General features: G+C 33.3%; 10 protein-coding genes and 1 long non-coding RNA gene across 16 annotated transcripts; 2 read left to right on the plus strand and 9 right to left on the minus strand.

Moving 5' to 3' along the window:
• Window positions 1-430: 430 nt before the first annotated feature.
• Window positions 431-834, minus strand: LOC142548248 (polcalcin Ole e 3-like). The gene has a single exon (XM_075656564.1). The coding sequence runs from the start codon at window positions 767-769 to the stop codon at window positions 515-517; it is 255 nt and encodes an 84-aa protein (XP_075512679.1). The 5' UTR covers window positions 770-834; the 3' UTR covers window positions 431-514.
• A 2630-nt stretch (window positions 835-3464) lies between these two features.
• Window positions 3465-14283, minus strand: LOC142548249 (uncharacterized). Of its 2 annotated transcripts, XM_075656565.1 has the most exons (8): window positions 14243-14283; window positions 14042-14129; window positions 5456-5589; window positions 5023-5329; window positions 4780-4938; window positions 4559-4651; window positions 4389-4490; window positions 3465-4030 (listed from the first exon to the last, which is right to left on the minus strand). In XM_075656565.1, exons 5-8 carry the CDS (start codon window positions 4879-4881, stop codon window positions 3962-3964), a joined length of 366 nt encoding a protein of 121 aa, XP_075512680.1. In that variant the 5' UTR covers window positions 4882-4938; window positions 5023-5329; window positions 5456-5589; window positions 14042-14129; window positions 14243-14283; the 3' UTR covers window positions 3465-3961. The 2 variants fall into 2 exon arrangements, 1 of the variants encoding a protein (XP_075512680.1); XR_012820945.1 differs by having other exon boundaries at window positions 4723-4938; window positions 14042-14277.
• Window positions 14284-14466: 183 nt separating this feature from the next.
• LOC142549632 (protein C2-DOMAIN ABA-RELATED 5-like) lies at window positions 14467-16761 on the minus strand. The gene is made up of 3 exons (XM_075658685.1): window positions 16547-16761; window positions 14983-15081; window positions 14467-14895 (listed from the first exon to the last, which is right to left on the minus strand). The coding sequence occupies exons 1-3, from the start codon at window positions 16655-16657 to the stop codon at window positions 14602-14604; spliced, it is 504 nt and encodes a 167-aa protein (XP_075514800.1). The 5' UTR covers window positions 16658-16761; the 3' UTR covers window positions 14467-14601.
• A 5233-nt stretch (window positions 16762-21994) lies between these two features.
• Window positions 21995-23576, minus strand: LOC142549635 (mediator of RNA polymerase II transcription subunit 11-like). 4 transcript variants are annotated; one of them, XM_075658692.1, is made up of 4 exons: window positions 22975-23576; window positions 22758-22843; window positions 22547-22652; window positions 21995-22407 (listed from the first exon to the last, which is right to left on the minus strand). In XM_075658692.1, exons 2-4 carry the CDS (start codon window positions 22766-22768, stop codon window positions 22231-22233), a joined length of 294 nt encoding a protein of 97 aa, XP_075514807.1. In that variant the 5' UTR covers window positions 22769-22843; window positions 22975-23576; the 3' UTR covers window positions 21995-22230. The 4 variants fall into 4 exon arrangements, with proteins under 4 accessions (XP_075514807.1, XP_075514806.1, XP_075514804.1 ...); XM_075658691.1 differs by having other exon boundaries at window positions 22758-22868; XM_075658689.1 differs by having other exon boundaries at window positions 22044-22407; window positions 22547-22663.
• Window positions 23577-26863: 3287 nt separating this feature from the next.
• Window positions 26864-28049, minus strand: LOC142548250 (mediator of RNA polymerase II transcription subunit 11-like). The gene is made up of 3 exons (XM_075656566.1): window positions 27862-28049; window positions 27651-27767; window positions 26864-27511 (listed from the first exon to the last, which is right to left on the minus strand). The coding sequence occupies exons 1-3, from the start codon at window positions 27913-27915 to the stop codon at window positions 27335-27337; spliced, it is 348 nt and encodes a 115-aa protein (XP_075512681.1). The 5' UTR covers window positions 27916-28049; the 3' UTR covers window positions 26864-27334.
• A 1793-nt stretch (window positions 28050-29842) lies between these two features.
• Window positions 29843-30539, plus strand: LOC142549637 (uncharacterized). Its single transcript, XR_012821234.1, has 2 exons — window positions 29843-30131; window positions 30162-30539. It is a non-coding gene; the product is annotated as an uncharacterized LOC142549637 (long non-coding RNA).
• Window positions 30165-31264, minus strand: LOC142549634 (mediator of RNA polymerase II transcription subunit 11-like). Of its 2 annotated transcripts, none has more exons than XM_075658687.1 (4): window positions 31147-31264; window positions 30929-31014; window positions 30718-30834; window positions 30165-30578 (listed from the first exon to the last, which is right to left on the minus strand). In XM_075658687.1, the coding sequence occupies exons 2-4, from the start codon at window positions 30980-30982 to the stop codon at window positions 30402-30404; spliced, it is 348 nt and encodes a 115-aa protein (XP_075514802.1). In that variant the 5' UTR covers window positions 30983-31014; window positions 31147-31264; the 3' UTR covers window positions 30165-30401. The 2 variants fall into 2 exon arrangements, with proteins under 2 accessions (XP_075514802.1, XP_075514801.1); XM_075658686.1 differs by having other exon boundaries at window positions 30929-31039.
• Window positions 31265-37407: 6143 nt separating this feature from the next.
• Window positions 37408-38465, minus strand: LOC142549636 (mediator of RNA polymerase II transcription subunit 11-like). The gene is made up of 3 exons (XM_075658693.1): window positions 38126-38465; window positions 37915-38031; window positions 37408-37775 (listed from the first exon to the last, which is right to left on the minus strand). The coding sequence occupies exons 1-3, from the start codon at window positions 38177-38179 to the stop codon at window positions 37620-37622; spliced, it is 327 nt and encodes a 108-aa protein (XP_075514808.1). The 5' UTR covers window positions 38180-38465; the 3' UTR covers window positions 37408-37619.
• Window positions 38466-40005: 1540 nt separating this feature from the next.
• Window positions 40006-44862, plus strand: LOC142549640 (serine hydroxymethyltransferase, mitochondrial). The gene is made up of 15 exons (XM_075658695.1): window positions 40006-40224; window positions 40323-40373; window positions 40473-40559; window positions 41168-41289; window positions 41443-41519; window positions 41837-41961; window positions 42700-42792; window positions 42964-43056; window positions 43163-43360; window positions 43438-43542; window positions 43771-43836; window positions 43933-44010; window positions 44136-44247; window positions 44324-44434; window positions 44541-44862. The coding sequence occupies exons 1-15, from the start codon at window positions 40135-40137 to the stop codon at window positions 44597-44599; spliced, it is 1467 nt and encodes a 488-aa protein (XP_075514810.1). The 5' UTR covers window positions 40006-40134; the 3' UTR covers window positions 44600-44862.
• Window positions 44863-45011: 149 nt separating this feature from the next.
• Window positions 45012-48403, minus strand: LOC142549638 (putative beta-D-xylosidase 6). The gene is made up of 6 exons (XM_075658694.1): window positions 47519-48403; window positions 47029-47195; window positions 46837-46934; window positions 46402-46749; window positions 45872-46288; window positions 45012-45776 (listed from the first exon to the last, which is right to left on the minus strand). Exons 1-6 carry the CDS (start codon window positions 48272-48274, stop codon window positions 45178-45180), a joined length of 2385 nt encoding a protein of 794 aa, XP_075514809.1. The 5' UTR covers window positions 48275-48403; the 3' UTR covers window positions 45012-45177.
• A 6332-nt stretch (window positions 48404-54735) lies between these two features.
• On the minus strand, window positions 54736-56107 carry LOC142548251 (uncharacterized protein At5g65660-like). The gene is made up of 2 exons (XM_075656568.1): window positions 55675-56107; window positions 54736-55148 (listed from the first exon to the last, which is right to left on the minus strand). The coding sequence occupies exons 1-2, from the start codon at window positions 55897-55899 to the stop codon at window positions 54966-54968; spliced, it is 408 nt and encodes a 135-aa protein (XP_075512683.1). The 5' UTR covers window positions 55900-56107; the 3' UTR covers window positions 54736-54965.
• Between the last annotated feature and the right edge of the window lie 13658 nt (window positions 56108-69765).

Here is a 69765-nt window from a genome sequence, read left to right on the forward strand (position 1 = left end):
AAATTTCATCTCCACGTGTCTTAATTTGAGGGAAAGCACCAATTCGAGTTATTTTCATAATCACCATTTTGCCATTATCCATTTATTTCACACTTTAATTGAGTATTTACCATTATACCCTTAAAATTTAATCAAGTATTTTTCAAAATATTTACCAATTTGCCATCAATTTAATGTAATATTTTTCCAATTATTTACAAGTTTGCCATTAAAATACATAATGTTTCAAATAATTATGGAGTATTTTCAACTTGTATAGTTTATTTCCATTTGCATAAACTATGTCAACTCCTATTTCCAAATACAGTATATTATGAGTTGATTTACTACTCATAATCTACATAATCAGATCATGGGGTCTCACAATATTTAATTGGTGTAATATTCATAATATAACGTGGGTGCCTCAAACATACAAAAAAAACATTAGAACATGCATGATTATATCATAATTCTCAATCCCACGAACAATTTAAAAAATACAAAAATCAGCCTAAAAATTTCAAATATAAGATTAGAAAATCTTGGCAACATCCTTTACTAGGCCCCTATTAGCTCTAGCAAATTCAGTAAACTCCTCGAACGAAATAAATCCATCGCCATCGGTATCGATTTCGTCCATCATCCGCTTAACTTCCTCGGCCGTAGCCGAGTGTAATGTCTTGAGGGCCTCTCCCAACTCCGCAGCTGAGATTTTTCCATCGCCATTCTCATCAAATCTCTTGAAAATATGCTCCCGGTCCGCTACATCCTGTGGATCGTCACCCATTGTTGGCGATTTTTAATAGAGAATTTAGTTTGGAGGAATATATTTTTTTTTATTAAGAGATTGAGAGTGTTGAAAGAATGACTACGTTCAATTAGCTTATAATGTATGGGTTCTTTGGAGTATGTGGTAATCCTTGGGGCTCGGAATGAGTAAATCCGTGTTTGGCCATCCATGTTTGCCGTTTTTGCATACAAAAATGCTAGTATTTTTCCTTAAATATTGGAAACTTGCAAATTTAGAGAATAATTAGAGCCTAAAATAAGTAAAGTCAAGTCAATTTGTATGACTGCTATCTTCTTTTCTACATAATAATAGTGCACCCATAAACGCTTTTCGTGTTTGTACAATATTTTTATAATGTATTTTGTTTATATTTAAATGAAGATCAAAATGTAATTATATGAATTATAAAAATAAATAGAAAAAAGAAAGAGAAAAAAAACTAAAGTAGGAATTAAATATACAACTTGATGTTTAAGAAAGCAAAGACACTATCTGTTATATATATATAGTTTAACAGATAGTGTCTTTGCTTTCTTAAACATCAAGTTGTATATTTAATTCCTACTTTATATATATATATAATTATTAAAATAGATCATAACACCAAAAATTAGTTACTCTAAGTGTCTCAAATTTAATAATATAATATAGATATATATTAGCACAAAACGATGCATATTGCAGATAATGTTAAATATGTGAAACTTGTAATATCATTATGCTCAATGTCACTACAAGAAATTTTATATTTCGCGACGTTGACCAACGTAGCAAAATGTAAGGAAAACACGTCGCCGAATATTTGGCGACGCCAAAACTCGTCGCTGAGTTCCGTCACAAAATTTTCGTAGGCAAATGTCAATCGGGCCTTTGGCGATGCTGAAAGTAAAACGCCACTAATGCACTACAAGAAAAACGTCCAACGACAACGCAGCTACGACAACGGTTTTTTTGAAAAACCGTTGTCGTATAGTTTTTAACAACGGTTTTAGTGAAAACCGTTGTCGTAGCTGCGTTTTGACAACGGTTTTGTAAAAATCGTTGTCTTTTAGAGGGTCAGAAAACCGTTGTCTTTCAACGTTTTTTTAGGGCAAAAGACAACGGTTCTATGAACTGTTGTCTTTTGGCATGTTTTTTTGGACAATCGACAACGGTTTTTTAAAATCATTGTTAATCGACAACGGTTTTCAAAAACCGTTGTCTATTAGCTTTTTTTTTAGACAATCGACAACGGTTTTTTAAAACCGTTGTCGATTGGCGTGGTTTTTGGACAAACAACAAATCGTTGTCGATTAGCGTGTTTTTTTGACAAACGACAACGGTTTTAAAAAACCGTTGTCTATTAGCTTGTTTTTTTTGACAATCGATAACGATTTTTTTAAAACCGTTATCGATTGGCGCGGTTTTTGGACAAACAAGAACGGTTTTGGAAACTGTTGTCATATTTAGCAACGGATTTTCTTAATTAGTCGCTAAATTTAGCGACGGATTATTTATTACCGTCGCTAAATTCAAATTAGCGACGATTTTAGTTTAAAGAAACTGTTGCATGTTCAAAATTAGCGACTTTTTCAAAACCACGTCATTACACTTAGCGACAGTGTGGTACTAACTGTTGCTACATGGAGCGACGGTTTTTATCCAAACCGTCGCATAATCAAAACATGCGACGGTTTTTAAAAACCGCCGCTACATTTAGCGACGGATTTTATAAAACCGTCGCAACCTTTGGCGACGCATTTATGACAACCGTCGCTAATTTGAAATTAGCGACGGTTTAACAAAATACCGCGCAAACTCTCTATAAATATCTCCATTTTCGGTCCATTTTCCTCCACAACACTTAAATTTTTTTCTCATTTACACAATTTTCTCACTTCACACAACACTTAAAATTTTTCTACTACTTCATAACACTTAAAATTTTTCTCTCTTACATAATTTTATCACTTCACACAACACTTAAAATTTTTCTCACTACTTCATAACACATAAAATTTTTCTCACTACTACTTCAAAACACTTAAAATTTATCTCTCTTTCATGATTTTACTACTTCACAACATTTAAAATTTTTCTCTCTTACATGATTTTAGTTTCTTTTATATTTATTAAATTATTAAAAGAATTTTTTTATTTTTCGAAACAACTTAGCGACGGAAAGCATGAATAAAGACTGTCGCTAAATAACGACGGTTGAAACAAAACCGTCGCTAATTTAAGTAGCGACGGTTTTCAAAAACCGTCGCAAATTCCACCTACCACAACAGATAAAAACCATTGTCGTTGAGCGGACTTTCAACAACACCCTCAGTTACAACAGTTTTAAAAAGGCTACAAAATCCGTTGTCGTATACCGTTTTTGTTGTAGTGATGATATACGCATTTCGCGACACTGATCCTACACGTCGTCAAAAAGTATTATCATGTGGCGACGCCTTCCTTGCGTCGCGAAATGTATTTTTTAATTCAATTTTTCTATATTATTGTAATTATTTGGCGACGAAAAAAAACTCATCGCCAAAGATATTAGACATTTGGCGACGCCTTTAGCGTTACCGATTTTTCTATTTTTTATTCATCCTATAAAAACATTGTCAAAATATGCCATTAATATTATATTTTTCTATTAAATATGAATACCAAATAAAATAATTATATATAACAAAATTTAATAGATGTGCGATTTACTATTGAACAATCAAATATTTTTAAAAAATATAAACAAACTAATCTAATAATGTCCAAAAACAAACTTACTCAAATACTAATTAGATAATGTTGCAAAATTAAAAAAACTACATAGTCGTTGTTGCAAAATAAATAAAAAAAACTACACAGTCGTTGTTGGAGGCGAGGGAAGTGATGGAGGAGATCAAGTGGAAGAGTCTGTCGATGGAGGCTGAAAAAAGAAACCAGGAATGACATGTTGCAAGTGTTGCAATAATGCATCAATTTTTTGTTGCTGCTCACCTATAGTCTGTTGCTGTTCACCTATAGTCTGTTTTTGCTCATCGATCATTTGTTGCAGAACCATAATTTTTTCACCATCATCATTATGCTTTGAGCTGATGTTTGTGGCCCTAGGACCATCCACTATAGATAGTTTAGGTAATGGACCTAAACCCTTGACGTAGCGAGACCGTGAGCCTAAGACTTGCGTCATGATATTGACATCTTTGGGCTTATTCACATTATCAATAGTAGAGACAGACACTTCACCTCTGGCTGAGTCGATCGAACTTCCACCATTTCAGCCTTAAAAGAAATTAAATTATTAGTATTTAAAAAAATCATTGTTACTAAAAATATAATGGAAAAAAAGAAAATATGCTCTAAAACTAAATAATAAAGCATTTAATGGATTTCAATCCATTATTTTCTCTAATCCAAGCAAAGAAGCTTGACCATGCCAAAAAATTCAAAAGCATAAAATAAACAAACTATTTGAAGGAATGACACTCAAAAACACCAATAACAAAACAAAGAAAACATATACACGAATGAACATAAGAAAACCAAGACACGTATACATTGTGAGGGAAAAATGGTATGTCACAAAAAAAAAACAATTAATATTCATGGCTCTCCTAAAAAAATAGTAAAAGATACTTACATATTTTTGTGATGCCCAATCATTCTTCCATTTTCCTCCTTTGTGAAACAATTGCTCAAAGGTGTCGATCACACTCGGAAGCTCTCCCGTCACAGGATCGGCCTTAAGAAATAAAACAGCTATTATCATATAAAATGTAAAAATAAATATTATTTTATAATAAAACTTACAGCAGCGTGATAATGTTGAACCAAAGTCTTCGATCCATGAGCGCCTTCAAGTGGTCTACAAAACCGATTATTTGTATTCTTCTCGGATTTTTCCTACAAAATATAGAATAATATTAGTGAAAGTAATAATAAAATATTTATCAACTAATCTAATTATTACTAACCATTTGTTTCTTCTTTCCAAAATAATCACAAAAAAAATCTCAATCATCTTGGCTTACTCCCTTATATGACTTTCTCTTTGGTGCATCTTTATTTTGCAACCCGTCGAGTTGCTTCATGTGCCTCCTCATCTTACATCTTCGTTCTCGAATTTCTCTCATGGCGAGCCGCTCTACCTCTGCCTTCACCACACTCGTCTTTGGATATGTAAATTTGTTCTTAAAAAAAAAAATCAAGTCATTAATACATAAATTATTATTATTATATCATTAAAATAACATAATGTAAATTTCCAAACTTACATAAAGACGATCAAAGATGAGTTGTTTTTCAACCAAAGTGACATCCTCCCAAGCTGTAATACGAGGAGATATTGTATCTCAGACTATTTGAGCTATCAAGTTATTAAACCATTTTCCAGTTTCTCCAACACTACCCCCTGTATACTCTTCAAACTCAACCTCCAATTTATCATTTTTTCGCTTTCTCAATGCTTTCTCAAGAACTTTACTACAAGATTGTCGTCTCCATGTTGTCTGTCTGCCTCCTCCATCCCCTCTCGATCCACCCTCTTCAGTACCAGAACCACTAGCATTCAAACTAGACATCCTGTAAAAAATATATTTAAAAAATTTATAATACGAATAATTTAATAACATCGAAAATCATTGAACAAATGAACAATAATATAGAGAATAGATAAACCGATAGTAATATGAAAAATATAATTCTTACTTCGTCTGAAATAGTGTCATTATTTTCATTTTCAATACCATCATCCTCGTCAATTTCAACAGTACCGTCATCTTGTTCTTCATATTCTTCTAATATGTCGTCTTCAAAATCGTCATCACTTACTACAAAATCACCTAAATTGTGCAACAAATGATCGATATTCATAACCTCGGTTGGTTCAACATCATCACGATGGAAGCTTGTATTCTCTAACTCTGGTAATTCTACCAAAAATTGCAATGATTGTGAATTCAATTCCTGCACTACTTGAGAATCAAAACTAGTTGTGTCAACATCATTTTCTACTTCAACATTTGGATAGTCCCATAGATTACGTAGTGTATAAGACTGCACTAATTTCCACATTGGGCCATTCTTGATATCATTCAAGTAATATACTAACTTCGCCTGCGATGCAAGTATAAATGGATCATTCTTGTGCCATTTTTGCCCCAGTATAGATGCTCGTGAATATATTGTCTACTTGAATTCTTCTCTTCCTAATATCAGTGTCAAAACATTTGCATTTGAATATCAACACATTGCAATCTTTTAAATAACACAACTCTATAACTTCTTGAAGAACACCATAAAAGTTTTGCCCTTCTACGTTTGGTACAAAAATATCGCTATTTTGTGTGGTTCGTCTCACATCTCATTGTTCCACAAGAAACTTAACACCATTGATAATAGCACCGGAGTACGAGTACACAGTGAAATTGGATCTATTAGCTAATGCATATAATTCATCTTGTTATATTTTTTTTCTCAAAATCATGTTTTCTATGTATATTAAACATGATATATAATATGCGGAAGCTTAAATCGAGTGTTACCTCCGGCCATAGAAAATTTTGATTTTTCTGATTTTCTTCTCGATTGATGCCTTCTAAACACTTCAACACTCCTTTAGATGATGTATTTTCTGTATGAGACTGTGTGTTTAGGGACCTCAATGCCTTCGGTATTTATAGGCATACTCATACCATCACCGAGTATTTTGGGAGCTCGAGATTCAAACCAAATTCGTATACGCATCTCAATTTTCAAAATTTGAGGCTGCCGTGTACAAATTTTTTCAACAATTGTTGGCAATGACCGTCGTCATTTTCAACACGTTTATTTTATGGGTCACAATTTTCTTACATTCTCCCACTTGACCCGTATATCTCATTTATCATAGGAGAAATTAAAATACATGAATCATGGCGATAGGTCATCTAAAAACGATTATTATCTTCCATGTATCACAATGTATTATATCTCTCAAATAACTTAATGAATAAACCCTATGTTTATTCGAGGTCCAACTTTATTGATATTTTTCATGATAACCGAATATGTACATAACTGAATATGAAAATATCATAACTTAATGAGTTTCATTAATTTTGTTTTTATAACAAAATTACATAAAAGAACCAAGTCTCATTCTTTCTGTATGATCCTTGAATTTCAATGGTGGCATGCCTTTAGTCAAAGGATCTGCAATCATCAATTCAGTGCTAATGTGCTCGATAACCATGTTTTTATCTTTAACACGTTCTCTTATGGCTAAATACTTAATGTCGATGTGCTTGCTTCGACTACCACTTTTGGTATTTTTAGCCATAAAAACAGCAGCTGAATTGTCATAATATATTCTTAATGGCTTGGATATAGAATCCATAATTCTAAGCCTTGAAATGAAACTCTTCAACCATACACCATGTGAGGTTGCCTCAAAACAAGATACGAACTCAGCTTCCATAGTGGAAGTAGCAGTCAATGTCTGCTTTGCACTTCTCCAAGATACAGCTCCACCAGCTAGCATAAAAATATATCATGAAGTGAATTTTCTTGAATCAATGCAGCCAGCATAGTCTGAATCAGAGTAGCCAATTACTTCTAAATTTTCAGTTCGTCTGAACATAAGTATATAATCTTTGGTCCCTTGAAGGTACCTCATGACTTTCTTTGCGGCTTTCTAGTGATCTAAACCTGGATTACTCTGATATCTTCCCAACATCCTAACAATAAATGCAATGTCAGGTCTAGTGCAAACCTGAGCATACATTAAGCTTCCGACAACCGAAGCATAAGGAATGTTTTTCATTTGTTCCCGCTCTAAATCATTCTTTGGGCATTGGCTCAAATTGAATTTATCATCTTTCACAACAGAAGCTATACTTGGTGAACAATCTTTCATCCGATATCTCTCTAAAACTTTGTTGATATATGTTTCTTGAGACAGACCTAGAATACCTCTAATTCGGTCTTTATGTATCTTAATGCCAATGACATAAGATGCATCGCCCATATCCTTCATATCAAAATTTTTAGAGAGAAATTGTTTCACTTATATAACAAACATTTATCATTGGTTGCAAGTAATATATCATCCACATATAGAATAAGGAAACAAATCTTGCTCCCACTGACCTTCTGGTATATACATTGATCCATGAGGTTCTCAACGAATCCAAATGAAGAGATAACATCATGAAATTTTAAATATCATTGACGGGAAGCTTGTTTCAATCAATATATAGATTTTTTAAGCTTACAAACCAATTGGCTCACCATTACTAGAGAAAAAACCTTCAGGTTGTTTCATATAAACATCTTCCTCTAGTTCTCCATTGAGAAAAGATGTTTTCACATCCATTTGTTAGTAAATCAAAGTCGAAATGTGCAACTAATGCTAGACTGATACAGAGAGAATCTTTCTTAAATACAGGAGAAAAAGTCTCTTTATAATCGATTCCTTCCTGCTGAGTGAATCCTTTAGCAACGAGTCTTGCTTTATATCTTTCAATGTTGCCTAATGAGTCTTTCTTTGTTTTGAAGACCCATTTACATCCAATGGCTTTTACACCATCAGGCAACTGAACAAGATCTCAGACTCCATTAACTGCCATAGAATTCATCTCTTCTTTCATAGCATTAAACCATAGTTTTGACTCATTACAACTCATGGCTTGTGAAAACGTTTCAGGATCATTTTCGGCTCCGATGTTAAAGTCTGATTCTTGTAAATACACAACATAATCACTAGATATAGCTGATCTTCTTATTCTAGTAGATCTCCTTAGGTTGTTTGGTGGATCAACAATTTCTTGTTGTTCTTCATTAACAACTTGATCTACTGAATTTTCATCAGCGATTTGTGGAACTTCAGTAATCGGTTGCCTAACACCCATTTGGTCTTGAGGGGTGTGTATAACGACCAATCTTTCATTTGAATAATAGGGTTGTACATTAATGTGATCATTCTCAAAAAAATATGTCATGATCACTCCCAATAATCAAGTCATCTTCAAGAAATTTTGCATTTCTTGATTCCACAATTCTAGTGTTGTGAGATGGACAATAGAATCTGTACCCTTTGGATTTTTCGGCATACCCAATGAAATATCCACTTATGGTTCTTGGGTCCAGTTTCTTTTCATGTGGGTTGTAAACTCTTATTTCAGAAGGACAACCCCAAACGCGTATATGTTGCAAACTCGGTTTCCAACCTTTTAATAACTCAAATGGCGTCTTTGGGACAGCCTTAGTTGGAACTCGGTTTAATATATACACAGCTGTCTTAAGAGCTTCAGTCCACAAAGATTTAGGAAGTTTAGAGCTACTAAACATGCTCCTTACCATGTCCAATAATGTTCGGTTTCTCCTCTCAGCTATGGCATTCTGGTCCGGAGAACCATGCATAGTATATTAGGCAACAATCCCATGTTCTTGGAGAAACTTCGCAAACGGACCAGTTGCTTGTCCATTCTCAGTGTATCTACCGTAATGTTCTCCACCTCTATCAGTTCTTACGATCTTAATATGTTTTCCACATTGCTTCTCCACTTCAGCCTTAAAAACATTGAAGGCTTCTAGTGCTTCGGTTTTATTATGAAGCATGTAGATATACATGTATCGTGAGTAATCATCAATGAAAGAGATGAAGTATTTCGGACTTTGCATGTCCATATCTGGACAACAAATATCTGAATGTATGATTTCTAATATTTTCGTACTCCTCTTGGCACCCTTTTTAGACTTATTGGTCTGCTTTCCCTTAATGCAGTCCACACAAGTCTCAAAATCAGTAAAATCTAAAGTACTGAGTACTCCATCATTTATAACGACCAATATTTCATTTGAATAATAGGGTTGTACATTAATGTGATCATTCTCAAAAAATATGTCATGATCACTCCCACTAATCAAGTCATCTTCAAGAAATTTTGCATTTCTTGATTCCACAATTCTAGTGTTGTGAGATGGACAATAGAATATGTACCCTTTGGATTTTTCGGCATACCCAATGAAATATCCACTTATGGTTCTTGGGTCCAGTTTCTTTTCATGTGGGTTGTAAACTCTTATTTCAGAAGGACAACCCCAAAAGCGTATATGTTGTAAACTCGGTTTTCAACCTTTTAATAACTCAAATGGCGTCTTTGGGACAGCCTTAGTTGGAACTCGGTTTAATATATACACAACTGTCTTAAGAGCTTCAGTCCACAAGGATTTAGGAAGTTTAGAGCTACTAAACATGCTCCTTACCATGTCCAATAATGTTCGGTTTCTCCTCTCAGCTATGCCATTCTGGTCCGGAGAACCAGGCATAGTATATTGGGCAACAATCCCATGTTCTTGGAGAAACTTCGCAAACGGACAAGTTGCTTGTCCATTCTCAGTGTATCTACCGTAATATTCTCCACCTCTATCAGTTCTTACGATCTTAATATGTTTTCCACATTGCTTCTCCACTTCAGCCTTAAAAACCTTGAAGGCTTCTAGTGCTTCGGTTTTATTATGAAACATATAGATATACATGTATCGTGAGTAATTATCAATGAAAGAGATGAATTACTTCAGACTTTGCATGTCCATATCTGGACAACAAATATCTGAACGTATGATTTCTAATATTTTCGTACTCCTCTTGGCACCCTTTTTAGACTTATTGGTCTGCTTTCCCTTAATGCAGTCCACACAAGTCCCAAAATCAGTAAAATCTAAAGTACTGAGTACTCCATCATTTACTAATATTTTAATTCTCTCTATGGAGATGTGTCCCAATCTCTTGTGCCACAATATGGAGGAATCTTCATTTATAACACATCTTTTAATACATCTTTGAACATGCATAGTGGTGTTATTATTTTGTAAAGAAATAGAGAAAAGACCATCAACTATTGTACCACTTCCAATAAGATTTGATTTATAAAACAAATTTATTGATTTATCCAAACTGAAATGAATAATCAAGGGGTACAAGTTTTGAAACTGAAATTAAATTCCTAGAAAAACTAGGAACATAAAATGTATTTTTTAATTTTAAAATAAAACCACTTTCCAATATAAGGCAGCAAGTCCCAATAGCCTCCACATGCGAAGACATCTTGTTTCCTGAATAGATGCTCCGCTCATTTCCTATTGGCTTTCTTAGGTTTTGCATACCCTGTAAGGTATTTGTAACATGGATTGTAGAATCAGAATCAATTCACCATGTATTATAAATCATATCAACCATATTAGATTCATAACAGACAAATGAAGTAGGAATACCTTTCTTTTCAAGCCAATCTTTAAATTTATTGTAATCCTTCTTTATGTGTCTCGTCTTTTTACAGAAGAAACATTTAGATTCTTTCTTAATGTCAGGTTGACGTGGAATTATTCCTTTCCCTTTTCCCTTGACTTTGACTTGCTTCTTGTACTTTTCTTGTGTAGTCATAAAAACATTATCACTTGATTCCATTAACAATCTTCCTTCTCCTTGAACACACATGGTCATTAATTCATTAATTGGCCATTTATCCTTATGTGTATTGTAGGAAATTTTGAAGGGCCCATATTGCTGTGGAAGAGTGCATAAAATGTAATGCACAAGAAAAGTCTCAGACATTTCCACTTCAAGTGTCTTGAGTTCAAGTGTCTTGAGCCGAGCCGCTATGTCCCGGATTTTCATGATGTGCTTTCGCACACCTCTCACACTGGTGAGCCTTAATGAAGAGAATTCCATAATTAGAGTGCTTGCAAGTGCTTTATATGAAGACTGAAATTGTTCATCAATAGCCTTCAGTAATTCTCTGACATTATTATGTTGATCGACAGAACCACGCATACCAGCAGAGATTTTGGTCTTTATGAACATTACGCAGAGTCGATTAGATCGCTCCCATTTTTCATAAAGATCAACATCAGCATTCATCTGAAATGCTGTTTTCAGTAATAGCAGATGGTTCGTCTTTCCGTATAGCATAATCAATATCTATCTACCCCAATTGAAGAAGAATTCTTTCTTTCCATATTTTATAGTTATCGCCCTTTAGTTCGGGAATGTCACATTTCATATCAGAAAAACTCGCTGGTTGCATAACTGCACAAAATATCATATGCTTAAAATTTTGAGACAATATCATGTTTTACCAATGTAATTCATGTTTTAAAAATCTAATGACATAAAATTTGCTGGTGGGCTAAAATTTTAATTCAATAAGATTTTTCTGTATCTTTATGATAAAACTATCAAAATATATTTTCCTTAACTCCTGTGGGTAAATTAAGAAAAATATAATTTGATATTTTAACCTAATTAGTTATATAAATATAATAAAAATCCATGTGGGGTAAAATTTATTATGTTTATATAATTAATTACAATTGATGTCCATTATGTGATCCAAATCCACTTAATGCATAATTTTTCATAAGTAAGGATGTTGTGGCTATTCCTCAATTATTTAAAATTATACGGTTCACTGGACAAAATTTTGGCTTTCCTTAATGCTTTATATAATAATTATTTCGCAATCAACACTTTTCTAATAGTGCTCCCAGGAAAGATAGGTAGTGCTAAGGCCCTTTAAATACCTAACTCCTAGACAGAGCAACGTTCATCAGGGAGACCAGTGGCTAGTCAAGGCAGTTTAAACCGATATATGAAGAACTCCCTCAGATCATGTTTTCTTACGTCACCTTATAATTATTATTCAACTTAATTATCACATTTATGTGAATCTTTATAAACCAAAATTTTTCATTAAATAACTTTATATTCACATTTTTACTTAATATGAACAAATACATTCCACATCAGTTTTTCTCTTCAATCAGAGTAATGATAAAGTGAGGATCACATTTACATAAAGTGAGGATTATTTGTTCATTTGTGAATATTTGAAATATTTTATTTAAATTATTATATTCACATCTTACTTGATATGTTCATTTTAAATTATAAATAACTCAATATAATTTAATATGAACACAATGTGAATATTGATGTATCAATTATTTTTCAATAATATTTGCATTTTAAATTTCAAGAATAAATGCAAACATAATATTAAATTTGCATGTGAGCATGTATACATCAAACTCTTATACACAATATTTGACATTGTATCTAACATGCAAAAATAATTTCTAAACATGTATTAGAAATTACGTTGAATTTGGAATTATTTTAATGTGTACAAATCATTTGACCAAATGTTATATGTATACCGAATTATACATATAACTTAATAACACATTAATTATTATTTATTTATTTATTATTATTATTTATTTAAAAACAATAATAATAAAACTAATTATTCCAAACATGTGGGTCCCACATTTAATCAATTTTTTTTTTAAAATAAAAAATTAACAACCGACACATTGGAATCAATTTGAAAAATGTGGGCTTTAATTTATCCAAATGGCCACCGACACATTTGAATCAATTTGAAAACGTGGGCTCCCTTATACATTGCATGATTGATAAAAAATTATTATCTCGTTCAAAGCATGCACCTAAGGCCCTTGTTTATTTTCATTTTATACGTAAACTCATCATCTTCAACCTCTCGACTTAGAAAAAAAAAAACCAGACACCTTCATGGCCTCATCTCCGATTTTCAAAAAATTTTACTCATCTCATATCAAAATTTGAGAATCAAATTTCCAAAGAGTTCATTATATATGAATTTCAGGAAAAAGAAGACCAGTTATATTCAAGGCAGAGGTACGTGGTTCTGATACCAAATGTTATATTTTTTTTTCTCAAAATCATGTTTTCTATGTATATTTAAACATGATATATAATATGCGGAAGCTTAAATCGAGTGTTACCTCCGGCCATTGAAAATTTTGATTTCTCTGATTTTCTTCTCGATTGATGCCTTCTAAACACTTCAACACTCCTTTAGATGGTGTATTTTCTGTATGAGATTGTGTGTTTAGGGACCTCAATGTCTTTGGTATTTATAGGCACACTAATACCATCACCGAGTGTTTTGGGAGCTCGAGATTCAAACCAAATTTGTATACGCATCTCAATTTTCAAAATTTGAGGCTGCCGTGTACAAATTTTTTCAACAATTGTTGGCAATGACTGTCGTCATTTTCAACACGTTTATTTTACGGGTCACAATTTTCTTACACATCTATGGCCTCATATGACCCAGCTTCTCGCATTTCATTAACCTAAAAAATGTTAGAGAAGTATGATGAAAATAAATTATTTGATATGAAATAACTCAATTCAAATGCAACGTAATATTATTTAGAATTGAACAATTTATCATATTAACTTGAACATGTTATTTTACTTACCTTATCTCTAAACCACATTGGAAACTCAATTTCTTGTTGTTGTTCCACATTCCGCACTCCTCTAGCTATTAGATCATTTCGATGCTCCCTACATGATATTTAAAATATTATTATTAGTTGGGTAATATTTAAAATAATAATATTAACTAACAAAATGCATTTAAATAAAATCAATAATTGAAAAAGTTATAGATGACTTACTCAAGGTATTTCTCAATTTCTTGGCAATTATTTAAAACATAATTGCCAAGAAATTATGGCCGGCAATAACTTTTAAGGAAAATTATATATATAGATATTTTGATTTTTTTTTGAAATAATATATAGATATTTTGATAAAGAAAAAGGATCACGCATTTCTTGAGCCTGTCTTATCCACTAGCAAGCATGTTAGCAGTGAATAAAAAGTTAAATACTATGTGACATATAAGATAAGCCGAGTACACAACTTATTACCAAGCTCAAGCTCCATACAAACCATTAGCAAGAACAAAAGCTTCCATTACAATACCAACTTGATCCCAAGCCGCTACAAGTTTGTCGAGTATGCACGCGCAAACTCAACTCTCCAGACAACTTCCAGAACCGTCGATCCAGTGCAGCTTGAGCTCGACTTCACCGCACTCGACGTTTCTAAGTCTCAAGAACATGTGTTGGACCACTTGTTCATTTTCCCATGCAACATAGCTCTCTTCAGCTAGGCAGTTGTGTCTGTTGGGCTTCATGGTTGTGATCACGGTTCCATTTACAACATTCTCCAGATGCATTTTAACGACTTCAAGAAACGGCCTAACGTCGAATTCGGCCTCCCCCATTTTGTCGTCCGGGGTGAATGTATCTTTGTCGTATACTCGCTGCGACAAAATGAAATATATCGCACAATTTAAGGATTGGATTCAAGGGAAGAATGTCCAGAATTTAATATAATAAAAATAATTTACCAATATGATTGGGATATTTGGAACATCAGCAATCGATAGTGTCAGCTCTTCGTCCCATTCTGGATTAACATTCTTTTTCACAACACGAGTCTTGACTTTCTGATTCAATAGTAGTTAGATTTTAGTGCTTTAGCATTCAAAAATTTGCTTCATTATAACTAAAATATATAATAATAAGCTACGCTAAGAAGTACTCTAAATCTATCGATAATTTGTAGTTCATCTCACATCAAGTTTTCAAGTATGAGACATGTACTTCGATTCAAAAAAATACTCCGAATCTAAATTTTCTGTTGAATTATCAAACAATCCAACACCTTATCAATCCAACCAAATATAGCCTTAATTTCTCTTACGTTTTAGTTTATATAATGTTAAGATTGGAACTTGGACCTAACTCAACCCCAAAAGCTAGCTCAAGGGGGGAGGATTGCCCAATCTCATATATACAACTCGTATGTTATTTATCCAACCGACTGTGGGACAATTAACACACCCCTCTCACGCCCAAGAATGAACATATGGAGCGTGGAGTTTACAAATGACCCAATTATGAGCAGAACGGGTGGCCTAATTATAGGCAGTCCAACACATAACGGTGAAACCCGGGCTCTGATACCATGTTAAGAATGGAACTTGGACCTAACTCAACCCCAAAAGCTAGCTCTTGGGGTTGAGTTAGGTCCAAGTTCCAATCTTTAACATATAACAAACATTTCATTTATCGTATAAATTCATTATAAAAGGAAACATATACGACGAAAATTAGTCGTGTAAATTAGTTGCAAAGTTCCAGAAAATCTTGAGTGCCACTAAAGTAAGAAATTATTCAATAAGATTTATGAAGTCAAGTTAATTTGTGCCACAAAAATTTGTAAGTGCGGTACACTTTTTTAAAGGACATGATAGTTGGCCTCCTTAATTTCACAAATATGTTCCTCAAATTATCCCGTTACTTAGTTTGCCACTATATAAAAATTTCAAAGTTAATAAGCAAAACCTGAAAAATAAAAAGAAATAATCATGCTTTGATTCAAGATTTTGTTTTAGAAATTTGTAAAAAAAACATGAAACATATTAAAAGAAGTAGCGTGTAGAAATTGAAATTGGCGACGATCAAGAAAATTTAGATGCGTATACACGATTCTTCCGTTGACAATCGTGCTCCCACATTAACTAATTGATGGTATGAGACGCCTATATATACAAGCGTTTAAGGTCCCTAAACACACACACCTCATAAAAAAATATACACCATCTATCGAGATGGTGAAGTGCTTAGAAGGCATCAACCGAGAAGAAAAACAGAAAAATCAAAATTTTCAATGGCCAGAATTAACACTCGATTTAGCTTCCGCATATTATTTATAATATTTATATATACGAATAAACATGATTTTTTTAGAAAAATTCTGACAAAATTCAGTCAAGAAACTTAAAACAAACAACAAAAACCATTTATGACAGCCAAATTTCTTCACACAAAAACTCCATATATAAATTCGTATAATAAAATTAAATCAAATAAAAAGAGGCCGTGGGGAAAGAAAGAAAGATCACAAACCTGCTTGCCCAGTCTAATTATCACGTAAGGATCGCTGCTTCTTACATCTCTTTTCGCTAGATTTATGCCTCTTATCACTCTGATTCTAAGCAAACCCAATATGTTTTCCATAAAAATAAATAAATATGTATAAATTTATTTATTTCAAGATAAAAACAAGAGACTGCAATTCAGCTTATATATATAAAGAAAATCCAATCACTCCAAGAGAGAAGGAGAGGAGAGTGTTTTAAAAATTCTCGGTAATGCGGCTTCTGTTTTTTGGACAAATAATTTTAATAAATATTTCAGGACGGATAACCATGATAACATATAATTCAAATATTTTAAAATGTATGATAATTCGGATTTCCTGTTTCAATCGTTCATTGAGCAAAAACAATTATTGCATTCGGAGGGATACTGAATTAGGTGAGTCGAAAGAAAAGAAACACATACAACAACCGGCTAAACAGTATTATTTACAAGTAGACAAGCCGTTTGGTGTATTTCTAACATTTAGGTTAGAAATTTGGCTTTTTTCCCTGATTAATGTATTTATATGTGTGTATCACAAAAATCAAACACATCTCTACTATTTTATTAAAGATGAGAGGCTCATAAAAACTGCAATGTGCGGACACCAAGTTTTCGTGACCTTTTTGCCCTTTTGCTTAATATTTTCTTCTCTCAAAATAACACCACGTCTCCAAAAAAAAACAGTTCACACAAGATTTTATTCCCCTAATCTGCACGATTCTCTCTTCCCTATTCCAAAACTTTTCTCGGATATATTTCACAAAAGCCGATTTCTTTCCTCTGAATCTATATAGTTGTTGATTTAGCTTCACAAATTTCGTTCCCTCTTTCAAATCTTCTATCTCGAAAATACATGACAATGAGTTTGTATCAAAATCCATCAGCGTCAATTCTCAGTGAAACCTCAAATCTATCAGCGACACTCATCTATAGAGAATTGAAACGTGGATTATACGACCATTCTGTGTTGAATCCATTCGAATTAAGTTACTCATCTCTTGGATTACATTATCAGTTCAAAGCCTAAGCTTTTAATGTGTGATTGTGTACAGTGATTGGTTTTCTTGACAATATGGATTTTGTTAGAAGTATGGTTGCAAATTTGCACTGCAGGTGTTTGTATTATGTTCTCAAAGCAATTTAGTTTTCAAGAATTCCCCGCCCTATCAATTCAATGGACGAACAGTCTCTTCCTTATCTTCTCTGTAACTCTATTCCTCATCCCTGATTATTTAATTTTTGGAGTTTGATGCTCTCAAAATGGGGTCTGATTGTGTTTGTAAAACGGAACGTATAATTAAATTACAAGCCTTCATCACTATGCAGTAAACTGAAAAGAATTGGAGTGGAATGAAACGAAGAAGACGGGGATGAGTCTCAATCAAGATATTTAAAAAAACTGGAGTTCTTTTCTTTTCAATAAACCAAAAGACAAAAGGCTTTATCAAAGTTTCCTCACCATTTAAAAGTTGTTCTTCAGTGTTTTAAATTGTTTTAAGAATTTTTTGGAAAATTAAGAGGCATACGCGAGGAATCTCATTACGCACTTTATCTTTTTTTATTTAACAATGAAAATGATAAGCACGTTTTGTTAATTTTTTTATATTGCAAAGAGAATTGGTTGGTTTTAGTTAGATTTTTTTTATTTTCTAAATGCATCATTTGCAATATCTGTTTTAGTTAGATTTTTATTCAGTACAAAGTGAGTATGTTGCAGAAATTTTAGAACATTTGACGCAACAGGTCAACAAATCTTATAAATCACATGTACTATTTAACAAGAATAATATCTGTAGTTTAACACTGAAGCTTATATAGTAGTCATTAGTCAATATCCTTAATGTCCAGTTTCGACAATCAACAATCATGTAGGTTTCAATAGTATCATTTTGTAATATAACATATTCAGAAAATCAGTTGAAGGACATAAAGCTAACAGATAGAGCATTGTATTTACAATAAGTTCAATGGACAAAAATATAACATCTTAAATAGAAATGATCAGAGTTAACCAAACTTTTCTAACTCATGAATAACATGACCCCTTGATTTAATACCTGATGTATGGGATTTCTAAAGTTGTGGTATTTTTATGATGATACATTATATTTGTTATTTGTGCCATTAAAGTTTCCTTTTACTCATATGTTCTCATTTTGATACCTTCTATATCATTAAGACTTTTAAATTTGGGGTACACATATTAATTCAAGTAATATAACAAATGGTGTCAACTTCATTAGAGGTCGAGGCATTGTTTCATTTATTCATCCCTCATCTCTACACCCTCAACCAAAAAAAAAAAAAAAAACGGTGTTGTTAAAAAATGTGTATCTTTTGTGTTCTTTGATGTGTTGGTCATGAAATTCATATGATTTACTTGCTCTGTTTGTTTCAAAACTCTTTTTCACCCATTGTTTTTCATTCAATTACGTTGCCTTGAAGGTTAGTTTTAATCAAAAATGGATTTTTTTACAAATCAATTATTATGCATACCTTTTTTCATTTCGGTGTTTTTTAGCAAGTTTAGGTATGTTTAAGGGTGTGGTGCTTCGATGGATTTACATGATACTGATGAAGATCATCAAGGGATTTATCGATTTCTCATACATGAATTATGTAATGTTTTTGCTTAATTGAGTGTGTTGTCATTAAATTATCAAAACAAATATATAACATCTTGGTCAATAAATGCTCATAATCAAATACATAAACTGAGTTGTGTTCTTGTGATGCTGGACAAATAAACTAAGAGCAGTTGATCCTACAAGCAGATAACTTGAGTGAGACATAAAGTTCCTAATGAAAGAAAAGTGGATCTAGAAACATGGGTTACTGAAAACGAGGAGCCGTAATCTAAATTAGAAATTTAGAACCACGACTTTTGCTTTCTAAAAGATACATGTTGGGGTAATATAATTACCAACAGGAATTGTGAAAGCTTGACATAACAATAAAATAAGTGTCCTCTTACATGAATCAGGTGTCACACAATTATTTCTCTATATCAATACCTTGTAAGTTTAATCAACGCTGCTTTAGATCCTCCACCACGACCTTCACAAGTCATAAAAGACTCATCAGGCATAACAGTTACTGCCGAAGATTGTGAGTTGCTTCAATAATTATTCTTTTTTCTTCATTTAAAAGTGTTAATCAAATTTTAAATCAAGTGCAAGTAAATCAACTCTTTTTAGTGTAAATTTTATAAAATACATTATGAACAAATAGTTACATAAATCGTTAAATACATGCTATATGTTTTGGCGTTATAATTTGGGGGATGCTAATATAGATATTCCATTATCTATGTTCAAACACATTCAGCTATATGTGGCACCCTGTATTCTGTACATGGTTTTATCTCTGCCAATGTATATCTATGAAATATTATGTTGATTTATATTAGTGATCATATCAAATTAGTTTCTTCGTTTTGATCTTGCAGGCTATAATGTATTTATTACAAGCTTCAAAGTCCTATGATTTAATATTTCACATATTCTCAACAGAGTCACTATATCATTATATTAGGTCTTCATAAACATTGTTCTGTTAAAAAGTTTACTGACAAATTTATATTTTGGTTTATAGATTTTAATCCATCTTGGGCTTTTGTCTTGATTTACCTCCTTATCCTCCTAAACTTGCAATGCCGTTATTATAATGAGCTGTCATACACTCCTTTTATATATAATAACATGATATTATTCAAATTTAGCTTTATTATTTCTCAGTTGTGCATCAATCCTGTTATCTTCATTTTCCAGGCGACCAAGACCATTACTTCTTGGCTCCAATTCTCCATTAGCAGAACTTCCAGAAGCGCAGACAGCAGGTATATCCAAACTCATGATAATCTAGATCGTGGCCTGCACTACAAGCTAACAAAATTTATTATCATAGCTAAAAAATTGAAGCTAAAAAACTTACCTCAATCCGAGTTTTAAATCACTCCAGAGAAAACTATTACAAAAGTGAAACGGTTTGAGAAAAATGGACTGGTGTGCATATTTATAGGAAATAGCGACGGTTTTTGAAACAACCGTCGCTAATCATCAAAAACTGTCGCTAATCAGCGACGGTATAAAACAACCGTCGCATATTAGCGACGATTTTGGCTGATTATAAATCGTCGCCGATCGATATAGCGACGGTTTTTGAAAACACCGTCGCTAATCAGTATCCGGCGACGTTTTATAAACCGTCGCAAATTAGCGACGGTTTTTTCCGTCGCCAACCGTATCGGCGACAGTTTTATAAACCGGCGCAAATTAGCAACTATTTTGCTCATTATAAACGGTCGTCGATCCGTTCAGCGAGTTGTAAACCGTCGCTCATGAGCGACGGTTTCTCAAAATCCGTCGCTGATTTTGATCAGCGAGATTTGCTTCCGTCGCTGATTAGCTTCGGTCACTTATCAGGAGATGTCTTGTAGCTGGAGTTTAATAAAGTATAGCGGTTGGATTCTAGACAGAACGACTTGAACTCTTGAAAGAATTGAAATAATCCAGCAATCTGAAAAACCTATACAATAAAGTGAGCGACTAGATCTTGAAACAAAATTTATGTTGTTTATTTTGATAATTACCAAAAATTTAAGGGTAATAAAAAATATTCTAACAAGTATGTTCATCAATTATCAAACATCAATTTATGGATTTCCTTCTACTTCAGACAGTGAGAATAAGATAATGCAGCTACAAGAGGAGCGGGTGGCCCTATAAAAAACCATTTCTTCAATGATTGAATAGTGTCGATGAATATTAGTATCGACTTAACAAAATAATTTTCAAAAACAATCCTCAAATTAATAAGCATGACAAAAAGTCACCTGAAAAAAAATACAAGTTCAACCACACAGATACCTGAGTCGCAACTCATTTGGAAGACAAGTATTATATTTTGAAATTGGAATGTTATATCCAAATTTGCAAAACTATATCATAAAATCCAGTTTCTTATGCCAAATGTATCATCCAATTACTCAAACTCGATCATCCTCCTAAAGTAAATGAGCAGTAACCTATGTAACAATTCTTGGACGAGGCCAGCTCCAGTATGAAAAAACAGAACTCCCAGGAAGCCAATTCAATAATAAAAAAAATTGAGCAATCACATAAGGCGTCAAACGGAAAGACGACCTAAGCAGCCATCCGAAACCAATAAGCTACATAACCCTTTAAAAGCTACATACATAACTCTTGACACATACATTTCCAATCCAAGATTAATATTCAAGCAAAAGTCTACGAATTACAACCATTTATGGTTTCGATCAGTATTCAACAATACAAGAGAGTGTAAACTGCAGCTCTAGAAACTACACGGCTCCAGTCGTCTGAGCATTGAACGAAAAGAATGCAGGTAGGGATTACATAAAACAGATCACAAAATGCCGAACATTCTTGTACATTGGAGAGTAGAAAGACATTAAACATGAATAGAATTCATAAATCATCATCTGAGCGAGAAAACATTCTTCACAATAAAAGTTAAGGTTCTTCTGCCAATGTCTTCTACATAAATATGCACTGTCTTTCAACATATTCCAAACTTCTCATATCCTCAAAAACTCTAGACAATGAAAACTATAATTCAATTGCCAGGAGCACGTCCAGCAACATCGATCTACCTTTACATATGATTGAATAAAGTAAAACACCTCAAGCTGCATCACCATATCCCTCGATCGTTTGCTTCATCTCATCTATTTGTGCAATGACATATTCTAGCTTCTTGCAACAAATCTCGTTAGATATTCTCGGGACATGGTCACACTTCTCGAATGGCCGATACTCACATGCGCTTTTGATTTCCTCACGCAGCATCACTTGAATGTCCTATTTCAAACCATAAATATTGAGTTAACAGCAACGCCTATTAATATTACCTCACACAAAATTGCAGCAAAAAACTAAGCGTAACACACAGAAATTGATATTAACGATACAGTCAGTTGAAAACGAAGTAGATTTAAACCTTGACTGATTGCATGAATTCGCCGCAACTGCTGTTAACAAGCTCCTTTCTGGGGCCACTAGGGTTCCCCATTTCCTCCATAACCCCGCCAGCGAGCTCCAAAACCCTTACGATCCTCTAACAAATCAACATTAGAAATCATATGATTCACTAAAGTAATCAATGGCAGATTTTGAACAATTATCTTACTGCGTAGACCCTGAAAGTGTACCTTCTCGACATTCTGGAGTCGCTGCAGTGAAGTGGTCTGGCTTTGTGGATCCATGGCGCCCAATACACCCTTTCAAAATGGTCGTCCTACAGTGAAGCACAAGAGCAGCCCCTAATCCCAAATAAGGGCACAAGAAACAGAAAACTCCAGCCAAAACCCAATTGCAGGTTCGAAAATAGGCGTAAAAAAACTGATTTCGAATCAATTTAACAGATACCTTAACAGAGGAGAGGAGAAGGCTTCAATGGTGGCCTCGAAACTTCAAGCTCTGTATCAAGTTTCGTTCGTATCGAGCTGGTAACGCTCGAGATCTGCGGCGGCAATGGTAACTGGACCTTCGGAATTGTTATAATATTTTGACATAAAAAATAATATTTATTTTATGAAATATATATTTTATATAATTAATTCGTAAAATTATTTTACAAAAAAATTTATTTTAATTCTATATCATTAAAATTTCGAAATTTATGGATTTGTCCCATCAATGGTGATTGAGATAAAATTATCCCAGGATTATGTCACTTGAATCATATTTAAAATTTATGAATTAATCCCAAGACATGCTCAACAATTATGAATCGTGCAGATAAATATCTTTCTTTCTCAATACATATGATAGTTTTAGCAGAGTAGCTTCTCAATTGAGTGAAAATCCTTCTCATGCTTTTTCAAAGTTAAATTGAATGTTTGAGTGGTTCGATTTCGATGATCTAGATCGTGACCTGCACTACAAGCTAACAAAATTCATTATCATAACTAAAAAATTGAAGCTAAAAAACTTACCTCAATCCGAGTTTTAAATCGCCCCAGAGAAAACTATTACAGAAGTGAAACGATTTGAGAAAAATGTACGGTGCGAGGCATATTTATAGGCAACAGCGACGGTTTTTGACAAAACCGTCGCTAATCAGCGACGCTGTAAATCCGTTGCCTACATGATCGGCGACGGTCGGTTTTGCAACTGTCGCCGATTGGATCGACGACGGTTTCTAAATGTTGCTAATGAGCGACAATTTGTCATGAACCGTCGCTGATTTTGATCGTCGACGGTTTGAAAACCGTCGCTAATTAGATAGCGACGGTTTTTGCTGATCATAAACCGTCGCCGATCGCATTAACGACAGTTTTATAAATGTTGCTAATGAGCGACGGTTTTATAAACCGTCAGCGACAGTGGCTCAGCGAGATTTGCTTCCGTCGCTGATTAGCTTCGGTCACTTATCAGAAGATGTCTTGTAGCTGGAGTTTAATAAAGTATAGCGGTTGACCCTATAAAGAATCATTTCTTCAATGATTGAACAGTGTCGATGAATATTAGTATCGACGAACAAAAATTAACAAATTAATTTTCAAAAACAATCCTCAAATTAATAAAAATGACAAAAAGTCACCTGAAGAAGAACACAAGTTCAACCACACAGATACATGTGTTGCAACTCATTTGGAAGACAATTATTATATTTTGAAATTGGAATGTTATATCTAAATTTGCAAAACTAGATCATAAATTCCAGTTTCTTATTCCAAATGTATCCTCCAATTACTCAAAGTCGATCACCCTCCCAAAGTAAATGAGCAGTAACCTATGTAACAATTGTAACACCCTAACCCGTTTTCTTAAAATAATAAACTTTATAATGCGGAAGTTTTAAAAATAGACTTGGAGGAAAGTATGTGCTTTAAAAATTTTGGCAGAGTTTCCCTGTAAAAAGGAACTCACCACCTGTCTCAAGCAATAAAATCAATACAACATAAAAATTCCTACAACTAATACATAAAGATATACACAATCAAAAGTATTGCATTTGATTACCAAAATAATTGAGTCAAATTTAAAATCTCAAAATATCAAATGGGTAACAACAAAATATATTAGCCAACTCCAACCATTACAAAACAAAATACTTTCTTAATCATCCATAGACAAAATAATCATTTCACCCTTCCTCCAAGCTTGGCACATTTCTTTCTTCCATCTCGACACCCCGTCGTATCAATCTCGGTTACCTGCATCTACATTTCATGAACATAACTGAAATGAGTTATAAAAACTCAGCAAGTAGACCTTTAAATAACAAGTACATATACCATAGTGTACATAAGGAATCCGTATCATTTCTTAACCGTAATATGTCATCAGTCAATAAAAATGCGTATATAACAATTATAAGATGACATCTATAGAACAATTCATTTCTTTTCATCCGAATGGCATTGATAGGTCATCAGTCAATGGTACACATGTACGTCTCAGTCAAAATCAGTCACATTACATGTCATTATGTTGATCAACTTCCGTCGTGTGGGTTTAGAATTACCAAAGGTAACACCACTATACCATATAACCATCAAGCCATAAAAACATTCATTGAATCATTTTATCAAGCATGTGGCGTGCGTGCTAAAGAGTTAGCTCCTTTATTTTTCCCCTGGCTTCAATTCCATTTCTTTTCAATATATCATTACATACAACATACATAATCAATGATTTAAATGAGCTAAAGTCAATGAAAACTTCATTTATCATATACATACCTCGTGAGATACATTCAAAGGAAGAATCTACTTACAACCCAATGAACAAGTGCTTGCTAGTTCTTGAGGGATTCCTACAACACAATAACAATAATAATACCATCAATCATTATATTAACAACTTTACCTCAACACTCAAACTAAACAACCCAATGTCTTCCATGTCTTCCCTTCAATCACTAACCCAAGGAAATAAGCTTTTTTACCTTGCTTCTAAACTCTTGAGGATAAAAACTTCTAATCTCCAAGAAACGATGAAGGTTTCAATCAAAGATTAATGTCTTGGAAGAAGTTGGATTGAAGAAGAAAATTGAAGAACCCTAACTTAACGATGGAGAGAAGAGAAGGAGAAGGGAGAAATGAGGGAAAAAATGATACAAAGTCTATTAAAAGCCTTCCAAATCATCAAAACATGTTTTTGAACATGTGCTAGGCGCGGTGGCGCGTGATCCGGCGCACCCGCGCGCCCCATTCTGCCCAAACAACAAAAACTTCAGCATCAGGCGTGCCATCGCGCGAGATCTGGCGCAGGGGCGCACCGCATTCCGCCGAAAAACGCATTTTTAACTTCAGAATTTGCTAAAGTAGTCAACATGAAAGTTGTAGCCCTATGTCTTGGCTTGCATTTCCAATTGGCCTCATGTCATTGGATATTTGAGTAAAGAGTTATGCTCAATCTCCCAACATGTGTCAGTGCATAAACGACGATACGCACGACACACTTCGGGCCACTTTTGGCTCGTCTTCTCTAATGATTTGAACAAAACTCGAAACATTAAAGTTATAGTCTTATGTCTTATCTTTCTAATGAAAGTGGTCTCACATCAATTGGATCAATAAACAAAACATTATGCTAAAAATCCAAACTATTGCCACATTTTTCATATCATTTCTGCACTTCCATTACCTATTTAGCTCAAATTCAACATTCTATTCTATCAATCCATTATCTATTTCATTCTATAACATTCATTGACATTCATACCATAACGTAAAGTCATAAACCATCACCATCAAATACCGTAATTCATAACAAAGAAATGAACGATAGGTATTACAATTTACTAGCTCAATTGGTACCAAGTCTCTTTGAACTATGTACTTATGCCAGGAGGTCATGGGTTCGAAACTTGGGGAGGTATCACCCCACCAACCTGGTGTGGAGAGTCCTATGAGTGACGGTGCATGGGCATGGGCTACGGCTCATGCTGGACCATCCTAATGACACATGGCTACCCATGCCGGGGCCCATGTTGGTTCAACCTAATAGCCCATGATCCTTACAATAAAAGGCAGGTTGGTAGAGTGATACCTCCCCAAGTCTCGAACCCATGACCTTCTGTTATAAGTACATAGTTCAAAGAGACTTGGTACCATGTTGGTTCAGCCTAATGGCCCATGGTCGTTACAACAATTCCTGGACGAGGCCAGCTCCAATGTGAAAAAACAGAACTCCTAGAAAGCCAATTCAATAATAAAAAAAAATTGAGCAATCACATAAGATGTCAAACGGAAAGACGACCTAAGCAGCCATCCGAAACCAATAAGCTACATAACTCTTTAAAAGCTACATAACTCTTCACACATACATTTCCAATCCAAGATTAATATTCAAGCAAAATTCTACGAATTACAGCCATTTATGGTTTCGATCAGTATTCAACAATACAAGAGAGTGTAAATGCAGCTCTAGAAACTACACGGCTCCAGTCGTCCGAGCATTGAACGAAAAGAATGCAGGTAGGAATTACATAAAACAGATCACAAAGTGCCAAACATTCTTGTACTTGGAGAGTAGAAAGACATTAAACATGAATAGAATTCACAAATCATCATCTGAGCGAAAAAAACATTCTTCACAATAAAAGCTTAGGTTCTTCTGCCAATGTCTTCTAGATAAATATGCAATGTCTTTCAACATATTCCAAACTTCTCCTATCCTCAAAAACTCTAGACAATGAAAACTATAATTCAATTTCCAAGAGCACGTCCAGCAACATCGATCTACCTTTACAAACGATTGAATAAAGTAAAACATCTCAAACTGCATCACCATATCCCTCGATCGTTTGTTTCATCTGATCTATTTGTGCAATGACATATTCTAGCTTCTTGCAACAAATCTCATTAGATATTCTCGGGACATAGTCACACTTCTCGAATGGCCGATACTCACACACGCTTTTGATTTTCTCACGCAGCGTCACTTGAATGTCCTATTTCAAACCATAAATATTGAGTTAACAGCAAGGCCTATTAATATTACCTCACACAAAATTGCAGCAAAAAATTAAGCGTAACACACAGAAATTGATATTAACGATACAGTCAGTTAAAAACGAAGTAGATTTAAACCTTGACTGATTGCATGAATTCGCCGCAACTACTGTTAACAAGCTCTTTTATGGGGCCACTAGAGTTCCCCATTTCCTCCATAACCCCGCCAGCGAGCTCCAAAACCCTTACGATCCTCTAACAAATCAACATTAGAAATCATATGCTTCACTAAAGTAATCAATGGCAGATTTTGAACAATTATCTTACTGCGTAGACCCTGAAAATGTACCTTCTCGACATTCTGGAGTCGCTGCAGTGAAGTGGGCTGGCTTTGTGGATCCATGGTTCCCAATACACCCTTTCAAAATGGTCGTCCTACAGTGAAGCACAAGAGCAGCCCCTAATCCCAAATAAGGGCACAAGAAACTAGAAAACTCCAGCCAAAACCCAATTGCAGGTTCGAAAATAGGCGTAAAAAACTGATTCCGAATCAATTTAACAGATACCTTACAGAGGAGAAGGCTTCAATGGTCGCCTCGAAACTTCAAGCTCTGTATCAAGTTTCGTTCGTATCGAGCTGGTAACGCTCGAGATCTGCGTCAGCAATGGTAACTGGACCTTCGGAATTGTTATAATATTTTTACATAAAAATAATATTTATTTTATGAAATATATATTTTATATAATTGACTCGTAAAATTATTTTACTTCTATATCATTAAAATTTTGAAATTTATGGATTTGTCCCATCAATGGTGATGGAGATAAAATTATCCCAAGATTATGTCACTTGAATCATATTTAAAATTTATGAATTAATTCCAAGACATGCTCAACAATTATGAATCGTGCAGATAAATATCTTTCTTTCTCAATCCATATGATAGTTTTAGCAGAGTAGATTCTCAATTGAGTGAAAATCCTTCTCATGCTTTTTCAAAGTTAAATTGAATGTTTGAGTGGTTCGATTTCGATGATCTAGATCGTGACATGCACTACAAGCTAACAAAATTCATTATCAAAACTAAAAAATTGAAGCTAAAAAACTTACCTCAATCCGAGTTTTAAATCGTCCCAGAGAAAACTATTACAGAAGTGAAACGGTTTGAGAAAAATGGACGGGAACGAGCCATATTTATAGGCAATAACGACGGTTTTTGACAAAACCGTCGCTAATCAGCGACGGTATAAAGCCGTCGCCTAACCGTCGCCAATTAGCGACGGTTTTGGCTGATTATAAATCGTCGCCGATCGCAATAGCGACGGTTTTTGAAAAATCGTCGCTAATCAGCGACTGTGTAAAGCCGTCGCCTATCGGATCGGCGACAGGTTTTATAAACCTTCGCAAATTAGCGACGTTTTTTGCTCATTATAAACCGTCGTCGATCCGTCGCCAACCGGATCGACGACAGTTTTATAAACCGTCGCAAATTAGCAACGGTTTTTTCTCATTATAAACCGTTGCCGATCAGATCGGCGATGGTTTGTCAAAAACCGTCGCTGATTTTGATCGGAGACGGTTATGAATCGTCGCCGATCTGGCTCGGCGAGATTTGCTTCCGTCGCTGATTAGCTTCGGTCAGTTATCAGAAGATGTCTTGTAGCTGGAGTTTAATAAAGCATAGCGGTTGGATTCTAGACAGAACGGCTTGAACTCTTGAAAGAATTGAAATAATCCAGCGATCTGAAAAACCTATCCAATAAAGTAAGCGATTAGATCCTGAAACAGTTTGATGTTGTTTATTTTGTTAATTATCAAAACTTTAAAGGTAATAAAAAATATTCTAACAAGTATGTTCATCAATTATCAAACATCAATTTATGGATTTTCTTCTACTTCAGACAGTGAGAAGAAGATAATGCAGTTACAAGAGGAGCGGGTGGCCCTATAAAAAACCATTTCTTCAATGATTGAATAGTGTCGATGAATATTAGTATCGACTTAACAAAATAATTTTCAAAAACAATCCTCAAATTAATAAGCATGACAAAAAGTCACCTGAAAAAAAATACAAGTTCAACCACACAGATACCTGAGTCGCAACTCATTTGGAAGACAAGTATTATATTTTGAAATTGGAATGTTATATCCAAATTTGCAAAACTATATCATAAAATCCAGTTTCTTATGCCAAATGTATCATCCAATTACTCAAACTCGATCATCCTCCTAAAGTAAATGAGCAGTAACCTATGTAACAGTTCTTGGACGAGGCCAACTCCAGTGTGAAAAAACAGAACTCCCAGGAAGCCAATTCAATAATAAAAAAAATTGAGCAATCACATAAGGTGTCAAATGGAAAGACGACCTAAGCAGCCATCCGAAACCAATAAGCTACATAACTCTTTAAAAGCTACATACATAACCCTTGACACATACATTTCCAATCCAAGATTAATATTCAAGCAAAAGTATCCGAATTACAACCATTTATGGTTTCGATCAGTATTCAACAATACAAGAGAGTGTAAATGCAGCTCTAGAAACTACACGGCTCCAGTCGTCCGAGCATTGAACGAAAAGAATGCAGGTAGGGATTACATAAAACAGATCACAAAGTGCCAAACATTCTTGTACTTGGAGAGTAGAAAGACATTAAACATGAATCGAATTCATAAATCATAATCTGAGCGAAAAAACATTCTTCACAATAAAAGCTAAGGTTCTTCTGCCAATGTCTTCTACATAAATATGCATTGTCTTTCAACATATTCCAAACTTCTCATATCCTCAAAAACTCTAGACAATGAAAACTATAATTCAATTGCCAGGAGCACGTCCAGCAACATCGATCTACCTTTACATACGATTGAATAAAGTAAAACACCTCAAGCTGCATCACCATATCCCTCGATCGTTTGCTTCATCTCATCTATTTGTGCAATGACATATTCTAGCTTCTTGCAACAAATCTCGTTAGATATTCTCGGGACATAGTCACACTTCTCAAATGGCCGATACTCACATGCGCTTTTGATTTCCTCACGCAGCGTCACTTGAATGTCCTATTTCAAACCATAAATATTGAGTTAACAGCAAGGCCTATTAATATTACCTCACACAAAATTGCAGCAAAAAACTAAGCGTAACACACAGAAATTGATATTAACGATACAGTCAGTTGAAAACAAAGTAGATTTAAACCTTGACTGATTGCATGAATTCGCCGCAACTGCTGTTAACAAGCTCCTTTCTGGGGCCACTAGGGTTCCCCATTTCCTCCATAACCCCGCCAGCGAGCTCCAAAACCCTTACGATCCTCTAACAAATCAACATTAGAAATCATATGATTCACTAAAGTAATCAATGGCAGATTTTGAACAATTATCTTACTGCATAGACCCTGAAAGTGTACCTTCTCGACATTCTGGAGTCGCTGCAGTGAAGTGGTCTGGCTTTGTGGATCCATGGCGCCCAATACACCCTTTCAAAATGGTCGTCCTACAGTGAAGCACAAGAGCAGCCCCTAATCCCAAATAAGGGCACAAGAAACAGAAAACTCCAGCCAAAACCCAATTGCAAGGTTCGAAAATTGGCGTAAAAAAACTGATTCTGAATCAATTTAACAGATACCTTAACAGAGGAGAGGAGAAGGCTTCAATGGTCGCCTCGAAACTTCAAGCTCTGTATCAAGTTTCGTTCGTATCGAGCTGGTAACGCTCGAGATCTGCGACGGCAATGGTAACTTTACCTTCGAAATTGTTACAATATTTTGATATAAAAAATAATATTTATTTTATGAAATATATATTTATATAATTGACTCGTAAAATTATTTACAAAAAATGTTATTTTAATTCTATATCATTAAAATTTCGAAATTTATGGATTTGTCCCATCAATGGTGATGGAAATAAAATTATCTCAGGATTATGTCACTTGAATCATATTTAAGATTTATGAATTAATCCCAAGACATGCTCAACAATTATGAATCGTGCAGATAAATATCTTTATTTCTCAATCCATATAATAGTTTTAGCAGAGTAGCTTCTCAATTGAGTGAAAATCCTTCTCATGTTTTTTCAAAGTTAAATTGAATGTTTGAGTGGTTCGATTTCGATGATCTAGATCGTGACATGCACTACAAGCTAACAAAATTCATTATCATAACTAAAAAATTGAAGCTAAAAAACTTACCTCAATCCGAGTTTTAAATCGCCCCAGAGAAAACTATTACAGAAGTGAAACGGTTTGAGAAAAATGGATGGGAACGAGCCATATTTATAGGCAATAACGACGGTTTTTGACAAAACCGTCGCTAATCAGCAAAATAGTTAAATTACTGTGATGATTCATTAGCTATAAACGCATAAAATATAACCAACAAAATAAACTTCCATAAAATAACAAATAGTTAAATTACTGTGCTTTTAGACTTATAACGTATAACTTTAACCATTTATATATAATTTATCAAATTCTTAAATTTCTAATCATTATATTAATTAAATAATAATATTTGGAAAATCAATTTAAATTATTTTTCTCTTCAAATTAAATTATAATGATTTAAATTAATTGTACAATTTTTTGTGTCTATTCTACTCTCTTAACTTCTAATTTTATTCTAATACACAATTAATTGTGTTCTTTCTCCATTTAATATTCATAAGTAAAATGAATACTATTAACCCTTTCTTTTTAGTGTAGTTAAATGAATATATTGGTGTTGTAACACTCTCCTATGAAAAAAAAGGAAGAAAAATATGCAAAATGAAATGTATGTGTTTTTAATTTTCAATAAATCAACATTTAATGTTTTTCATGTGAAAAGACATGATCTTTCATTTATAGTATTGACCCTTGACCATTGTAACTGACCACAATCATCAAATAATGTCAAGGAAATGAAAAACTACCGGAAAAATCCAAAGGGACACAAAAAAACTCGAAGGGGCGTGCCCAGGCACCCGTGCGCGCGCTACCGAGCGCTGGCGAGAGGTTTACTTTAATTCTCTATATCATTAAAATTTCGAAATTTATGGATTTGACCCATCAATGGTGATTGAGATAAAATTATCTCAGAATTATGTCACTTGAATCATATTTAAAATTTATGAATTAATCCCAAGACATGCTCAACAATTATGAATCGTGCCGATAAATATCTTTTTTTCTCAATACATATGATAGTTTTAGCAGAGTAGCTTCTCAATTGAGTGAAAATCCTTCTCATGTTTTTCCAAAGTTAAATTGAATGTTTGAGTGGTTCGATTTCGATGATCTAGACCGTGTGACATGCACCACAAGCTAACAAAATTCATAATCATAACTAAAAAATTGAAGCTAAAAAACTTACCTCAATCCGAGTTTTAAATCGCCCAAGAGAAAACCATTACAGAAGGGAAACGGTTTGAGAAAAATGCACGGGCGTGAGGCATATTTATAGGAAATAGCGACGGTTTTTGAAAAACCCGTCGCTACACTGTCGCTAATCAGCGACGGTAATAACAATACCGTCGCAAATTAGCGACGGTTTTGTTATTATAAACCGTCGCCGATTGCCATAGCGACAGCTTTTGATAAAACCGTCGCTAATCAGTAACCGTCGCCGATTAGCGACATTTTTTCGTATCGGCGACGGTTTTATCAACCGTCGCTGATGTCGATGGTTTGTATCGGCGACGGTTTTGTCAACCGTTGCTGATGTCGACTGTTTGTCAAAATCCGTCGCTTCGGTCACTTATCAGAAGATTTCTTGTAGCTGGAGTTTAATAAAGCATAGCGGTTGGATTCTAGACAGAACGGCTTGAACTTTTGAAATAATTCAGCGATCTAAAAAACCTATACAATAAAGTGAGCGATTAGATCCTGAAACAATTTGATGTTGTTTATTTTGTTAATTACCAAAACTTTAAGGGTAATAAAAAATATTATAACAAGTATGTTCATCAATTATCAAACATCAATTTATGGCTTTCCTTCGGAATTGTTATAATATTTTGATATAAAAAATAATATTTATTTTATGAAATATATATTTTATATAATTGACTGGTAAAATTATTTTACAAAAATTTTATTTTAATTCTATATCATTAAAATTTCGAAATTTATGGATTTGTCCCATCAATGGTGATGGAGATAAAATTATCCCAGGATTATGTCACTTGAATAATATTTAAAATTTATGAATTAATCCAAGACATGCTCAACAATTATGAATCGTGCAGATAAATATCTTTCTTTCTCAATCCATATGATAGTTTTAGCAGAGTAGCTTCTCAATTGAGTGAAAATCCTTCTCATGTTTTTTCAAAGTTAAATTGAATGTTTGAGTGGTTCGATTTCGATGATCTAGATCGTGACCTGCACTACAAGCTAACAAAATTCATTATCATAACTAAAAAATTGAAGCTAAAAAACTTATCTCAATCCAAGTTTTAAATCGCCCCAGAGAAAACTATTACAGAAGTGAAACGATTTGAGAAAAATGGATGGGAACGAGCCATATTTATAGGCAATAACGACGGTTTTTGACAAAATCGTCGCTAATCAGCGACGGTGTAAAGCCGTCGCCAACCGGATCGACGACAGTTTTATAAACCATCGCACACCATGCGCACTCACGCTTGGATCGGAATATTCACAGTCAATTATACATATTACAGCAATTATATAGCGTGTATGAGGTGTAAAAGGATGGTAAAATGTGTGCCTTGTGATGTTTGAGGATCAAACAAGAAAAGAGTGAGCCTTCCTTTGAAGAATAAGAGACCGCCGAAGTTTTCTTGAAGAACGGCACTGAACCCGAGAGAGAGCAGCTGGGGGAGGGGGGTGTCGGCTGTTAAGAATTTAGGTTTAGGTTAATTTGAGTTTAGGTGGTTAATTATATAAAAAAAATCAAATAGCTAATGAGCCTAAATTGTTTAATTAAAGATTAAAAAAATAATTAAGCCCTATAAACTCAAAAATAGGTCCATTAAGCCCAAATCCACTCCCGAAAAATATTTCGTGTTGGAAAGGTTTTGAAAATATTAGCCGAACCCTTAAAAAGTCCCCTGATTCGATAAAATTTGCGTACCGTATAAAAATAAAATGCTTGCGGGTAAAAATACCCAAAAATTCTCATTTTTGAAAAATACACTTAAAAACGCTTCAACTTAATTTATAAAAATAAATCGTGTAATAAAAATAATTTTCCTGAAAATTCTCCGGTCTCCGATCCTCGTTCGAGCGTGAAATTCGTCTAAAAATCCTAATGCATGAACTTTTAAATTTTCATGAAATAAATCCTATCATCCATGGATTATGCATAAAATGCATAGAAATAATTAAACTCATAATTAAAATTAAAATTCTAGATTACATGCATTCAGGTTACGTGAATTAAATTCCTGGATCTTACAACTCTCCCTTCCTTAAATAAAATTTTGTCCTCGAAATTAGAACGTACCGAATAACTCCGGGTAACGACTCCTCAACTCGGTCTCGGTCTCGGTCTCGGTCTCCCAAGTAGCCTCCTCCTCAGAATGATTCAGCAATTTGACCTTAACCATCTGTATCACCTTATTTCGGAGCCTCTTCTCCTGTCTATCCAAAATCTGCATGGGTCTCTCCTCAAAAGATAGGTGTGGCGTCAGCTGAAGCAGCTCAAAGTTAAGCACATGTGAAGGATTCGACATGTACTTTCGCAGCATGGAGACGTGGAATACGTTATGAACTCCCGCCAGATTCAACGGTAATGCAACCCTATAAGCGAGTGTCACAACTCTCTCTAGGATCTCAAATGGTCCGATGAATCTGGGGCTGAGCTTGCCCTTCTTTCCGAACCTCATCACACCCTTCATAGGTGCGACCTTCACAAAAACGTGATCCCCTACTGCGAACTCAAGATCTCGCCGTCTCTGATCAGCACAACTCTTCTGACGACTCTGTGCAGTCTTCATCCGGTCTCTAATCCTGGCCACTAGATCTGCTTTCTATCTGACAATATCCGGACCCAACTCTGTTCGCTCTCCTACCTCATCCCAGTATACTGGCGACCTACACTTCCTCCCGTCAAGTGCCTCGTATTGAGCCATACCTATCGATGCCTGATAACTGTTATTGTATGTGAACTCCACAAGAGGTAACTTCGACTCCCAGCTGCCCTGGAAGTCGATCATGCAAGCTCGGAGTAGGCCCTCCAAAATCTGAATCACCCTCTCTAACTGACCGTCTGTCTGAGGATGGAAGGCAGTATTGAACAAAAGTTTCGTACCCAACGCCTGGTGAAGACTCTTCCAGAATGCAGACGTAAATCTCGGATCCCTGTCTGACACGGTGGACAGTGGGATCCCATGCAGTCTGACTATCTCTCTGATATACAGCTCTGCGTACTGAGTCATGGTGAATGTCCTCCTGATCGGTAAGAAATGAGCCGACTTAGTGAGCCGATCAACAATCACCCAGATGGCGTTAAATCCTCTAGTACTCCTCGGAAGCCCTATCACGAAATCTATAATAATATTCTCCCATTTCCACTCGGGAATAGGGAATGGTCTCAGCTTTCATGCAGGTCTCTGATACTCTGCCTTAACCTACTGACAAGTCAAACACTCGGAGACGAATCGCAGAATATCTCGCTTCATGCCCGACCACCAGTAAAGAGTCTGTAAATCCTTATACATCTTCGTACTCCCTGGGTGGATGGAGTACGGGGTGCTGTGGGCCTCGCTTAAGATATCTGCTCGAAGGAAATAACTGTCAGGAACCCATAGGCGGTCCCTATATCTGACTATGCAGTCCACAATTGTATATAGTCTTTGGCCCTTAGCCTCGTCCCTCTGTCTCCACTTCTGTAACTACTCATCAGAAGTCTGCCATGTCCGGATTCTGTCTCTCAGAGTCGGCTGTACTGTCAGAGTAGCAAGATTCGGGGCCTCGCCCCTGGCATAAACTTCAAGCTCAAATCTCTGAATCTCAGCCTGTAGCGGTCTCTGCACTGACAGATGGGCAATCACTGCGTGCTTTCCTGCTCAGAACGTCTGCAACTACATTAGCCTTACCCGAATGGTAGCTAACGTCACAATTATAGTCATTCACCAGCTCCAGCCATCTCCTCTGTCGCATGTTCAGTTCCTTCTATGTGAAGAAGTACTTCAGGCTCTTATGATCTGTGAAAATCCTACACTTCTCCCCATACAGATAGCGTCTCCAGATCTTGAAGAACGACACTGAACCCGAGAGAGAGCAGTTGGGATAGGAGGTGTCGGCTGTTAAGAATTTAGGTTTAGGTTAATTTGAGTTTAGGTGGTTAATTATATAAAAAAAATCAAATAGCTAATGGGCCTAAATTGTTTAATTAAAGATTAAAAAGATAATTAAGTCCTATAAACTCAAAAGTAGGCCCATTAAGCCCAAACCAACTCCGAAAAATATTTCGTATTGGAAAGGTTTTGAAAATATTAGCCGAACCCTTAAAAAGTCTCCCGATTCGATAAAATTTGCGTACCGTATAAAAATAAAATGCTGCGGGTAAAAATACCCAAAAATTCCCATTTTTGAAAAATACACTTAAAAACGCTTCAACTTAATTTATAAAAATAAATCGTGTAATAAAAATAATTTTTCTGAAAATTCTCCGGTCTCCGATCCTCGTTCGAGCGTGAAATGCGTCTAGAAACCCTAATGCATGAACTTTTAAAATCTCATGAATTAAACCGTGTCTTGCATGGATTATGCATAAAATGCATAGAAATAATTAAACCCATAATTAAAATTAAAATTCTAGATTGCATGCATTCAGGTTACGTGAATTAAATTTCTGAACCTTACAATTCTTGTACTTGGAGAGTAGAAAGACATTAAACATGAATAGAATTCACAAAACATCATCTGAGCAAAAAAACATTCTTCACAATAAAATCTAAGGTTCTTCCGCCAATGTCTTCTACATAAATATGCACTGTCTTTCAACATATTCCAAATTTTCCCTATCCTCAAAAACTCTAGACAATGAAAACTATAATTCAATTGCCAGAAGCACGTCCAACAACATCGATCTACCTTTACATACGATTGAATAAAGTAAAACACCTCAAGCTGCATCACCATATCCCTCAGATCGTTTGCTTCATCTCATCTATTTGTGCAATGACATATTCTAGCTTCTTGCAACAAATCTCATTAGATATTCTCCGGAGATAGTCACACTTCTCGAATGGCCGATACTCACACGCGCTTTTGATTTCCTCCCGCAGCGTCACTTGAATATCCTATTTCAAACCGTAAATATTGAGTTAACAGCAAGGCCTGTTAATATTACCTCACACAAAATTGCAGCAAAAAATTAAGCGTAACACACAGAAATTGATATTAACGATACAGTCAGTTGAAAACGAAGTAGATTTAAACCTTGACTGATTGCATGAATTCGCCGCAACTGCTGTTAACAAGCTTCTTTCTGGGGCCACTAGGGTTCCCCATTTCCTCCATAACCCCGCCAGCGAGCTCCAAAACCCTTACGATCCTCTAACAAATCAACATTAAAAATCATATGCTTCACTAAAGTAATCAGTGACATATTTTGAACAATTATCTTGGTGCGTAGACCCTGAAAATGTACCTTGTCGACATTCTGGAGTCGCTGCAATGAAGTGGTTTGGCTTTGTGGATCCATGGCGCCCAATACACCCTTTCAAAATGGTCGTCCCACAGTGAAGCACAATAGCAGCCCCTAATCCCAAATAAGGGCACAAGAAACAGAAAACTCCAGCCAAAACCCAATTGCAGGTTCGAAAATAGGCGTAAAGAAACTGATTCCGAATCAATTTAACAGATACCTTAACAGAGGAGAGGAGAAGGATTCAATGGTCGCCTCGAAAATTCAAGCTCCGTATCAAGTTTCGTTCGTATCGAGCTGGTAACGCTCGAGATATACGGCGGCAATGGTAACTGGATCTTCGAAATTGTTATAATATTTTGACATAAAAAATAATATTTATTTATGAAAGATTTATTTATAAAATTGACTCGTAAAATTATTTTACAAAAAATTTTATTTTAATTCTATATCATTAAAATTTCAAAATTTATGGATTTATCCCATCAATGGTGATGGAGATAAAATTATCCTAGGATTATGTCACTTGAATCATATTTAAAATATATGAATTAATCCCAAAACATGCTCAACAATTATGAATCGTGCAGATAAATATCTTTTTTTCTCAATCCATATAATAGTTTTAACGGAGTAGCTTCTCAATTGAGTGAAAATCATTCTCATGTTTTTCAAAGTTAAATTGAATGTTTGAGTGGTTCGATTTCGATGATAATCTAGATTGTGACCAGCACTACAAGCTAACAAAATTCATTATCATAACTAAAAAATTGAAGCTAAAAAACTTACCTCAATCCGAGATTTAAATCTCCCCGTAGAAAACTATTACAGAAGTGAAACGGTTTGAGAAAAATGGACGGAAAGAGCTATATTTATAGGCAATAGCGACGGTTTTCTGCGACGGTGTAAAGCCGTCGCCAACCGGATCGATGACGGTTTTATAAACCGTCGCTAATTAGTGACGATTTTCGCTGATTTTAAACCGTCACCAATCGGATCGGCGACGGTTTATATGAGCGACGGTGAAAAACCGTCGCTGATTTTGGTCGGCGACAGGTTTAGAATTAGTGATGGTTTATAACTGTCGTCGATCTGGATCGGCGAGATTTGCTTCAGTCGCTGATTAGCTTCGGTCACTTATCAGAAGATGTCTTGTAGCTGGAGTTTAATAAAGTATAGCGGTTGGATTCTAGACAGAACGGCTTGAACTCCTGAAAGAATTGATATAATCCAGCGATCTGAAAAACCTATACAATAAAGTGAGCGACTAGATCCTGAAACAGTTTAATGTTGTTTATTCTGTTAATTACCAAAACTTTAAGGGTAATAAAAAAATATTTTAACAAATATGTTCATCAATTATCAAACATCAATTTATGACTTTCCTTCTACTGCAGACAGTGAGAAGAAGAGAATGCAGCTACAAACTTTTGCGATAGACAAGTAACTAGTCTACCACATTTTTAAAAAAATCTACCACATTTTATTAAAGCATAAAACAATGTGATTTGAATTATTGTGAAAAGTTTTTTAAGAATTTGAAATTATATATTGAACTCTTAGTTCTGATCTTTACAATATGTAATATTTCAAAATTCGAACTTTATCATTTAAAATTGGAGTTTTTTTTTTTATATAGGGCTCAAATTGACATTAAGTTCTTCTTGAGTGTTGGTTGTCTATCTATTTTCATTCCTTTTTAAATTTTAAAATTCGGGTTTTTAGTAATCTTTTTAATGGATTTCGAATTTATATCCTAAAAATACTTTTTTACAAAATTAATTCCCCTGTTCGTTCGTTGATATTTTTGTCTCTGAGCTTTTAAGATTTCTTGTATTGGTCATTATGATGCAATTTCAAATGGATAAAGCACAAAGAGAACAGGGGGCGAACAAGGACCGTAAATATTCTGAAATTTCTTCCACCACCCAAAATCTCACCCAAATCAAGTCGCACACAATATGTGTATCTGGGAGTAGAGGAGAACACAATACAGGAAAAGGGAGGAAAAAATGGCGCTGGCGATGGCTGTCCGGAGGCTTTCTTCCTCCATTGATAAACCCATCAAGCGTCTCCAGAATGGCGGCTCTCTCTATTACATGGTATCTTTGGACTTTACATTTGTTTGATTTGTTAAGGAAAGAGTTGATCTGTGGTTAATGTATCGGGGACTTACACAGTATCATTTGGTTTTGTGTAGTCATCATTGCCTAGTGAAGCAGTGTACGAGAAGGAAAAGAATGGCGTCCCGGTATGTCTATGAACTGTTTGTTTGATGATGTCTTGTGAGCTTTCCGTGATCGATTGGTTAAGATTACTGTGTACTAAATTTCAAGAATGAATTTTGCAGTGGCCAAAGCAGTTGAATGCTCCACTGGAGGTCATTGATCCTGAGATCGCTGATATTATTGAGCTCGAAAAGGCTAGACAATGGAAGGTATCTTGTGAAAAGATTTTCTTGGTTTTTGCTTTCCCTTATGGTTAAGGAAGTTGTTATTGGTTTCTTAACTTCTTTTTTAGTCTAATATGTTATGCGGATTCTGTAACGTATTGTGGAGATTGGTCCTGCTCTCTGGTGAAAAGAAGAGCTTCGAGAGGGGTCTGGGAGTGTAAGAGAAAAAGAAGGGTGAAGTTGGATCGTTACTTTGGGGAGATAGTTGGTTAGGGAGCAGTTGTAGTACTCCTTGGTAAGAGGCAACTAACTTGTGTATACAAAGCATTGTAAAGCCAAGAAAAAGCTCTCTGATTTTTCAATACTTGTAAATCATGCTCTCAAAGTTCTTAGTGGAATTTTCTGTTGGCTGCCGTGGATGTGGTTCACAAGAACTGAATCACTTAAATATCTTGTACCATTATCTTCGTTTATGATTCATATAATTCTTGATGTGGTGTTGTTGCTGAGTTATTTTGAGTTTGGTTGTTCATCGAATAAGGCTTCTGTTAGAATTTGTCAATTTAATTGTTCAAGATTGCTTCGTGAATTCTATACTGGTTTCAGATTGATCTTGTGCGATTTTGGTTGATTTCACTATACTTATGTTTCAGGGACTAGAACTCATTCCTTCGGAGAACTTCACTTCTGTCTCCGTGATGCAAGCGGTTGGTTCAGTTATGACCAACAAGTACAGCGAAGGATACCCTGGTGCTAGATATTATGGTGGAAATGAGTAAGCATATATATAGCTTTAAATTTTTTTTCTTCTTCTGCTTTTGTTTATCGTGATTAATCAAGATACTTTTTGCCGGTATTATTATCACCAAAACATCTATTTGGTGTTTCTTGATTTATCTTCTTTTCAAAAATTTGTTTTGTACTTTAGGTACATTGACATGGCAGAATCATTGTGCCAAAAGCGAGCGCTGGAAGCTTTCCGTTTAGACCCTGCAAAATGGGGAGGTAAATACTTGCAGCTCAAATGTAAATTATTTTCTCGAGATATCAGTATTTCAGTCTAATATCATATGAAAAAGGTGCACCTGTATTAGTTTCCTTGGCTGTGTCATTCTTGGATACAGCAAAAGGATTGATTAAATTGCATTTTGTTATGCGAATGAAATATAATTCTTTGAGATTGTATAGAATTGTATCAAAACCTATCACAGTATAATTCTTTGAGATTGTATAAAACCGCATCACGACACAACATAATATATAATCTGACGTATTCAGAGTATAATATTAATATTTATCGGGCATACCATTGGTTGATGCAGTGAATGTACAGCCCCTATCAGGCTCGCCATCAAATTTTCAGGTTTACACTGCTTTACTTAAACCACATGAAAGAATTATGGCGCTTGATCTTCCACATGGAGGCCATCTTTCTCATGGCTATCAGGTTGGCACAATTTCTACCATCATGTCCAGGATAGTTATATATTCCAATATGTACTCCAAGTTTCCGAGTGTTTGACAAGCAAATGGTGTTATACATTTTATGACTAAGAGTGTGATACGATGTTGTTAGTCCTCTTAAGTTATCCGGTTGAGTTGGTTTAAATCAAGTATTGTTTCTTTCTTTTTAGTGATAAAATATATTACTCAACCAAACAAAAACAAATACTTTGGGCATCTCCAGACAAATTACATTCAAAGCCAAACAAACAACCTCAACTTCCCTACAATTATATCCCCATCATATCAAAGTCATGGGGATATAAATTGTAAATACATTGATAAACATGCAATTTAATCCTGAAAAAATTCATATCTATATATCCTCGTCAAGACGTCAACTCCATCAAACATCTTCACATTTCTGTCTGTCCAAATCTGGTAAATGGTATTAGCACCTATGGATGTATATTTTATTGTTTTGGGCAAATTATATGTGTTCAATTTTTATATATCATTGCTTTGTGTGTTTGAAATAATCTCCATGTGTCAAAGAATTTAACAAGTTTTTATGCTTTCTTGTTGTGATAGTTCCTCTTCTAAAGGCACGTTTAATTTCTGAAGGTTTAAAAAATAGAGATTAGTTAGTTTGTGAGCAACTGCAACTTTGTTTTGGATTTAAAATCATTTTTCTGATCATTTAAAGATCGGGTGTCAATTTTTATTTCTTTCATTTCTGCAGACAGACACAAAGAAGATATCTGCAGTCTCCATATTCTTCGAGACGATGCCATACAGATTGAATGAAAGCACTGGCTACATTGATTATGATCAGGTTGCTCCTTTTGAACTTGGTTTCTAATTTTTTTTCTTTTTCTTTTTCTTTTTCTTTTTCTTTTTCTTTTTCCTTTTCCTTTTTTAATCATGGTAAAGTATGATTTTGGAAACCAGAATTTGAAGAACTCAAAATTTATTAATGCTCCGACAAATTGTTTGATATTCACAGATGGAAAAGAGCGCTGTACTTTTCAGGCCAAAATTGATCGTCGCCGGTGCTAGTGCTTATGCGCGATTATATGATTATGCACGGATGCGAAAGGTAAATTTTGCGATGCATGTTCATTATTCAAATATAACATCAAGTAGCTTGATATGACTTTATTTGATTCAGAAGCAAGAACTTATGCGTTTCGTGTTTTTCACAGGTCTGTGACAAGCAAAAGGCCATACTTTTGGCAGATATGGCACATATAAGTGGATTAGTTGCCGCTGGAGTTGTTCCATCGCCATTTGACTATGCAGATATTGTGACAACCACCACTCACAAGTCACTACGAGGGCCTCGTGGTGCCATGATATTTTTCAGGAAGGGAGTCAAAGAGATCAACAAACAAGGACAAGAGGTTTGTTGCTTATCCCTTTTTGGGCTCCTCTATGCTTTGATTTTATTTCAACTAAAATTTTGAATTCATTATAACAGGTGTTATATGACTATGAGGATAAAATAAATCAAGCTGTCTTTCCAGGGCTTCAAGGTGGTCCTCACAATCACACTATCACTGGTTTGGCAGTTGCACTGAAACAGGTTCAACGCTCTTACTCACAGTAGCTATTCATCTGTTACATAATATAATTATTGATTGTAAGTTAAAATTAAGTACGAAGCTAGTTTAAAAATGCAATCATACACAGTTTGAATGATTTATTTTTTGTTTTTAGGTGGAATGATCTATCATATGTCAAGCCATCAACTCTGGTTTTTGTTATAGTCAATCAAATAATGACCTGAAAATATAATTTTCGCTAATCGCAGGCAACTACTCCGGAATACAAGGCTTACCAAGAACAAGTCCTTAGCAATTGCTCAAAGTTTGCTCAGGTACACTAAAGCTCACATACGAAAATTGATACCGTAACTGTACCATGCAACTTCTATGAAACATCGAATGTTACTAATGGCATTCTAATGTTTCAGACTCTGGTAAAAAACGGGTACGAACTTGTTTCTGGTGGCACTGATAACCACTTAGTTCTTGTCAATTTGAAAAACAAGGTAGTCGATAAATTTCTTGTTCCTTGGTTGTTCAGTAGCATGTCATTACAAAATTTAAGCTGATGGACTCAAACAAGCGAGATATTCAACGAGATTCAATAATGTTTGTGATTTTCCTTCTGAAGGGTATTGATGGTTCAAGAGTAGAGAAGGTGTTGGAATTAGTCCATATTGCGGCAAACAAGAATACTGTTCCCGGGGATGTTTCTGCCATGGTTCCTGGTGGCATCAGGATGGGTAAGTAGAAAAAGACCCTTATCACTCTCAATAAAAATTCAAATCCGGTTCACAATTTTTTTCTCATCGTTTGTAGGAACCCCTGCTCTTACCTCTAGGGGATTTGTAGAGGAGGATTTCGTGAAAGTTGCTGAATATTTTGATGCTGCTGTGAAATTGGCTGTAAAGATAAAGGCTGAAACTAAAGGTTTTTCTTGCTTTAATCTGAGCTTGATTGGGTTTTTTTCATATATTTACACGAGTGATAATTCAAAATTATCATCATTTTTAACTTTGCCCCTCGTTCACTTCAGGAACTAAGTTGAAGGATTTCATCACCACCATGGAGTCTAGCCCCTTCCTTTCAATCTGAAATCACAAAACTTCGCCGTGATATTGAGGAGTATGCAAAGCAATTTCCAACAATCGGGTTCGAGAAGGAAACCATGAAGTACAAAAACTAAAGAAAATCAAAGCTATGACTGGGGCTGGGTTAATGACAACGTCCTGAAGGTCGGGTGGGAACGTACAGAAATGATGCTTGCATGTATAAAAGCAAGATTTTGTTTCCCACTTTCACTTGAATATGTAAATTTGTTGATATATTTAAAGCAATAAACTGAGAAATTACACCTTCGTAGGTGCCGTGTTCTTGGTTATTCGCTTTCTAAATAATACTCTGCTTTATCGATTTGTGTTTCATGGCCTTCATCTGTACTCGTGGAATTTTCGTCCAGCGTCTTGATATACATTTTCAATTTTAATTATTATATTGTTAAAATACATATTCCAAAGAAATTTTTGTATTGAAAATGGGCTCAACTTGGCTCAAGACTAGCCATGTCAGAATTCAACAACGTTTGATCATAAATAACTTAAATACAACGCAAATGTTCATGTCAAAAAAATGAACCTTTGAGATACCGCATGTATGACATTCAGGCAACTCTCCTAACATGATTCAATTGAAACCATATGTGTTAGATCTTGTGATACTATAACGTGATCACCAGTAGGTAATATTTTGTTCCCATGCTCATCTGCAAAGCTAAGATGCTCACAAGGGTCGACCACAAAGCTCGTTTCAGCAGTTGCGTTACGTAACAGGCTGACACGATCAAATCCAATGAGCTGACTCTCGGGGGAACCTTCAAAATGTTTTAAACCTTTCGCGAAGAGAAGCACTACCTCACTTCCATCCATGTCTCCTTCATTCGTTACCGAAATCTGCACTTTAAATCTTAATGAGTCGCAATATGGTAGCTCATCGATGTAGACGTAATCTAGTCCTTTGCTTGTCTGGTAAAGCATGTTCTTTTGAGGTCTATCCTGGACGAAACCCTGTAAACTAAGTTTGCTAGGAGCGAATAAGAGCTTGTACGTGAAACTTGTGTAGCTTAGCCCATACCCAAACGGGTAAACTGTATCTCCATTGTAAAACCGATAAGTTCTTCCAGGGTAGTTGCGTGAGGCGTCAGCTCGCATGTTCATGTCACTCATTGGCACTTTGGTGAATGACTCGGGATACCATGTCATAGGTAATCTTCCACCTATTTTTAAAAAAATGCACGTGACATATCGTGTAGATTCTAGCTCATTTCTTATAGTTCAAGAATAGTAATATACTACAAGGTTTCATACCAACCTGGACTGTAATGTCCCAAGATGATTTCTGAGAGTGCTGTGCCCCCGGTCTCACCAGGGTAGCCGATCCAAAGAATGCTACCAACATGAGGATCTCCAACAGCAAAAGATACATCTAGTGGTCCACCACCTGTAAGAACTAATATCAGAGGTCTTTTACTCACTGAAGCAACAGCATTAACAAGTTTCATCTGATATCCTGGTAAGAGAAGGCTATATCGGTCATGATCTTCCTCTTCTTGAGATAAATCCAAACCAGCCACGACAACTACATACTCAGCCTGCTTGGCTACGGAAAGGGCTTCTGAGAAATTGTCAGTCGAGTTGCAAGATACATCTATGCAACCCATCGCATGATAAACAATATTGACATAATCTTTAAGTCCTTCAAGGATGCTTTTTGGCTTGCATGGAATTCCTGCAAAACATAAAAAAAAAATGGATTTTTTTAGCAATTTATCTGACAGTATCTGAATTTAATGCCAAAATCGTCTTTTTTTTAGAAGATTTGTATATTGAGAAAACTAGAACCTGTATAGCCACCACCAAGTTTGGTAGAATTAGCCAATGGACCAAGGACAGCGAGTGAAGAGATGCTATGTTTATCCAAAGGTAAGATTTTGTGGCCATTTTTCAGAAGTACAATACCCTGCATTGCTGCTTCAAGGGCCAACTTCTTATGCTCTGAAGAGCATACATCTTGAGGTCCGTATCCTCTGAACCCATTTCTCGCATGCTTCCCATCAAATAGTCCAAGCCTTAGCTGAACAGAAAACAGATTGAGTAATGCTCTATCTATATCTTTCTCCGACACCTTACCCTTGCGAATCACAGATTTCATATGACGCGACATATAAGTTCCACAATTTATGTCCGTCCCTGTCAAATACTCGAATTCAGTTCTTACAAAGGAAAAAAGCCCCTTTACATGGACCGCACCAAGACTTTGATCAAGACATTAAAAACCTGATTTTAAAGCAATGGCAACAGCATCTTCTGGGGTTTTTGTGTACTTCTGGTCCTCATAGATTGTAGCCACAGCATCACAATCAGATGTGATGTATCTGTTGATGGTGTATGGAGGAAGCATGTATAAGACTGGTGCTCTCACATAGGGATGAATTTCGAAATTTTATGACAGATATATGAAAACATCACCCTTGGAAATTCCATTCCGTCCGAACTTTCTGCAAGAGACCAGAATCAGCACACACTGGTATCCCATTAACAGCATTGTATGAACACATCAAGCAGCTTGCTTTACCCTGCTGGATGCAACTTTTGAATGGTGGTTGATACGTATCTGCCATATCTTGATCGGTTACCTAATATACAAGAGACCATTCAAGCTCTCTTTCCATACAAGAATCATTGCAACTTTTACATAACCGATAGAGGTTTTATCCTTTACTTGTTAAAGATGGGCGGACACTGCTTCCGGCCATTCAATTCAAACTCGAATTTTGATATATTGGCTTGAAAGCTTGCCAGCAATTATTATGAATCGGATTTGCGTCCTTTGCACGATACAATGCACATAAAAAAAACTTACGAGCTCTCACTATTCATTATATCTGGTTGAATTTGAGTTCGAACATTTTAAAAAAACATGTCAAGATTAAGCAAGAATTGAGGATAGAAATCTTACCACGGCATTGAAATTGTATCGAGTGAATTGCCCCCATTTCTCCAAATCATAAGCAGTGAAATGCTTGCAACAAGCAGACAACATCAATTTACCATCGTCGTCTTCTTCTTCCCTCAACTCTTTCCTTCGATGCCCAAACCTGAACTTCTCCCTCCCCTCCGCCGCCGCGTAATACTGACCCTGAAAAGCTCGAACATACTCCACAGCAAAAGCCGAAGTAACCATAGGATCTTCCCCTGGCGTCTCCTGCCCTCTCCCCCATCTGGGATCCCTGAAAATATTAATATTCGGCGCCCAATAAGTCAACCCCGCCTGCCCCACGTTGAACATCGCCTTCGCCTCCACCGCTATAGCAGAGGCAACCGCCGACCACAGGCTGCGGTTGAAAGAGGCAGCGGTGAGGATGACTTGCGGGAAGCCGGTGGCGGACTTGATCGCGCCGTCGAATGAGACTCCGGGCCCATTGACTGCAATCCCATGGAGTGACTCCGACCACCACTCGTACGGCGGGATTCCCAGCCTTGGGACGGCGGAGGCGTTGTTGGACAGCTGTTGGATTTTCTCATCTAATGTGAGGAGTGAGAGGAGGAATCGGGCTCTGGATTTGGTTGACAGTGAAGTGTTGCAGAAGGGGTAAGAATCGTGGTGCGGTGGCTGGCATGGGCTCTGAATCTTGGGATTCGTCGAACTGTGGGGAGTGATCAACTGCAAAAACAGTACGATGATTGGGATGAAGAACAGCTGGATTTTAGACATTTTTGCAAGAAAATTGCTCGAAGATAGTTTAATCAAGTGAAATGGATAACTCCCTCGAAAAAAAACAAATGGATAACTGAATTTAACGTTATTGAAGATGTTAGGTAATACAGACAAAATGCACGCACCAGTTCTTGCTCTATGAATAATCATTGGCAGTCCATTTGTTTTATTTCTTCTCTTTAACGAAGATCACCAAGGCAATTATTATTTTATTTTATAACTCTTATTATTCAACTTTCGAAATATTAAATGTTTTTCTTTGTTTTGGAGTCGGGTGTTCCATTATAAGTAATCTCACTTAATATTTCCTTTTACGTTCCAATATTTGATGTCTTATGAGTTATAAATCATTAAAATAATGAGTAGATATACGATCTCACGAATACGATCTCACGAATTTTTATCTGTGAGAAAGGTCAATCCTACCGATATTCACAATAAAAAGTAATATTTTTATCATAACAAGTGATAATTTTTAATGGATGACCCAAAATAAGATATCAGTCTCACAAAATACGATCCATGAGACCGTCTCACACAAATTTTTGCCTAAAAAATTAATTTATTAATCTAAAAAAATAATTAATATAAAATATGACCAAATACTTCATTTGTCACGAATAAAAATGTTACATTTCATTTTTCATTTTTCATTCGTCTCAAATATATATTCAAGTTTTTATATTTGTGATTATTTTATCTATTATTTTATTAATATATTATTACCATTGAATATATCAATTAATTTCAACAATTTTTTTAAAATATTAAAACATTTTTTTGAAAAATATTTTTCTTATAAATCTTAAATAAGTATGAACACATATTAGATGAATTATATCACTTCAAACAAGCAAAATTTACTTCTAAAGTTTGTGACACCTAATTTTTGAAACAAGTCATAACATTGTTGGACATTTGTGGATGACATTTTAAATTAAGAGATTGTGTTTGATTTTAAAAGTTAATGCAATCTCATTTCTTTCCATATATCTCTGTTTTCTAGGATAAAATAAATAAATATCATTGTCTTTTAATATATTCTTTTTTTTTTTTTAAACACAACCATTAAGTTCAAAACAACTGCTCCAATATACTATAATATTAAAATGACCAAACCAGTGGGGCAAAAATTGGTTTAAAAAAAAATGTCAAAGATTCAAACTTAAGAATTTGACTGAGTAATTGGACAATTGAGTATACTTTTATTTTTATTTGTTTTATTTCAACAATTAAAATATCAATTTAGTCTCTCCCTAATTTGTCAAATTTCACTTTAGTACGTCAATAATGATAAAAAAAGACTATACACACACGTATCACGTGTGCAGAGTAACTAATTTGCATTATGACACAAGTCCATAGTAAAAAAAATTAGACTAGTTCATTATACAATAGCTAAACTCACGAGGAAACGGAATTGTCCCACCTGCAAAATTGGAAACGTCTTCCGGAAATTGGAATCGAAAATTTTTGGTTTCGGTTTCGATTCCGAAATTGGGAACCGGTGGAACCATAAATTTGCGGTTCAGTTCGGGTTTCTGAAACTTAAAAAAAATGGAACCGATACAAAATTAAATAGAACTGTAAATTATTTCTAAATTAATCGTTATGTAAGTATCTTAAATATATACGTACACACATAAATCGTGACGAGTTTACATTCTTGTTTTCAGGTTGGGCCTGTAAGGAAAATTGGTCAAGAATGGAGCAACACAAGGAACCCACACTAATGTCTTGGCCCAGTGTAATTTAAAATTATCCATTTCTGATTTTTCAATGGGCCTTTAATAGGCCCAATATCCTTTGAGAACGCTCTTTTGGAATCTGTTGACACGTTATTTGGGTCCGTTTATTTTTTTTTAAAAAAAAAATACACTAGGGACTATTGAGCATTTGCTAAATAAAATTTCCGTCGACATGTATTTAATGGGAGTGAGTGAAAAAGTGGAAAGGGAAAAGAGAGTGCACCATTTACTTAGTAAAATTTATAGTATTTAAATATCGATGAAAATGAGATGTCCAAGTGGTTGTACGATTTGCAATATTTGAGTTCATTATTATCATTAGTTATAACTTTTAAAGGCAAAAATTTATGTGAAACGATCGCACGGATCATATTTTGTGAAATGGATCTCTTATTTGGATCATCCATGAAAAAAATATTACTTTTTATACTAAAAGTATTACTTTTTATTGTGAACATCGGTAGAGTTGATCCGTTTCACAGATAAAAATTTGTGAGATCGTCTCACAATAAACTTATTCACTTTTGAAATAACAACAAATATTTGATCTTATATTTGATATCAAAGCTTATGTCCCTAGTTCGATCTCTATAAATAAAAAAAAAATTAAACAATACCTTTTGATGAGGATGTCCACTAGCTATATGCCAGAAATATATTCACATATTTTTCCGCGATTTCTATATTTTCATTCATTCGAGGCTTCCAATTACAACCTAATTTTTCTTCTTTCATGTCATTCAGTAAATAGCTAGTAACTGATCAATTGGCAATGTCTGCTTATGGCCATCATAACTTACGTTTTGGAGGAACAACTTAGAACTTGTGACCCTTGAAAGATTATAGATTTGGATTTAACTATATCTCAAAAACTAGTTCAAAAAGATAATTGTCTAAGTCCATGAGAAGACCTAATCCCTAACACACTCATTCACGCCCAATAACTGGAACGTAAAATTTACAAGACATTATCGGATGTCCCATAAAACAGTCAAACAATTATAAAGTGGCATGGGATCTGATTTAACCCACGTTGATCTATTTATTCGATTATTAATTCCCCATAACTTGTATTTTAAGAATCAATAATCGTCATTATTACAAAAAAATATTGAAATCTAACGTTTGGCTTACTTTATAGTTCGAAAAATTTGAATTGCGGTGTTATCACTCGTTAAAATTTTTCATTGATTGCTTGAAATATATCTCTAACAGCGAAATGATCGACACATGATGCTTACGATACTACTTTGCATTTCAAAAATTTTGAATTAGAGGGATTTGTTTGTTAAATTAAACGACAAACACTCGATCTTATGTGGTGACAACATCAACTCTGGGATGAAGGAACTGATAACATCGGATTGATGCAGACACTAATAAATCTAACACAATCCTCGATGGTTATCCCATTCCCATGTGAATATTTACAACATAAGGGGCCTAGGAAAATTTTATTAAAGTCGCTGGACAAGAAAGTTTATTAAAGTATAGGGACCCAATTTGAATTTGGAGGAGTCTCCTTTGGCTATTGTCCGTACGTTCGAAGCCCACTCATTTCTATATTATTTAAATATATATTTAATTATTTATTTACTACATATGTAAATATTATTTTATTTCATTTTTTTTTTGGCTTTATTGATATTTACTATATTCAATGTGAAAGCCGAGCAAGTGGTTAGCCTGTTTGTCATCCCACTTTATTCACCATCATAAGTAACAGATACTTAGTTAACGACACACTTATAAAATAAAGAATATTATATATAAAAATTATTATTATAATGATTTATAGATTGAGTTAATTCATAAAATTTTATTATAATTTTAAATTATTATTTAGATAAAAATAATGTAGTTATATTAAATATGTAATTTGTAGAAATAATATGTGAATTTTTTAAATTTTATTTTTGCATTTTTTAAATCGAATTTGATATTATGGTTATTAGTAAATTATATGAAAATCATTATTTACCTAAATAGACAGAGTATTTTGTAAAAATTAATTTGTGTCACAAATTTGTACCACCGAAAATCTTAATTTTTATACATATATATACAGTATAGATAAAGCATCAAGGACGAAACGAAGATAATTTTAATAAAGAATCGAAGCTTAATCTGTGAGTACGAAAATGTCCATTAAATATGATATTTTGTTGTGTCGGTGTAGTGTACACTTGATGGCAAGATATATTTTTTCACCATTAGGAATATTTTTTATTTCATATGTTCAAAGAGAAACAAGGGAATTCCTCCTACGTTGTCTAATTTGAATATTACATGTAAACTGAATTTGGATTGATTGATTTTTAAAATGAATTTGAAATTACATTCATATTGGATATATATTTGAAATCCTTCACAAAAATTAATGAAACTGTTTAGATTATAAATTACATCCTCTCAAAAAATTTAAATAGATTTGCATATTAAAGCTATATATATATATATATATATATATATATATATATATTAGTGTATTAGTGGTACAACAAATTTAAAATATACGACGCAATGAAGTTAGGTCATGACATGAAATTGGAAATAAAGTTTTAAAGGATTATATTTGTTGTACGAAAATTTAATGATGACTGGTTGACTAGTGGAGATTAAAGTTGTTTCTATCGAGATCCAAACCAAAAAGATGGCATCAACTATATATTCATTTTATTTGATATTTTATTTGATCAAAATTAAAATTATGAATATGAACATAATGTGTGATTAGAAATAAATGAGAAATGCATAGAACTTGAACCCTATTGTTTATTCCTTCCAAGGTGATCAAATTTTTTTATTAACCGTCCGAACCGCCTGAACCGAATTGCACCGCACAGTTTTTCATAATATTTTATAAAAATTGCGATTAAAAATATTAATCATAAACAGCACCGCATATGCGGTTCGATTATTTTTTTGTCAAGAACCGCACCAAACCGAACAGCCTAAACCGCTTGTCATAATATTGGGCTTAGAATTATAATAATTTGTAAACAACATATTCAAATAAAGAATTGATCATTCATTATATCTCAACTCTCTTCAAAATTATTCTTACAAATAAAACTTATCTTTTTCTTAATTATTCTTCATATTAGTCTTTTATTAAAGTATTTATTTATTTTTCTACAATATTTTGTTTGAAGTTTGAAGTAAAAAAAAGATAAAATAGTGTAAATGTCATTTTGTTGTGAATGTGTTGTGTTGTTAAACTATTAACTTAGTTTTGAATCTTATTATTGTTTTATCTATTTTGATCTTTATATGCTTTGAATTATATTTTATATTTGAAGACAATATATTGTTATTGTTTTCAAATAAATTAGAATATATGTTCTAATATTTTTCATTAACAAAACCGTAAACCGACCGCAACCGCTTGAAACCGCTCAAAATCGTAAGATTAATTTTTCAGGTAAAATCGCAATTAATTTTTCAAAATATTAACCGACCGCATATGGCAATTTGGTTTGAATTTTTTTAAAAAAAACTACAAAACCACAACGTGATCACCCCACTTCCAACTTCTTGATCGGATTCATTTTTCTGTTTATAAATTATATAAATTAGGACTCTTGAGCTCAAATAAATTTTTTTAAAATGTTTTTTTCCATTGGTTTTTGTTCATATAAAATTTCAAAATCCAATGAGCAACTTTCTTAACGAATCTCGTTTTTGCAGTGTTGTAAAAATATTTTTTAAGATTTTAGAATTAAAAAGTGAGTCGAACCCACTCTACTTTAAGCAATATTTCTTGCTATATAAATATATGTAAGTATAAAGTTTTGAGTATGTCTCTTGTGATACGGTCTTACGAATCTTTATCTGTGAGACGGGTCAACCTTACCTATTCACAATAAAAAGTAATACTCTTAGCATAAAAATTAATATTTTTTCATGGATGACACAAATAAGAGATCTGTCTCACAAAATACGATCCGTGAGACGGTCTCACACAAGTTGTTGTCTAAAATTTTTGATCATGTGTATGATCTTGTCACAAAATAATGAATATTATGAGTCGATTGATGGCATTGTATGAAGTGATAACTTTTACCACTACTAATAAAGTAAGTGGTAATAGTCGATATAATGTGGCCAACAGGAATATACATCTTATTTGGAAGACCTAATATGCTTCCTTCACGAAGCAGTGAATCTCCCCCTATCCTATAACAGTAAAAATTGTTCATAATAATTCCCAACTTTAATGCGGCATATGTGTTTTTTTATTAAAAGAATAAATTTGTGATCAATAAGAAATATTAAATTCTTCATGTATACTTTAATTAATCGAGTTATATATGAAAATGGGTATATTTTAAGGGAATCAATTTTAATTTTCTTATTATATTTATATATACTTTCAAATTAATGATATGCCATCGTAAATTGGAGACTCCTCCCCTTTGATAAAGACAAAAATTTGTGTGAAACGATCTCACGGATCGTATTTTGTGATACAGATCTCTTATTTGAGTCACCCATAAAAAATATTATTTTTTACGCTAAAAATATCACTTTTTATTCTAAATATCGATAGGATTGACCCGTTTCACAGGTTAAATTCGTGAGACCTCTCACAAGATAACTACATACGTGTTTTCTAAAAAGGTTAAATAAATTTACTCGATTGTTTAAAATTTCATATAAAAATTAATAAAAGTATGATTTTTTTAATAAAAAAAATCGAATCCATAATGGGAATAAATTGAAATCTATGACACTCACTAAAGCACGTACGTACATATTATTATATTACACCTAAAATAGGGGAAAAATTTTACAGGGAAAAGTAAATTTCAGACATCTAAATTATGTGTACGTAAAAAATTTTGCTCCTGCCAGTCTTTGGTCCCCATCCATCTCTTGATATTTGCCAAATATCTAAGTTAAATTATATCGCTGTTTTCATCCTTATCACCAAGATATCAATACAGAGGCACGGCGATTCGCGGCAGCGGTGGCGGCGCTTTTGGCAGCGTCTTCTGCAATTCCACGGTGTTTTCTCCCCGCCGCGGCGGCTCACATGGGCATGGCATTGCTATGAACTTGGGAACGTTATCTCCGGGCATTATGACTGACATGCTTTGATTCCCTTGTTGCTTCAACTTCTGAATGACAATATATTAAGTATTAAAACAGATCGATCCAATAAATATCTGCAAAATCTTCTGACGTAAAATTCATGATTTCAAATATGTTACGATTTTATCGCTAAATTTATCGAAAAGAATGGTTTTCAAATTTAATAGTTAATAATAATTGTTTGTGATTTTGATTGCATCACACATTTAAATAATTTGAGATTTGAAATTTATGTTTAGTTCGCCAAATTAAACCTGTTTTTTTCTAAATTAAGATGCATATTAATTAATATAAAAAAATAAAATTATTCTCCTTTATGAAAATATATAAATTATTAAAAAATCAAAGATAAAAGATGTGTCGACTGCCATGCCTGTCTACCGCAAGCTGGCACCTTTTAAATAAACTGGACAATAAAGTTCATAATATTGGACATGCATTTAATATATTTTGAAATTAAAATATCATTATGCTCATAAATATAGAGTTTTAATGTAAAAAAAGGATTAATTTTCTTTAAAAAATAAATTAATTTCAAAGGGAGTGACTTACATCGTGAGGGGACTTGGGCTTGGACGAGGCAAGATCACCGTCAGCTTCAAGATCCGACAGGCGGAGGGACAACGTGCGGCGGAGCTTTTCCCAGTGGTAGCAGCAGGAGAATATTCCGCTGAGGATGAAAATGACCAGCAGCAGAAGGGCTGTGCCGAGTGGAAATCCCAGCGAAGGCCGGGAACCCGAACCGCCGTGAGAAACCGGGGCGCCGCCTTGTTCCATCTGACTATGTTTCGATCGCTTGTATTACTTGTGCAACTCGATGTTCCCACTTCCCTCATGAGGGAGAGCACCTCCTCGCAAAATGGATTTTGTGTTCTTGGAAAAAACAGACGTGTGTAGTAATAATATATATGAAGAGATAATTAACAGGAAGATGGAAGGTTGGAATTTTTATTTTATTTTTTACTTTTTAGAAATAAAAATTGGTGGATTTATTTATGGGTGAAAAAGGACTCTTGGCCCTTGGGAAGATGGGTATTTATAAAATTTGAACATTTTCCTTTTTTCCCTATTCCAAATACTGGCCGAGGGTCGATGATTCTACGCATATTTGAATTTAAAAAATTAATCAAAATCTACATAGGATTCTTTACTAACAATGGAAGCAGTCACTTGTCTAAAAGAGAATCTCCGTTATAATAGAACCATTGTCACAAATATTAGACGCTTATTGGAATGTCAGTCTCAGTTACAGTTGGATCACGTTATGCGTACGGCTAATACGGTGGTACACTCTTTAGCTTCTTTTACTGTTTCCTCCTCTTCACCTTTTGTGTGGAAATTTGGGGAGTTTTCTAGTTGGCAAGTTAAGCTTGTAATCACAGATCTCATTTCGTCATGAATAATATTACAAGTTTTCTGTCAAAAAAAATTAATGACTATTAGTGAAGGTTAGATCCAATCACACCCTTGGGGAGCACTCGACATGCAAAGTGCAATTTCGAGGTACACGATTTCCGGATCAAGGGTACGGAAAGAATATATTTGTACTCCACTTTGCTTTGGTGCTACGAAGCATCATCTTTTTAAATAAATATTTACTAATTTATGTACTTTTTTATTTACATAAATATTTATATAAAATAAATCTATTTCCAATTAGTTTTTTTATTTTATTTTAAATAAATCTATTTACTTTTATGGGATCCACAAAGTACGGAAATTGGGAGGAAAAATAAGGTGCGTATGGTTTGGTGGTGGACTCGATTTAAATGACTTGTGAAATGTGAGATTTCTTGTTCAAATTATGAATTATGCCAGATTAAGTTAAAAATTGCAAATTGTGTCGAATTTTGTTTTTATAATGTTATATTCGTTTTATTTTATTGTAATTTCATTTTTTTTCTAAGTGTCGTTGATGTTTCAGGTACAAATAGTTCAATCATCAAAAATAATAAAAGATAATAACTAAAATCCGATTCTGATAACACAGAAAATCAAAATCGCACAAGGAAAAAAACTTGAGTTTAAAGAATAATTAAGGTCCAAAATAAAAATAATTATATATTCCAGTATTTGATCGTACATGAAAAGTCATGTTAGAGACTGAAAAAAATATTTATCGATGTTAATATCTAAGTATATATGCACGTATCAGTTGGTTTGGAATTAGCCAACAACAATTATCCAATATCAATTAAATAAATTATACTTAAATTATATTCCAATAATCCCGACACCATGGGTCCTACTACACACTAATCTGGCTAGAATAACAGGGCGTAAAGCAAATCGATCCCAAAAATTTCCCGAAACTACGTTTATAATGTTGTAAGAAATATTTATTTGTAATAAACAAACATTTTTTAAAAGTGAATGACTGCATGTCATGTTCCCCGTCTCTTTTTTAATTTGTCTCATATATATAGTTTCGATCTTTATTTATTATTATTTTGTTTATTTATTTTTTCATTTGTTTTAATATTTTTTTATCATATTAAAATACTCATTAAATAATAGTAAAATAATATTTTTCACGTGATACGATAAGATGTAATCAATTTCCAACTGGGAATTAATTAAATTTCATTGGGAAATATTGTTGCCGGGGAAGGTAATTTCTCATATTACGACCTTTCAAGTTTCTAAAGGACAAAATTGAATTATCCGATGGATAAAAACGATCGACATCAGACAATTTAAATTAAAATATCTTCAAATTTTCTTCTCAAAATATATATATATATATATATAAATGTCGTGTGATACATACCTACAAGTTTTTGCAGACTCATGTCTTTTATTAAAAAATATTTTTTCGACATTTTCTAATATTTTTTTCCCTCGATAAATATGATATACTTGCTTCGAGATATCAATGGCGGACATCTGAAATAATATTTCAATATTCAGTACATATTTTTATAAATATTGGCCGACTTTTCACGCAATACGCATGTAGTTTTTCATACCAATACATTATATGAAATTATATGTGTAAATAAGAAATGTGCACTAGGAAACATGCTTATAATATTTTCTGAATTAAAGTAAATTCTTATATAAAATATATCGATTATAATATATTAAATCTAAACAATTTTACCGATGTCACGAAATTTCACTATCATGTGTACAATTTTTGTTTTTATTTTTATATATGTGGTTCAAATGGGACTCGAACCGGAAACATGTTATGAATCGAGACATTGTGTATCATTAGGTCAAAAGATACATCTGTATATGACATTATATGCTCAATTTCAATATCATGTAACTGTTTTTGTACTCTATTTTGTGTACGTATAATAAAAAAAAATGGAGTGTAAATAATATTTATAGATACTCTTTTCGTGTCTTCTTTGGTAATCTCTAATAATTAATATATATACTGTGGGTATGGGCGCGGTTTCATCAGTGGCATGCAAATACTATCGCACCTTTGAAATTTTATAGATAGCAATCCAAGTTTGAAACTCCATACGAGTGCGTCAATTATGGTCCACGAACTTTAATTATCTTCAACAAAACGATACTTTTTCTTCACTATATAAAGATACGACTGCTGTGGATAAAGGATTTGCAACATAATTTCTTTTCAGAAGCTTTTTTTTTTTTTTTTTTAAGAAGTGCAATAACGGTTTTTGTTAGGTAGAAAAAAAGAAAAACGGCGCGTGTATTGCTTTGCAATTTAAAATATTTTAGTTGCATCGTTACCATCAGATATAGTTTTTGGTAAAACGATAAACGTTCGGTCCTACAACTTGTATCAAATCTAATGTCACGGCACGTGTTCGATTTTTATTGATTGCAAGGAGTGGAATTATTGAGAAGATGATTGTTGGATGCAATAATTATTTCTGTTAGATTATTCAATCACAACGTAATGTTTTTGCTGTTGTTTTATTGAAAAAATTGAATTATATCGATATCATCAACTATAGTTTTGATCAAGCGACAAGCGCTCGATTATACAAATTTAATTGATATATCCATTCTTGTAGCATGTCAAAACAGGAGATCAATCTAAATATCTACGTTACTCGCAGTTATTATATAGTATATATATGTAGAACAAAAAATTGTACATTTTCTAAGTGGTGTGTAAATTATTTAAAAAAGGGAATAACTAAAATATTATTTTGTTTAAAGACAAAACATGAAAATTAATTTATATTAAATAACATCCAGTATTTAATTTGGATCTTGACTATATCTTACGATCGACGTTCACCTATCGTTTTCTTGGTTCCTATAGACGATAAGTTATCAAAGTGTTGAGCAAGGCTGGAAAGTGATGTGTGATTAATAAATTGTTAGCTTACATATTTAAAATTTGTATTTTTTTAAATGGAAAATTCAAAATGAGGTCCATATTTTAGATTATCAACGAAATTGACTCATATTAATGGAGGGAAAACAATTTTGAAAATTCCACTCACTGGTTCACTATAATATGAAAACGGTATGTGTTAATTGTCTCACATCGGTCAGATAAAATTCATTTGAGTTGTATATATGGTCTTGGACAATCTTCCCCTCTTGAGCTAATTTTTGGGTTGAGTTAGGTTCAAGTTTTAATCTTAACATTAGGAATGATCACGGTGCGGTTTTGCGGTTTTTTTTAAAAAAAATTCAAACTGAATTGCCATATGCGGTCGGTTAGTATTTTGAAAAATTAATCGTGGTTTTATATGAAAAATTAGCCTTACGGTTTTGAACGGTTTCAAGCGGTTGCGTTCGGTTTACGGTTTTTTTAAAAGAAAAATATTAGAACAAATATTCTATTTATTTGAAAACAATAACAATATATTGTCTTCAAATATAGTTCAAAACATATAAAGATCAAAATAGATAAAACAATAATCAAGATTCAATACTAAGTTAATAATTTAACAACACAACACATTCACAACAAAAATGACATTTACAATATGTTATCTTTTTTTTTTTTACTTTCAAACTTCATACAAAATATTGTAGCAAAGAAATAAATATTTTAGTAAAAGACTAATATGAAGAATAATTAAAAAAATATAAGTTTTATTTGTGAGAATAATAATTTTGAAGAGAGTTGGGATATAATGAATGATAACTTCTTTATTTGAATATGTTGTTTACAAATTATTATAATTCTACGCTCAATATTATGGCAAGCGGTTTAGGCGGTGTGGTTCTTGGCAAAAAAAAAAATAACCGAACCGCGTATGCGGTGCGGTTTATGATTGATAATTTTTAATCACGATTTTTATAAAATATTATGAAAAACGGTGCGGTGAAATTCGGTTCGGACGGTTCGGGCGGTTAATAAAAAAATTTGATCACCTCTACTTAACATGGTATCAGAGCCCAACTTCTATCATTTTGTGTTGGATTGCCATAGATGAGACACTCGTTTTGCCCATAATTGGGTCATTTATAAATTTCACGCTCCAAATGTTCATTCATTGGCGTAAGGAGGTGTGTTAGCTGTCTCACATCGGTTGAATAAAATTTTCGTGAGTTGTATATATGGTATGAGACAATCCTCCCCCTTGAGCTAGCTTTTGAGGTTGAGTTAGGTCCAAGTTTCAATCTTAATATTATGATATCTAATATAAAAAAAACTCACATTAGAAGCAGGGACAGAGCCAGAATGGAGGTTGGGGGAGCAAAAAAAATTTAAAAATTTTATGGGGACAAAAGCAATTATAGAAGGTAAAGTGAAAAAATATATTATTATTAAGCATAAATTCTATATACATATAGACACCGTCTACACACGTATATATCTCTTGTGTGTGTGTGTCTATATATATATATATATATATATATATATATATATATGTTTTTGGTAACATACTGCAATTAAAGATGTTCCTAAAAAGGATGTACAATGTCTAATTAAAGCATTAACTGAAAACAATGGGCTAATAATTCAGGAGGCCAACTATGACTAAAGCACTGCTATAATATAAATCCTCCTATTTGGAATCATTAAGAGCACTTGGAAGAATAATTATATGTTTCGTCTCAATATTTCCAATTTCGCAATTGGAATCATTAAAGTGAGATAAATTATCATTTAAAGCCTTTTTTTTTTTACCATTACCGGTTGACTAGGCGTATGCAGCATTGGATACGAAATAGATTAGGCTATTTTTGGGTAAATTTTAATTGGGAAAAAAGTAATTTGTTTGTGTATTTTTGGGTAAATTTTAATTGGGAAAAAATAATTTGTGTGTGTATGTATATATATTTTTATATATAGAGAGAATATATTCATTTTACAAACCTATGGACCAGTTCATGATCATGAGAATCCTAATAATGTAGCAAACTGATTGTGGTGGAATATATTCCAAATGTGCCAAAAATGGTCGACTATATAAATTTTAATAATGAATTATTATAGTTATTCCGTTTAAAAAGTAACTTAATTAACTCTTGATTATTTGATTTATGGGCAAAGTTATAAGAGTGAAAGTTATATTCCTTTCCCTAGCTTTCCACATAATCAAGAATAACTGAATTTCAAGTTTATATGAGAGAAATATGATCGAAATATCGGCACTGCTCATGTGCAGCCGAAAGTTGTGTCCGTCTTACAAACCAGCAACTTCAACGCAATTCAGCTTCTTAATATTCGATTCAGATTTTGACATTTGAATAAGATTTGTAGATCATTGTGTTACATTTCCAACTCATGCTAAATCATCATATTACAATAATTAAGTCGAGATATATGGATAAAATATTAGAGTTGGTCTATCAAGCTATTTGGCTACGACTCAAGGATGTTTGGCCGATCGGATCTTGCAACCACGGTTTTGAGATATCATCGAATACACTTCAACACGTTAGATTTTCAGCTTGAGTTCATTTAAGTTACAGCTTGTCAAAACTTTTAACTTTACACCTTGCAACTGCAAACTTGAGTAAATAAGTTAGAAATATAAAATAAGTTTTATTTCCATCAAAATCAAGATTGCTAAATACGGAGAATTTTTTTTAAAAGAATAATTGAATGTCATTTTAAATGTTCAATAACTTAGTCAATATATAATATTAAATAGTTTAACTGGATGTTCTAAATTGCTCACTTTAGCTGCAACTATTTCGTTTTTTTCGATCCTGAACCATTTTTCAAAATTAAAATAGTACATAATGATCGAATAAAAATTATTTTTAAAAAAAAACATTAATATCCCAAGCATCATAAATGTGGCCCAATCCTGAAGCCATATATGGGCCTTTTGTGGAAACAGGTGGTCCAGTCAATTATTAATCAAGACCATTTCCGCATTTCCAAAAGCAGTGAAATCGAGTTTTTTTCTTACAAAAAAAAATGTATCATGTTTTTTTAAAAAATATCCGATTATGAAAAAAAAATTAAAACTTAACATTGAAAAACTATATATATATATATATATATAATGTATCATGTTTTTTTAAAAAATATCCGATTATGAAAAAAAAAATCAAAACTTAACATTGAAAAACTATATATATATATATTGGAGACACTGAAAGATAGCACTCGTGTGAAGTGTTGGTCGAAGAGTTACTTGTGACTCCCAGTTATACAATCATTACATATGTGGTTTTGTAATTGTTTATTTATGATGCATTTTACTTTTCTTGACATGTTAAGGAAGATTGTTTTTCGTATTTTCACTATTATTAGTTTTGTAAACTATTTACAATTTTTTAATGAATATTTTGTCATGAGGCACCACTGAAATTTTATACTCGTGCATGATTTATTATGTTTTGTTTTTAGTCATAGAACTTTATTTGTGTGGTTAACTAATTTATTCCGTTACATGTCGTGGATATGTTTTACAACATCTTTACACAGTACCTAAAATCTGAAACACAAAATCTAAATATTTATTTTTATGTTAAACAAATCAACTCTGAATTATTATTTGAACTTTGATAATCGAAACTTGAGACAAATATCGCAGGCATAGTTCACACTTACCATCGCACCTCCCACCATTTCTAATTACTTTCATTAATTAGGAAAATTTCCTCTAGCCATTTATATTGTTAAAAAAAGCTTTGTTGTTGGCAAAAATAAGGACTGAAAACAGAAAACCCCCATCATTCGTGTCATTCTACAGTAGGCTCTGACCCTTGTCCTTGCAAACCGTGCCCGCCAGTCTCGATATGCTGGTTATCTGGTTTCTGACCATGGTTGATAATAATTTATTTATTTAACTGTAGCTGAGTCTAATCATGGTTAGTATTGTTTGACTCGAAGGTGGGCCTCCGGCAACGGCGGAAGTGCACCGTCGCACTGGGTCCCCTAGACAGTCCCCGCAATATCTGTGGCCGTAAACACAATCAAATACCAAATCCCACTTGATTATTATTCTAATTGCGAGTTAAGTAATTTTCCCTCGTAAGGATGCTTTATATTTTGTAACTCGATTATTATATATCTCATGGTTTCTACTTTATCTATGCTATATATTTATATATTACGCCACAACTTTTTATTAGTATGAGCAAACTACATTGAAAATAATATAATTATTGTATTCTTCATTAATTAATAATTTTAAAAAATATTACTTTTTTATTTAGTATTGAGATACTAGTATTTATATATGTCAGACGGCAGACAATTATATAAACAAATCTAAAAGATTTTTAAGTATTTATTAATGTATACTTGAAGTTGGCTTAATTTATTTAATTAAAAGCAAATTGTAATATAAAGGTATTTTTATTCAAAATTGGTCAATTTGAAGTCTCGATAATATATATATATATATATATATATATATATATTACCTGTATATCTAGTTCGAATTTATATAAGCAAAAATTTGTGTGAGACGATCTCACGTGACAGAGCCAGCATAGGCCCAGTATGGGTTGATGCCTACACTGGGCCAAAAAAAAATTTATATGTTTATATATATTTGTGTCTTTCGACACCCTAGATATATTTATGTCTAAATTTTTAATTTGTGTATGTTATTATTATATGTTTAGCTGATCCAGTTTTACTTTAATAATTTATAGACCCAAATTTTAGACTCGATTTTTTACATGTTATTAGTATCCAAGTATACACTCTATAGACTTCTGTCTGTGTTTTCTCTTCTTGAGTTACGAACGTCATATACTTTGATTAAGAATCATTCCAATTCATTTTAATTACTGCTTCATCTTTCATAATCTCTAAAAAAATCCAAAATATTACCAAATTTTAGGTTCGTTTTTTTGTTCAATGTTTGTCAATCATTCAATTGTTTTATAATTTTATGCTTTTTCCAATCGATAATGAATTCATGATTATTTTTCGAACGTATATTTTATATTTTATATCATATTTTGTTTTGATTTCGGATTTTGTACACGCTGTTGTTCGTCGTTTTTCTGACGTTTCCCATCAATTATCAATGCTACTGGTTGTGCGTAACTTGTGATCAAACTTTATGACACATTATTTTTAGATGTCGATTAATCATTTTTTTTTTGCTTTATTAATTATAATATATTGTTGCCTGAACCATTGTGAGACATATCTCTTATTTGGATCATCCATGAAAAAGTATTACTTTTTATGCTAAGAATATTACTTTTTATTGTGAATATCGGTAGGGTTGACCCGTCTCACATATAAATATTTGTGACACCGTCTCACAAGAGACCTACTCATTTTATATATGGATGGGATTTCAATAGATATATTATGATTGGTGAGATATGAAAATTATAATTTGAACTAAAAATTTGTTTTAAGTATGCTCGAGCTTAGTTAAACCAGTGTCATGTAGCACACACGTTGTATTTGGACAACACATTTTAAACGTTTAACATGTTTATACGAAAAATAAAAAGTTAATAAAAAAAAGAGTGTATATGTTGTATTCACGGCATCATTGGATGAAGTTTGTTTCATATATATTTTTGGATGTTAACACAAAACCTATATATCAATTTATTTGTATAAAAAGTTGTATGCTAAGGGATAGTTGATTTATGATATATAATAATAAAATAAAGTAGGTAGAGCGTTTTGGTGGGCGAACCTTTGCACCCGTCGATCGGCCGTAGAACTCTCTGCTTGATAGCCGCTTTACTTGGACTCGTGGACGATAGAAGTTGTGCGAATAATTTTTCGGCTTTCTCGCTGGAGATGCACATGCACATTAAAACCTACACACGCAAAAATAAATGAAAATGGTGAACTTATTTTTTCACATCTTGAAATATTAGATGTTTTTTTTCTTTATTTTTAATTTTAAATTTGATGCTTTTATTGTGTATGGAATGTACTTTGTTTTTGCCATATAAGTTATGTAGGAAAGTACTGGTGAAAAATAATTTACAATATTCTATTGGTTTGATGAGTTCCAGGAAAAAATAGACCCAAAAAAATCAGTTTTTTGAATGAGACCAAATCGATAATAAGCCAAAATATTAAAGTATAAAACAATGTCAATTTATAGATTAAAATTGTAAAAATGGAATAGGATCAAACATTAGACAAAATATTTTGGAGAATAAAAAATTTGGATGGATGAAAAAGATCTAACCGGGATCAATGGTTTCAAAATAAGATATTTGCATACTTCTATTTTTAATCAAGGGTTTTTCGCATAATAGATTCAATATTATTTAATTTCGAATCTATCTAAAAAAAATTCAATACCCATTTTTTGAGGTATATTCAATACCCATTTGAAAATCAAAAGATCATAGATAAAAATTAAAATAGAAAAAGATATGCATACCACCACATATACCGATATATTGTTTTTTGAAGAATCAATATTTAAAGATAAAAAATTATATATATATTTTATATATATCGCCAAAGCTATAGGTGTGATGACGTATGTTGACACTTGAGGACGATTCACAAATCACAGAGAGCGAAGCGTGCAAATTCCAGGAGCACCTGATCATTCTCGTGCGACCAACCTTGTCTATACTTCTCTGTTATTACATCACTTTTACCCTGACATTTGAATAAAACAACGTTGTAAAATATATATATTTGATCACTAGGTGAAATAAAGAAACGAAAATGAGGATAAATTATTTTAACCACGGTAACTTCTTTGGTGTGAAGAGGAAATTTGTTTTTGTTTTTTTGTTTTTAATAAATGTATTTTATTAAAAAGGGTGAAAAGAGTACATAGTACAAACACACTGGACATCCCCAGGAGATAATCGTATGAACAATAGAACATCAACACCTACGATCAAGATACACAAAATAAATCAGTGGCACTCGGTAGACATCTGTATGTGTGAATCTGAATCTTTCTTACGAGCTCTTCGACCCTCAGCTTTTCATCTTCAAAGAGTACTCTATTACTCATGTTCCACACATGATAAATCGTCGCAGCAAGGGCCGTGACTCTCATTCTGTTAGCCGTAGAATTCCCTCTGTACGTTTCACGAAAAGCTTTGAGGATAGACGTCGGCGTACCCATAATCTTCTTCATGCCTAACCAATGTCGAATCCCAACCCAAATCAGTTTCGTTATTCTGCACTTGAAAAATAAATGCTCATTCGAAATTCTTATGCGTGTTACAAAATTAATACATAAAATTGAGAGTTGTAATTGTGTTTTGTTGGACTAAAATCTGCGATAAATTAATTTTCAATTTAATAAAATTTTGATGTTTGTCCATTACAAAATTTTGCAACTTATAAAAAAATCCAAACATATATTATATGTTTGATATAAAAACTATCTACATATATTAAAGAATATTTTTTCATAACTTAACTTTTAAAAAAATATTTTTGTTGTGAAAATAATATTTTAAACATAAAAACAAATTTTTTTTTTATAAATCTTATCGAAAATTCGTATAACAAAATTAACCTGGGAACATAAACAATAACAATCACGGGCGCCCTCGCTAATCCATATTCCCATTAGAAGATAGGGATAGGCTCAGCTGCGGTTTGTTGGGGAGGCCATTATCAAACAGTACGTACAAAAATATACGTAATTTCATGTGTGTGATAATCACGCAAAGCATCACCCCATCAGAGGTATTTTAAATAGATGGATATTAAAATATCATATTTTATTTAGTAAAAATTATCATAAATAAATGCTAATTTAGAAATTTTTGAAAACATCAATCAATTGAGTTTATATTTAATAGCTTATGAGTCGATATAATTAATGAAGGTCAAATAAAAAATAGATGGTTTTTTTTTTTGAGATATTTTCCCGTATCTTTAGTCTTGAGATCGTATAATTATGTCAATGTTTATAATCATAACTAATTTTTTTAATATAAAATATAATATTTTTTTATTAATAATTTAAATAAAAAATTATCTCATAAAATTAATTATTAAAATTATTTAAGATTAAAAAAAATGATAACCCGACAAAGCAATTTGACTTGCCGCTTTCGTGTCCCCCTCAAACGATCTGTCCCCTACTTTCATATTCATATTCTCCTAATAAAAATTGCCAACTTTTCAACCCTATTTCCCTTTATGCCCTCCATCAGATTCCTCGTGTCCCCTCCTCAAAACTGTGAAACTTTTACTTGCGGTCATTTTCCTTTTTACACAAATTAATTGTGTAAAAATCACATGTAAATATCCATTTTTTTTACCAAAACTTTAAATATTCCATCATTTGGTCCCCTAAAAGTTATTGCTATGAGCAGGGGTGTTCATTAAACGGTTTAAATTGAAAAAATCGACCAGACTATAAATTTCGGTTTTTTGGTCTCACAAAATACAATCTGTGAGACCGTCTCACACAAATTTTTGCCTATTAAATATATATGTGAAATTGTTTTGTTGGGGATGAGAATTGAGAGTATTATATTGTTGTAAAAATTATTTTATTTAGAGTGATAAACGTATTATTGCATTAAAAATGGTCATACTGAAAGATCAAAATAGTTATTATTTATATCATATTCTTTTTATATTAATAATAATATCTATGTTACTATATTATTAAAGTTGAAGAAATTAAAATGATTAATTTTTATCAACCAAAAATACCTTAATCTCAAATAACATTTTTTAAAAAATATTATAGAACCCATAATATAAAAAATTATTTAACAAAGCACATGTAATAATTAATGTTTATTATGGCCTATGCGACTGAGAATTTAATTTGTGATTTACATGAATTAATTGTTCAAAGGAATTTGGTTCATAATGATCTATCCCCAAGCACTGCTATTGCAGCACAATGATGATATATTATTACCATTATATAATATATCTCGCCGGGATCAATTTTAAATACTCGCGGAATGATGCTTTATTATTACACTTTCGTGTTTTTTTACCATTAATTATCTTATTAAATATTCATACCATCTTTAATGACAACATATATTTAATTCTCACATCTGAAAATAACATAATGTTCAACAAATTATATGCTTGGGATGAATAATTTCTATAAAAGGAAAACCCAATCTCTGTCCCAAATAGGGAAAGTTTGAAAATCATTCACACCCGTGATTTATTTTTTTAATATGGAATTAGAAAAGGACATAAATTGCAATTAATATATATATATATATATATATATATATATATATATATTTGTTTTCAAATATAGCAAGATCCCTTCGAATCTTTGACAAACCAAACTTTTTTTTATTGTTCTTTACCCATATATCCAACCACAAAATATATATTCTTCTCTCTTTTTACTGAGCTTTACATTCTCTAAGTGTAGTGTAAAAGTATGAAAACATTTTTTATTTTTAATTATTAACATATTATCGACTAAATCGAATTAAGTCAACGTAAAACTTCAATTTCTTTTATACAACCTGGTGTAGGGTGTGTGCTTGATTTTTTTTATTTTAAGTATGTTTGAGTTCATGTTCCTCTCGAATAAAATGAAAATGTTTAGCCACTTCACTCATATGTAGGGCCGGACCTATTATGAGGTCAAGGAGGCCACCGTTTCAGGGTCTGGTCCTTGAGGGGGTCCAATATATATATTTTGAGTTGATGATATGTTGAAATAATTTTTTTTGGCCCAATATTAAATAAAAAGAAGAGTAATCTGATTATTTTTTGTTTATAATTGATCAAACTCGACATTTTCTTCAAGCTCGGTTTAAACAATTTAAATAATATCAAGAGACTTTGGGGTATTTGTTAAGTTTGGAGAAGTTAACGAGTTAGTCTTTAACAAGCTTGATAAGTATTATATATAACTTCAACAATTTTTTAGATGCTACAGTGTTTGACAAAACTGAATGATTTATTCTCAAATACTTATATTATCTATAAGATGTGGTTACCTATCATAATATCAATTGCATAAATAGAAAGAAGTTTATTGAAGTCGAAGTTAATAAACACTTATTTTCGATCAATAATATCACAAAATAAACTAAATGAGGTAGCTATGTTATTAATTGACAAAGAAATGATGAAAACTGGATTATATAAATTTGATATACACTTTTCTTCATAGACAATTATTATTTATGTAATTAATTCAAATATTTATTGACTTGTTTTATATGTAATATATTGTTTATTGTGTATTTATTATTTGTTAACTGCATTTTAGCATTATTTATAGCAATAAGAGAACACATTTTTAAATTTCCGCTTCAGCACTCATCAAACACAAGTACGGATCTACTGAGATGGTGACGATGACATAAACAAGT

The sequence above is a fragment of the Primulina tabacum genome, chromosome 6 (assembly GCF_025594145.1).
Source record: "Primulina tabacum isolate GXHZ01 chromosome 6, ASM2559414v2, whole genome shotgun sequence".
NCBI lineage: Eukaryota > Viridiplantae > Streptophyta > Magnoliopsida > Lamiales > Gesneriaceae > Primulina > Primulina tabacum.

Coding starts and splice junctions, on each gene's coding strand:
- LOC142548250 (XM_075656566.1), bottom strand. CDS start 27,915: ATGGATCCACAAAGCCAGCCCACTTCACTGCAGCGACTCCAGAATGTC. Junction 27,768..27,861: donor GACTCCAGAATGTCGAGAAG/GTACATTTTCAG, acceptor TTGATTTGTTAG/AGGATCGTAAGGGTTTTGGA. Junction 27,512..27,650: donor AATTCATGCAATCAGTCAAG/GTTTAAATCTAC, acceptor GGTTTGAAATAG/GACATTCAAGTGACGCTGCG.
- LOC142548248 (XM_075656564.1), bottom strand. CDS start 769: ATGGGTGACGATCCACAGGATGTAGCGGACCGGGAGCATATTTTCAAG.
- LOC142549635 (XM_075658689.1), bottom strand. CDS start 22,811: ATGGATCCACAAAGCCAGACCACTTCACTGCAGCGACTCCAGAATGTC. Junction 22,664..22,757: donor GACTCCAGAATGTCGAGAAG/GTACACTTTCAG, acceptor TTGATTTGTTAG/AGGATCGTAAGGGTTTTGGA. Junction 22,408..22,546: donor AATTCATGCAATCAGTCAAG/GTTTAAATCTAC, acceptor GGTTTGAAATAG/GACATTCAAGTGATGCTGCG.
- LOC142548249 (XM_075656565.1), bottom strand. CDS start 4,881: ATGAGAGAAATTCGAGAACGAAGATGTAAGATGAGGAGGCACATGAAG. Junction 4,491..4,558: donor TTCAACATTATCACGCTGCT/GTAAGTTTTATT, acceptor TTATTTCTTAAG/GCCGATCCTGTGACGGGAGA. Junction 4,031..4,388: donor ATTGGGCATCACAAAAATAT/GTAAGTATCTTT, acceptor ATTTCTTTTAAG/GCTGAAATGGTGGAAGTTCG.
- LOC142549636 (XM_075658693.1), bottom strand. CDS start 38,179: ATGGATCCACAAAGCCAAACCACTTCATTGCAGCGACTCCAGAATGTC. Junction 38,032..38,125: donor GACTCCAGAATGTCGACAAG/GTACATTTTCAG, acceptor TTGATTTGTTAG/AGGATCGTAAGGGTTTTGGA. Junction 37,776..37,914: donor AATTCATGCAATCAGTCAAG/GTTTAAATCTAC, acceptor GGTTTGAAATAG/GATATTCAAGTGACGCTGCG.
- LOC142548251 (XM_075656568.1), bottom strand. CDS start 55,899: ATGGAACAAGGCGGCGCCCCGGTTTCTCACGGCGGTTCGGGTTCCCGG. Junction 55,149..55,674: donor AGCCCAAGTCCCCTCACGAT/GTAAGTCACTCC, acceptor ATTGTCATTCAG/AAGTTGAAGCAACAAGGGAA.
- LOC142549634 (XM_075658687.1), bottom strand. CDS start 30,982: ATGGATCCACAAAGCCAGACCACTTCACTGCAGCGACTCCAGAATGTC. Junction 30,835..30,928: donor GACTCCAGAATGTCGAGAAG/GTACACTTTCAG, acceptor TTGATTTGTTAG/AGGATCGTAAGGGTTTTGGA. Junction 30,579..30,717: donor AATTCATGCAATCAGTCAAG/GTTTAAATCTAC, acceptor GGTTTGAAATAG/GACATTCAAGTGACGCTGCG.
- LOC142549638 (XM_075658694.1), bottom strand. CDS start 48,274: ATGTCTAAAATCCAGCTGTTCTTCATCCCAATCATCGTACTGTTTTTG. Junction 46,935..47,028: donor ACGGAATGGAATTTCCAAGG/GTGATGTTTTCA, acceptor CACCATCAACAG/ATACATCACATCTGATTGTG. Junction 45,777..45,871: donor CTTGGGACATTACAGTCCAG/GTTGGTATGAAA, acceptor TTTTAAAAATAG/GTGGAAGATTACCTATGACA.
- LOC142549640 (XM_075658695.1), top strand. CDS start 40,135: ATGGCGCTGGCGATGGCTGTCCGGAGGCTTTCTTCCTCCATTGATAAA. Junction 43,543..43,770: donor TGGCAGTTGCACTGAAACAG/GTTCAACGCTCT, acceptor CGCTAATCGCAG/GCAACTACTCCGGAATACAA. Junction 44,435..44,540: donor GATAAAGGCTGAAACTAAAG/GTTTTTCTTGCT, acceptor CGTTCACTTCAG/GAACTAAGTTGAAGGATTTC.
- LOC142549632 (XM_075658685.1), bottom strand. CDS start 16,657: ATGGAAAACATATTGGGTTTGCTTAGAATCAGAGTGATAAGAGGCATA. Junction 15,082..16,546: donor TAATTAGACTGGGCAAGCAG/GTTTGTGATCTT, acceptor CTATTGAATCAG/AAAGTCAAGACTCGTGTTGT. Junction 14,896..14,982: donor CAAATATCCCAATCATATTG/GTAAATTATTTT, acceptor ATTTTGTCGCAG/CGAGTATACGACAAAGATAC.